Below are 60,500 nucleotides of genomic sequence, written 5' to 3' on the forward strand. Positions count from 1 at the left end.
CCTTTACTCTGAGTAGGTGCCTGTCTTTGTGGTTGAGGTGTGTTTCTTGTAAACAGCAGAATGTTGGATCCTGTTTTCGTATCCAATCTCTTAGCCTGTGCCTTTTTATAGGTGAGTTGAGTCCATTGACATTAAGTGATATTAATGACCAGTGGTTGTTAACTCCGGTCACTTTTTTAGTAGTAGAGTTTGTGTGTTTCCCTTCTTTGAGTTGCGCTGGTGAAGGGTCTCTAGATGTCTGAGTTATTGTGGTTATTGTTGGACTCCTTGGTTAGTGATTTTCCTTCTATTACTTTCTGTAAGGCTGGGTTTGTGGCTGCGTAGTGTTTAAATTTGTTTTTTATCCTGGAAAATTTTGTTTTCTCCATTTATAGTGAACAAAAGCTTGGCTGGGTTTAGTAGTCAGCGCTTGCATCCATGGTCTCTTAGTTTCTGCAGTACATCTATCCAGGACCTTCTGGCTTTTATGGTTTCCATAGTGAAGTCAGGTGTAAGTCTGATAGGTTTACCTTTATACGTAACTTGGCATTTTTCCTTTGCAGCTCTTAATATTCTTTCTTTATTCTGTATGCTTTGTGTTTTGATTATTATATGGTGAGGGGATGTTTTATTTTGATCCAGTCTATTTGGTTTTCTGTATGCTTCTTGAATATTCAAAGGAATATCTTTCTTTATGTTGGGAAAGTTTTCTTCCATAATTTTGTTAAGAATATTTTCTGGGCCTTTGAGCTGTGACTCTTCTCCTTCTTCTATTTCTATTATTCTTAGGTTTGGTCTTTTTATTGTCTCCCATATTTCCTGAATGTTTTGTGATGAGAATTTGTTGGCTTTGCTGTTTTCTTTGATCAATGCATTTATTTTCTCTATGGTGTCTTCAGAATCTGAGATTCTTTCTTCTATCTTTTGTATTCTATTGAAAATGCTTGTTTCTGTAGGCTCTGCTCGTTGACCTGGATTTTCCATATCCAGCTGGTCCTCAGTTTGTGTTTTCTTCCTTGCTTCCATTTCAGTTTTCAATTCTTGAACTGTGTCCATTACTTGTTTGATCATTTTTTCTTGGTTTCCCAGGGTATCATTTATGTATTTATTCATTTCTTCAAACTTTTCGTTATACTTCTCATCCATTTTTATAAGGGCATTTTTTACATGTTGTTTAAGGGACTCTATTGCTTTCATAAAGTCAATTTTTTCCTATTCTTCTGTGTTAGGGTATTCAAGTTCTTCTGTTGTAAGATCATTGGGTTCTGGTGTTCTCATGTTGTTTTTCAGATTGTTGGGTGAGTTCTTGCCTTGGCGCCTGCCCATCTTTTCCTATTGTTGCTATCTAATGGGTCTTTTAAAACAGGATCAGGTTTCCCTGCTGGCCAGGGGCCCCACTTAGAAAATGCCCTTGCTCCGTTTCCTGGTTCCCTCCGTGGGCCATGCTCCCTCTCACCACTCAGAAGGGTCTTCAGGACCAGGACCAGGCTCCCCGTTCGTCAGGGACCTCGCCAACAAAAGGGCTACTACTCTGCAGGCCAGCCACCAAAACAGAGAAACTCCCACTGCCCTCTGCCCCGAGCTCCCGACCCAGCGCCCAAACAGGCTAAACTGGGTGATCCTGCAGCCCCATGGAAGGGAGCGGGAGTGAAGGAGGCTCCTGGGTGCAAGCTGGGATGGGTCAGGGAGAGAGAGGTTGCCGCAGAGGAGGAGCAGTCCCAGCAGAGGGTACCAGCCCTTGCAGACTAACTGGGGGGTTAAGGGGGATGGGGAATGCCCCTGCTCTGTTTCCTGTGTCCCACCGTGGGCCCAGAACATTCTCCCCACTCAGGATGGTCTTCAGGGGAAGGACCAGGCTCCCCTTTCGCCCATGGACCTCGCCAATAAAAGGTCTACCACTCTGCAGGCCAGGCCCCAAAAAACCTACTTGATTTAGTAGTAGTGGGGCGATCTGCTCTCAGTGTGGCCTTCGAGGACTATTCCGCTTCCACCATTGCCGGGTCTCTGCCGCCTGGGGCTTGCACGCCAGGTCTCCCAACAATAAACTCTTGAGTGACCAGTGAGTTACTGAACATATCAGGGATGAAGTTCAAAAGTTCTGAGATTCAAGTAAAATTAAACAAAAGCCCAACTTACCAGATCTGTTGAAGTGCAATTGAGCAGTGCCAAGAACAGGGGTTATAGCTATAAATGTTCACATTAAAACAGTCACATCAGGCATTGGTGGCACACCAGTAGCAGAGGCAGGTGGATCTCTGTGAGTTTGAGGCCAGCCTGGTCTATAGAGCAAGTTCCAGGACAGCCAAGGCTACACAAAGAAATCCTGTCTCAAAAAATAATAAAATAAAACAAGACAAAAGTCACAAAATCTCATATAAATAACAATGGACTCCAAGGGCTAGTAAAACAAGAACAATCTAAACCTAAAGGCAGAAGAATGGCAAGACATAATAAAGATAAGTGCAAAGACTAACAGAATAAAGACTTAAGGAACAATATTGTCTTAGTCAGAGTTTCTATTGCCGTGAAGAGATAACATGGCCATGGCAACTCTTTATAAAGGAAAATAGTTAACTAGGGCTGGCTTATAGTTCAGAAGTTTAGTCATTATCATCATGTTTAGAAGTATGGTGGTGTGCAGGAAGACATGGTGCCAGAGAAGGAGCTAAGAGTTCTGTATCTGGATCTGCAGGTATCGGGAAGAGACTGTCACAGTGAGTGTGGCTTGACCATCTGAGACCTCAAAGCCCACCCCCACAATGACACTCGTCCTCCAACAAAGCCACACTTATTCCATCAAGGCCACACCTCCTCCAATAAAGCCACACCTCCTAATACTGACACTCCCTATGGGCCAAACATTCAAACACATGGATCTATGGAGACCATTCCTATTTAAACCACCACAAACACTTAATACTGATCAAAGACTGTGTTCTCTGTGAGAACAAAATTAATTAATCCCTGGCAAAACTAACCAAAGGAAACAGAAGATCATAATTAATACAATTAGAGATAAAAGAGGAGATATTACTACAGAATCCATTGAAATATAGAAAATCATTAGGAAGTACTTAAAAATATGTCAAAGTGATGGAAAATATAGATGAAGTGTATAATTTTTTAGAAACATATGAAAGCACTATTAAAGTAAATAAAGGGATATAAATAATTTTAAACAGTTGCAGAATAATCAATGAGTTTGACGCAGTAATAAAAAATTGCCCAACAAAGAAAAGGCCAGGTCTAGATGGACTTACTGCCAATGCTTCTCAAGGCATAGGAAATAGAAAGACTCATCTATGGAGCCTGACCTTGATACTTGACACTCAAATCAAATAAGGACATAATAGGAAAGAAAACTGTGAACAAATTTCCCCGATGAACACAGATATTAATGTTCTCAATAAAATTCTTAGAAGTTGAATTTAAGAACACAGAAAGAAACTCATATTACAATGACTATGTTGTTTTCATTCAGGGCAACAATGTTTGTTAAATATATATATGAATGGTCATACAAGTGTAATTCAGCACATAAATATACTTAGGAACAGAAATCACACAATCATCTGTCAATCAGTGAGGAAAGGCCTTTGGCAAAGTTCAACATAAATTCATGGTAAAAATCTTAAAGAAAATAGGGGTAGGAAGAACATATCTGGACATAATAAGAGTGTATATGATGAAATCATAGCCAGCATTATAGTAAATGGGACTAAAGCAGAATTTCTTCTAAAATCTAGAATGATATGAGGGCTTCTTTTCTAATTATTATTCAACATAGTACTCAAGTCATCTCTAGATCTATAATACCAGAGAAAGAAATAAAATGGATACAAGTAGCTAAAGAAGAAATTAAATTATATCTATTACCAGATGGAATGCTCCTATACATAAATGAACATAAGGACTCCACCAGAAAACCCATAGATCTGATAAATGCTGACAGCAAAGTAGTAGGGTACAAAATCAATATACAAAAATAAGTGACTTTGGGCTGGAGAGATAGCTCAGTGGACAAAGTGTTTGCTGTGCAATCACAAGAACCCAAGTTCAGATCCTCAATGTGAATGTAAAAAGCAGGCATGGCAATGTAGGCCTGTAGCCTTAGTGCTTTGGTGGTGAGGCAGAGGCAGACAGATTGACAGATCCCAGAGGTTCACTGGTCAGCTAGTCCAGCTATATTGGTATATGAATAAACAAGAATATTCTTAATGAGACACCAATAATAGCACAAGAAATTATCCCAATAGTGGACAAACGGGACCATATGAAGTTATAAGACTTCTATATAACAAAACAATCACTAGGGTGAATAGAACAACTTACAAAAACAGAAAGATCTTTGCATTTGACAGGGAATAAATCTCAATGATAAATAAAGAACTACAAAAATTAAACATCACTCCACCCCATGCCAAATTATCTAATTAATAAATGGGCTAATGAACTGAAGAGACAGTTCTCAAATGAAGAAAACACAGATAGCCAGTACACACTTGAAATTGTATTGAACATCTTTAGCCATCAGTTTTAGAATCTTTAAGACTGGTTTGAAGGATAGGAATGGTGGTACGTTCTTTTTATCTTGCTGGGAAGGTCAAGAAAGCAGGGTTTCTGGAGATTGCTGAGCAGTCAGTTTAGATAAGTAAAGACCCAACTGCATTACCTGTAACATGAATAATAAGAACCCAGAGACATATTGGGATCAAGCTAAAATCAGAAAAGCAAGCCAAGCCACTCTTACCTCTATGACATCTTCAGACTGAAAAGAGAATGAGTTCCTGTCTCATCCTACCTTATATTCCTCTCTAGGGATGGGATTAAGGGTGTGCACCACCACTGCCCAGCTTCTATGGCTAACTAGAGCGGCTGCTGGGGTTAAAGGTGTTTACTACTACTCCCTGGCTTGTATGACTGACTAGTGTGGCTTTGCACACAGATCTTCAGACAAGCTTTATTTCTTAGGTCACAAACAAAACATCACTATATTTTCCATTTTTGTTTAAAATAAAAAGAAGGATATAATAATTACAAGAAAAACTATATACAATAAGCACAGTAACTATATTCAATATACACAGGCAATAAGAACATCAACAATGTTTAATTCATTTACATGTGACAAATTCAGAGAAAATACTCTATTATCTATCCTATTTTGGTGAGTCCAAAGTTTTGTACCTAATTTATTTTTTATTATAACTTGCATTACCATCCAAAACTATTTTTCGTTATCTTTCAACCTTATACATTTTACACTTCACACTTCTTTAGTAAATTCCTTTTTTGAGTCCTTGTAAGCAAGGAAAACTATAACTATAGTATTCAAATATGTCAGAGACCAGAGAAGGAAATAGTATTAATTGAGTAAGCGGGAAGTGCAAGCAAGTGATTTCCAAAAAAATGTGAGAAATAACAAAAACACCTGGCTGTCTGGACAGTCACCCAGAGTTCTTCTGCAATGTTGGGGCATCCATCTTCAGCCTAAAGGCCTAGAATATTCAACAGGCTTTCCTATGAAGCAGGAATTTTGAAGGACTGTCCTTCTTTGTCTTGGCAGCCACTCTCTTTTGTGTCCTGCTTATTAAATTAAGACAGCATATTGTCAGCAGTTGAGGAAAAGGCATTTTGTTTTTTCCTCAGTGGCTTACTTTTGTCACAAAGAAAGTAAATTCCTTGTGGAGTTTCTTTGATGCCAATTTTCTTCTCTGAAGTGGATTGGGGTTGAAGCAGGCATGTCTCATTGTCATAAAAAAGAACCTATATTATTAAAAACATCTTAAATGCCATATTCTGTAGGTCTCTGAAATGTTTGTTGATGACCTGGCTATTTTAAATATATCTCTGTTTGACCTTGAAAACATGATGTAGGTGGATCTTCTATCTATGTGTTACTTTCATTGGTCAGATAAAGAGACTGCCTTGGCCTTTGATAGGACAGCAGCTTAGATAGGTGGAGTAGACAGAACAGATGCCATGATTCTTTGACAAGCGATGGATGTAGGCTAGAATCTTTCCTGGTAAGCCACTACCCCGTGGTGCTACACAACTTAATAAAAATGAGATTCAACATTGAATGTATCTTGGATCCATTCTTCCAAGGGTGAGCAAGTGGCCTCATGGTCCTGCCTCCAGACAGGGGCTGGTTCTATCACCTTGACTTCCCAGCTATGATGGACTGTGGCCTCTGAACAGTGAGTGCGAATTAACCTGCTCACAGTTACAGTAGAATCACCTCATCAGTAGATGTCACACAGCCTCTGGAATGTCAGAACAGAACAAAAAGGCATTGTATTGAAAACAGGATTTCCCGCTTCTGTGAGTTGAGACACAAGATCGTCTACTGTCTGGTGCTTGGGCCTTCAGATCTGGACTTAAACCAACATCATGAATATTCCAGTTCTTAGGCCTTCAATTTATGCCTCTCGCCTTCATAGTCTCCAGCTTTTACATAGCAGATCATGATACTTCTCAGTAGCCATAACTGTGTGAGCCCTATTTTATAATTAACCCCCTTTCTCTCTTTCTTTCTTCCATATTTCTTTTTTTAATTTATTATTTATCTCCTCATCCATTCTTCCTTCATATCATTAATCCTAACATATATTCTTTATAAATGTACAGAGTGAGTTTTGTATATTGATATTCAGAACAAGGGCATGTATCAAGTAACTATGAATACTTTGTGGTCATGCAAATGGTTCTGCTGTCTTGTTAGTATAGTCTATAAGGTAGATACTTTATTTCATGAATCTACTGTAGTCTAAATTTACTGAGTCCTCATGAAACCACCTTGTAGTAGTAAGGGATTATTGTGTACTATGCTTGCCCAAAACTTCCTGAGGGCTACCTCACCTTTCCCCTAAAAACCTTTAGCCTAGTCTTCCTGGCCCTGGGAGTCCTTATCCAGGTTGGTCATTGATTAACTTGGGGAAGAGCTATGGGCTTTTGTTCAACTGAGAGCATGTAAATTATCTGGGTTGAATGATGACAGTTGAGGCTCACTGAGTTCAGAGACATCTCTTATCACTGCATTTATAGACATTTTTGGTGTTTATTTCCACCCACTATAACTTACTTCAGTGCCAACAACTGGCACTAGAAAATGCTTTTGGGCTCTCTAGTCCTGTCTTTCTTAGGTTCTTTCTGCAGGAGCTATAGGACTCTACACTCTAAAGACAACAGGAAACCAAGACTTGGGTTCCTTTGTCCATGTGAATCATGGCCGTTTTCCTTTCTTTTGGACTCATGTGAGTTCCTTCTACACTACTTCTTCAACCCCTAGACAGCTATCTGGAGGCTGTCATGGTGACCTCAGCTTTCTCAGTATCACGCACCCTGTTACATACACAATAATGTAGGCAGACTTCTGCCAGATTTTATTTAAAAAAGATTTCAAATTTAGCTCTCACTATCCCTTCTCAGCTCTTGTGATTGTTGGGTATTTTAGAAACAGAGTCTCACTATATAGCCCTGGCTATACAGAGCTCATCACATAGACCAGCCTGGCCTCGAACTCACAGACATCAGCCTGCCTCTGCCTCCCATGTGCTGGGATTAAAGGTGTGTATTTTATGCCTTGCCTCATTTCTCAGCTCTTGCTCCTCAGCACAAAACAACTGAAATCTCCTTGAAACCTCCTTGCTCTTTTTCTTTACTGCCCATGTTTTTAATTTTCTTTTACCTCTACACCCCTCCGCCCCAACACACAAAGACAGTCCTGCCTTTCTTTTTCTTTACCATGCCTTACAAATGATAAGCTTTGCTGGGACTGGCGCGGTCTATTTGTTTTTCTCTCTCTGCTAGGAACTCTTCCAGATGCCCTGGCGGCTCTCTCCCTTATCTCTCCAGTAAAAACTTTCCGGTTAATGACACCTTGGAGGAGTCACGTCCTCAGTTTAAACACAAATGGTGAGCCTCCAAGAGTCTGCTTACACAGTTGTACCTCTCTCATCCAGACACTATGGAGAGCAAAACTCTTCATGTCTTCAGCTAATATTTCTGATATTGCGGAGTATAACTTCCTAGTTAGATGATTTTTTTCCCCTGTGAGAACTAATTCAAGCTGTTGAATAAAAACATGCGGCATTACTGTTTTAAACTCGGGTCCCTCTCTGGACTCCAGCAAAACCAGGCTAAAAATCTGAGAAAAATCTTCCACACCAACCAAGCCAAAACTATACTGCTTATCTCTTTTATTTATTTATTTATTTACTTACTTACTTACTTACTTATTTATTAAAGATTTCTGTCTCTTCCCCGCCACCATCTCCTATTTCCCTCCCCCTCCCCCAATCAAGTCCCCCTCCCTTGCCAGCCCAAAGAGCAATCAGGATTCCCTGCCCTGTGGGAAGTCCAAGGACAAGCCACCTCCATCCAGGTCTAGTAAGGTGAGCATCCAAACTGACTAGGCTCCCACAAAACCAAGAGGTGCAGTAGGATCAAAAACCCATTGCCATTNCCCCCAATCAAGTCCCCCTCCCTTGCCAGCCCAAAGAGCAATCAGGGTTCCCTGCCCTGTGGGAAGTCCGAGGACCACCCACCTCCATATACTTCTTATCTTATCCACTGAGAAACCAGGATTATTGAGGTGACGGCACAAAGACCCAACAGGCCAGCTTCTGTTAGAATGCTTGGCAATGACTAGTCCTCTGCTTTCATTCTTATTTCAACTAGTCACCTGGAACAAGCTGATGCAAGCCAAGCCCTTCCTCCAAACTTCGGTGTGCCTCCTGCCCACACCTCAAGAGGAAAGTGACTTGGAAAGATTAGCTTTCCATTCTCGTCAGCCTCTCCCTGTTTAGATAAACAGGATTTTACGGAAGACTCTCACCCATGCTTTTGGATATGTTATTTCCTTCTGACTGCCTTTCTGTCTTAGCCTTCAAGCTTAAATCTATGTTGAAGCATCTTTCTCAAAGCCAGGCCTGGTGGCTCATGCCTTCAGTCCCAGCAGGGAGATCTCTGAGTTCAAGGCCAGCCTGTTCTGTAGGAACAGGACATCCAGGGCTACACAGAAAAATCCTGTCTTGAAAACATGGAACAAAAACCAAACAACCTCACCCATCTTTCCAAGCTCCAACCCTCAAAAGTGTTTTTTTTTTTTTTTTTTTTTTTTTTTTTTTTTTTTTACTCAGTCTTTAGGAAGAGAATTTTCATGGGATGAAGCCTTGGTTGATCCCAGAACTGAAAATAAAATCAACAAAGATCTTTAAAATAAACTGTCATTTTGTCCTTTGACAAGAGCGTAGAAATCTTAGTGACAACACTGAGGTAGACAGGGACAAGGCACTTACACAGCGTGAGTGAGTCTCTGAGTGTGGTCTCCAGCACCATTACAAAAGTCAAAAATACGTTCTTATACTATAAACAACTTCATGGACCACAATAGACATAAGCAGAGAATTGCTTTGAAGTTATGACTAGCATCTTATGATATGCTTATCAGGGACACAGAGGCCTATATCTAATCTCCCATCACAAACACGTACACACCTGCACAAGTTGCTCTGCAAGTTCAGAGTACAGCTGGCGGTGTTATCTCCACACAGTTCTTGTTCTCAGTTTCTTTTCCCTAGTAAATGGTTCTGCTTGCTCACACGATTAGGAATAGTTTCTGAGACACTTTAGGACCTGCTGACTGGGGTCATGTCTTCACTGCTCTCTCTGCAAAGGCCAGAGGAATGTGAGCCTTTCTTTCTTTCTTTCTTTCTTTCTTTCTTTCTTTCTTTCTTTCTTTCTTTCTTTCTTTCTTCCTTCCTTCCTTCCTTCCTTCCTTCCTTCCTTCCTTTCTCCCTCCCTCCCTCCCTCCCTCCCTCCCTCCCTCCCTCTCTCTCTCTCTCTCTCTCTCTCTTTTTCTTTCTTTCTAATGGAGTTTCATCGTGTAGTTTAGTTTGCTCTCAAACTCCCAGCCCAGTGTGATCTTGTCCCCATTCTCAGGAGCTATGTTCACTTTCTCCTCAAGAAGTAATGTGTTGGGGCCAGAGAGCTGGCTCAACCATTAAGAGCTCTGGCTGTTCTTCAAGAGGACCTGGGTTCAGGTCCCATGGGACTCACAACTGTCTGTAACTCCAGTTCCAGGATTCCCAACACCCTTATACACACATATATTCAAGTAAAACACCAATGTACATTTAAAGAAAACATGCTTCATCCTTGCAGGTCAGTCTGGTGAAATCTGAAGGTTTCTACCAAGGCTTTTTCTCTGCATTTATAGTCTTTTTGTGAGAGATGGTCTCTGTGAGCAGAGAGGCTATGTGTAGCAGCTTAGCAGGCAACGGAAGAACTGGTTACAGGGGATGTACCAGACACTGGGGAGCTGAAGACCCCACAGAGGAGTTGAATAGAAGCTGCTGGCACGACTCGAATCCAGGTCCAGCTCATGACACCTAAGAGCTTCAGTGTTCTCTTTGACACTTTGCTCTTGTCGGACTGACGCAGTGGGGCCTGCAGGGCCGTGGGAAGCAAGCGCTCGCTATCCTGTGGTGCACTCACAACCTTTTACTAAGTCTACCCTCAGTCTGCTTTGCTTTGTAAGAGCCCCCTTTCATTTCCCTTCTGTTGCTCATGAGATAAGAACCAGGGAGAGGAGGCAAGAGCTAGTGCTTCCGCCTGTCCGAGGTTAGAGGATTAGGATCTAGTGAAACACTGTTCCTTGAAACATTTTGATTTTGATTTGTAGACAGGGTCTTTCTGTGTAGCCCTGGCCGTAATGGAACTCACTCTGTAGACTAGGCTGGCCTCGAGCTCACAGGAATCCACCTGCCTCTGCTTCCTAAGTGCTGGGATTAAAGGTGTGCACCATCATACTAGACCTTGAAGGTTTTGTTAAGGAGGTTAACAGTGGAAGGTTCTGGGCCTTTTGAAGGATGAGTTCATTACAGTTTCCCCCTCTCAGCTCCTTATGGCAGGAATTCCGCTCTAGCGGATTTTTCATATGTTTGTCATGAAAACCTGTCCTGGAGACAGAACTCACCGTGACAAAAAGGTGAGACCTCTTCATTCCCTGCAGACTTCTCTCTCAAGGGGGTCTACAGGCAGTGCTGCATCTGAAAGCCTGGCTCTGGCATCAGGCTTGCTCTGCTTTTGTCTCCTTTGCCTTTCTCTCCAACTCAGAGGACTACAGACTGGTCTGTGACCTAATTCTCAAGGCTCTTAGGGAGTTCCTGACAATCAAGTGTTTTTTTTTTTTTTTCTTTTGGTGAGATCCTTGCTAACCATCATCCATTTTAAACAGAGACCTTAGTGGGAGATCCTTTTTAAAATATTTTAAATCAGGTGTGGCGGTGTACACCTTTGATCACAGCCCTTGGGAGGCAGAGGCAAGTAGAGCTCCATGAATTCCAGGCCAGCCAAGTCTTGCTACATAGTGACTCCCTGCTCAGAAAGAATTTTTTTTTTGAACTTTAATGGATCTAGGAATGACTCTTTGGTAACTCATTCTGGCTTAACTTTTACCTCAGAAACCGTGACGTAACAGCTGTTTGCATACTTGTGCTGTTTTCTGCCTGCTGCTGGCTCTCTGGACCTCTCCTCAGAAGGAGCCATCACAGCCACAGCAGGTGCTTGCCCGTTTTCCTTCTCTCCTTGCAAAGTATGTAGTTTTTTGGCCAGGGAAACCCCACAGGTTTCAACACTAGTTGAAGTCACTAGAGGTCAACACTAGTCTGACTGAGCTGAGTCTTAACTGCGTGACCGAAATTCAAGGATCACAAGAAGATGGCTTAATAACTTCAAAATAGTCAAGCTACTGACTCGTATGCTACTTAGACATGTGGAATTCCTGCAGAGTGGAAGTTCTAAAATGTCCGTGTTGGAATCCAGCTCCTCGGGATGTGAACATGGTCTTCTAGTTAGAAATGGGGTGTAACCTGTAAGAATGGCCAAGATCAAAAACACCCATGACAACTTATGCTGGAGAGGTTGAGGGGTAAAGGGAAAATTCCTGCATTGCTGGTGGGAGTGCAAGCTGGTACAGCCCCTTTGGATATCAGTGTGGTGATTTCTCAGAAAATTAGGGAACCACCTTTCTCAAGACCCAATAATACTACTTTTAGGTGTATATCCAAAGGATGCTCATTTGTGCCACAAGGACATGTGCTATGTTCATAGCAACAGTGGTTGTCATAGTCAGAACCTGGAAATAACCTAAATTCCCCTCGACCAAAGAATAGATAAGGATAATGTGGTACACTTACACAATGAAGTACTACACAGAAGAAAAAATAATAGCATCTTGAAATTTGCAGGCAAATGGATGGAGCTACAAAACACACACACATATTGAGTGAGGTAACCTAGACCCAGAAAGACAATTATCACAGTACTCACTCATAAGTAGTTTTTAAACATAAAATAAAAAAAAAACCCAGCTACAAATCACAATTCCAGAGAACCTAGACAACAATGAGGACCCTAAGAGAGACATACATGGATCTAATCTACATGGGAAGTAGAAAAAGACAAGATCTACTGAGTAAATTGGGAGCATGGGGACCATGGGAGAGGATTGAAGGGGAAGGAAGAGGCAGGGAGGGGAGTAGAGAAAAATGTAGAGCTCAATAAAAGAAAAGAAAAAAAAGAGAAATAGTAACACACACAGTTACTATCTGGAGACTCAGGAAGAAGACAGTCATGGTCATGCCAAGGAGAGACAGGAGCAAGTCCTTTCTTGCAGCCTTGAGTAGAGGTCAACCTTGCTACCAGGAAACTATACGCCTGTGTTATTTACATTGCTCAGTCTGTGGTGTGCTGCCAGGTGACAGTCCTGTGTCCCGTACACATGATCCCTTACTTGTTCCTCACCTGTTGTCTGAGTGAAAAGATCTTTTGTTCTCTTAGAATAATGTTGAGGGTGCGATGTTTTTTTTTTTTTTTTTTTTTTCCTTCTTTGTTTTTGTAGACAGGGTCTCCCTACATAGCTCTGGCTCACTGGCTTATCTAGACCAAGCTGGCCTTGAACTCACAGAGAACTGTCTGCCTTCTGCCTACTGTGTTCTGCTGGGATTAAAGATGTGTGTCACTACAGATGGCTTGGCAATATTTTCTTGACCTTTCCTTTAAAAGTAAAAAGCAACAACTTGAAGACCATTTTATTTGAGTTTAAAGAAAACCCCAGGGCAGGCAAACTATAAATCTCAGAAGCTGCCCAGGGGAGGAAGAGCCAAAGCCAGATGGAATTAGGCTTGGAGGTTGGCCATGAGTTAAACAAGCAGCCTTGGTTCTGGCCAGCATCTGAGAGAAAAAGAAAGAAAAGAAGAAAGAAAGAAAGAAAGAAAGAAAGAAAGAAAGAAAGAAAGAAAGAAAGAAAGCAAGCCATATCTTTCTGAGTCAGAAAGACAGATTTAGCCAACAGCACCTTGAGGTGGTTTTGGAATGACAGCCCTAGAGGACGGGCACTCACCACATTATTTCTTGAAGGGACAGTTATTCTTTCAGTCTCTTTAGCTTGACTCAAAGTGAATCCGACTCCCTGAGGGTTTTTTTTTTTTTTTTTTTTTTTTTTTTGGGCCTGGAGATTGACACACCCAGCTCGAATAACTCTAGTTACTGGGTAGCCTGGAATGTTAGGTATCCTTCCAGTCAAAGCAACAGCTTTCTCTAATGGGCTTCCACAGAGCCCTGACCAAAACTGCTGGAATGTCCTGCTCCGAAGGAGGGATATTCCTAAAGTCATTTTGGAGATGAACTGCAATCGGGAGATGGACATCATCCACGTTTATCACTCAACTCTAGAGACACAGCTCCAAAGCTTTTCACAGGACAGGAGCTCCAGTCCCGCCCACCCTCCCGTGTGACCTCCAGGCAATGGGTGGGGCTCACTCAAGAGAAGATAAGTAACCACAGTTGCCTTCTGGCGTGTTTGACTGGGAGAACCAAGGACCTTTCTGCTACAGTTGCTTTCTGGGACAAAGATTTCTTGAAGTTAACCTTTTAAATTTATTTGGAAGTTTACTAACATCTGGGAAACTACGCCACCCGTGCTTTTGTTTATACAAATCACAAGCCACGCTTGGGTTTTCGGCTCTCTTTGGACTTCAGCATGAGTGCATCCCGCTGGCTGGCTTGTGCGGTGCTGTCTGCCTTCTGTGTTTTACGAGCCAGCTCTCTGGACACTTTTGTGGCGGCTGTTTACGAGCACGCCGTGATCCTGCCTAGTAGCACGCTATTGCCCGTGTCTCACAGTGAGGCTCTGGCATTAATGAATCGCAATCTGGATCTTCTGGAAGGAGCGATCGTCGCAGCAGCAAAGCAGGTATCCTCTTCTATCTCAAGTCCTGAGAGGGCTGGCGGTAGGGGAGTGTGTGGGAGTGCGTGGGAGGGGTGGAGGTGGTTCTCAGGGAACTGGGTTACTGTCAGGGTCAGTTATATTTACAATATTAGCATACCAACGTTATTTGTTTTATTAGAACAGTTTACTTCAAAACTATTATATATACCTAACAAACGGAGCGAACAAAGATGGAAATATTTTGCTCATTATTTAAGTAGGACTTTGGGAAAGTGGCTATATATTGAATATTTTTGTTTCCATTTTCTGCTAGCCATGGAGGCTAAAGTATAACCAGGACAGCAGGGACCAGTTGCTCTTCTTCTTCTTCTTCTTCTTCTTCTTCTTCTTCTTCTTCTTCTTCTTCTTCTTCTTCTTCTTCTTCTTCTTCTTCTTCTTCTTCTTCTTCTTCTTCTTCTTCTTCTTCTTCTTCTTCTTCTTCTTCTTCTTCTTCTTCTTCTTCTTCTTCTTCTTCTAAAAAAATATTTCTTTATGTGTATGAGTGTTTTGCCTATGTGTACCTCTGTGTACCAGGTTTGTGCCTGGTCCCTTCAGAGGGCAGAAGGCATTGGCTCTTTTGGAACTAGAGTCCCAGGCAGTTGTGAGCAACCTTGAGAGTGCTGAGACTTGAACCTGGGTCTTCTGGAAGAGCAGTTAGTGTTCTTAGTCTGAAGCCACGCCCCCTTCATTAATATTTTAAACTATAATAGCATCAGTGTATGTTTGTGCTCTGGTTTGTAGGAATCAGATAAGTTTAAAATCTGACCAGACAAGATCTGGAGTGTTCCAAGGGTGTGGCCACACAGACTTTCCACTTGTAGCCAGGAAACAATTAAACTGGTTACAAACTCCTTCCACTGAGTATCACGGTCATCAGTTCATTTTAATTTCACCATCAAAGTATGTGTGTCAATGTTCTTGAATTGGATGAAGTGTAAAGTTTAAAGCAAACTCTAAAGTGTGGTCAAGCTACAGGGGTGTAAGTAAGATTCTCATAGGTCAGTTATAGACCAGGGACATGGAAAGCCAGGTAACACTAATAAATACAAACACACTGGGTTTAATCCCACTGATCCGAAAGCAGAGGCAGGTAGATTCCTGTGAGTCTCAGGCTAACCAGGGCTGCATACACAGTGAGATCGAGTCTCCAATAAAAATTTTCTATATATTAAATGTAAAAGATTGTTCCATATTGATATTGTATTTCACCCTTAGTCCAAACTGTTTCTTTAAGGACCACGGCAACCTTCAAGGTGGATCTCCAATTCCAAAGTGCGCAGGTTAGCTGAGAGATTACGCTAAGCAAGGAATAGCCTAGCTGACCTGTGTACGAGGTCCTTCCTCCCACGGAGTAGGAATCACGTTCATGAGTGCTGTGTAGGAGAATCCTGAGGCAGAAACAGGGATTGAGTTATAAATCAGTCCAGGCAGGCACAATTGACCAAAATTCAAAGAGGGGTTGACTTGAGGGAAGAAATAGGTTTATAATTAATGGGAACAGGGGTCCACAGAGCAGCGAATGGTACAGACAGCAGTTAATGTTCATAAAAAATCTCACCAGTGTGAAAATGGCAGGATATTTAATTAAAATAAAAGGGCTTAGCAAAGTCAGATGTATACTTGTAATCTGAGTCCTTGGGAGGTGGAGGCAGGAGGCTGAGAGGAGTTTAAACTTATTCTGAAGTATACAGTTTGTTTGAGGACAGGCTGGGCTACATGAGATCCTGTCTCAAAACAAAACAAAGCAAAGCAGCTTGCAAAAAGAAAAATAGAGAAAACAGAATAAGATTAAAAGGTGCCCAAATAGCTATTTTCCACTTAATTCCAACCCCCCTCCCCTCTCTCTGAGATGGCATCTCTCTCTCTAGTTCTGGCTGGCCTCCACACATGGAGCTCCGCTACGACGCCCAGCTTGCCACTTAATTTCCAGCTCTTCCTGCAGCTCTTCTCGGACTGTTTGCCTGTGGGGGAAGTGTTTTAACTCTCTGTTTCTAATAGGGCGCACACATTATTGTGACTCCAGAAGACGGGATATATGGCATGCATTTCACCAGGGATACTATCTACCCCTACTTGGAGGATATCCCGGACCCTCAAGTGAACTGGATCCCCTGTGATAATGCAGACAGGTGAAGAAACAGTACATGGAGGGGAGTGGGTAGGAAGACATCTAGGGGGGAGTTGCGGGGAGGGTAGATATGATCAGATTTTACTGTATACATATGAGAATGTGTCAAATAGAAACAGGATATTACCGAAATCAAACAGAAACAGGAAAAAAATTCAAACCCGGTGTGGTGCACACATTTAATCCCAGCACTCGAGAGGCAGAGGCAGGTAGATCGCTGTGACTTTGAGGCCAGCCTGGTCTACAGAGCAAGTTCCATGACGACCCCCCCCCCCCAAAAAAAAAGAAACATGAAGAATTCAATTACAAACCTCTAGCTGTTTTACCTGGGAAAAAGGTTGTTGAAAACATCGAGCAGGTCCTGTGTTAGTCAGGTTGCCACTGCTATCTAAGGAAGGAGACTCAGAGTTCAGAGGTTTTAATCTACGCTCATCTGGCCCCGTTTATTTAGGCCTGTGACGACATCATGCATCATGGCAGCAAGGCATGGCAGAGCTGTTTTAATTCACTTCAGGGTAGTCAGAAAGGAAAAAAAGGGGAAGGGGCCAGAGTTCTGATGCCTACTCAGCAGCAGTTCCCTCCCTTCCACGACACACCCTTCTCTTAGTTTTAACCTCTTAAAGTTTCACCATCTTTAATAGTACCTTGGACTAGGAGTCAGGCCTTCCACACAGACCTACATACAATTCACCAAGTTTGCTTTATTTTCATCTCCTGTGAATATATTTATCAAGACAACGAACACAAATGATGAGGTCATCAGTCAATGCTCTAACACTGGCTTCTATTTCCTAGCACCAAAGGGAATCACACCTATTGGGAATACTTCTCAAGCCTGGAAGGATGACAGCGTATAACTTGCTTCAGGTCTTAGAGGCCATTGGTAGGAAGAACATGACCCAAGATATTAGCGAGTCTGTATCTGCCTTTCTTCTGGCTTCTCTGCTTGCAATGCCTTTCCCCTTCAGTGTCAGTCATTGTTCTCATTTCTCCAGCAAAATATCCAAATATCCAGGAAGGAGCAATTTCAGGAGGGAAGGAAGGAGAGGGAAGGAAGAAAAGAAGGAAGAGAGGAAGGGGTGGATGGAGGAAGGAAGGAAGGAAGGAAGGAAGGAAGGAAGGAAGGAAGGAAGGAAGGAAAGAAGGAAGAGTTTCTTCTGGATTGCAGTCAGAGTGGGTACAGTCTATCATAGGGAAGACCCTATGGCAAGGAGGGTGAGACCATGGCAGGTGGGCACATCTCACCTGCAGCCAGGAAGTAGAGAGAGATGAATGTCCCTGTTCAGATAGCTTTCTTCTTCCTTGGTTTTTGTTGTTGTTGAGGCAGAGTCTCACTAAATAACCTTGCCTGGTCTAGAGTTTGATATTTAGACCAGGCTGACTTAAACTCAGAATCCCCCTGCCACTGCCTCCCAAGTGTTGGCATTCAAGGAGAGGACCACCACAGCCAGCCATCTGAGGTGTGTTTCTTGGAGGTATCGTGTAGCTGGGTTTCCTAGTATTTAATTTAAATTGCTGGTCTATGTCTTTCAGAGAGTTTAGATCATCGTGATTCAGAGCTATTATTCAAAGATACGAATTCACTGCTGTCACACCTTTCTTGTTAAAATGTTTGGTATGTTTCTCTTTTCCTAGTCTGCTTTTGCTTATATACTGTTCTAGTGTGGTTTGTTCTTCCCCGTAAATTCATAGGCATGAGCATCTCTCTTCCACATGTAAAATTCCTTCAAGGCTCTTCTGTAGGGAAATCCTTAATGGCCATGACCTCCTTTCTGTTTGGCTAACACGGCATGTTTTTCTTTCTCTCTCAATTATGAAGGGTGTCTGTGCTGGATATAGTACTCGGGTTGACGGCTAATTTTCTTTCAAAACCTGAAGTTCATTGCTCCATGCTTTTGATGTTTTTTTTTTTTAATTTTTAGAAATCTACCATTATTCTGATAGATTTGTCTTTTACCTTTGACCTGCTGCTTCTATGACTTTCCAAACGTTTTCTTAACTTAGAATGGTAGCTATACTGTTACATAGGGAAGTTCTCTTCTTGTCTTCCTTGTTTGGTGTATACATTTGGGTGGCCATCTCTTTCCGTAACTCCAGGAACCTCCCTGCTACCATTTAAAAAAAGTAAAGATTTATTTTATGCGCATGAGTATTGTCTTCATGTACATATGTGTGCCATGTGCATGTCAGGTGACTGGGAGGGTCAGAAGAAGTCCTGGGTGTCCTAGAATTGGAGGTAGGAATGGTTGTGAGATTTCATGTAGGTGCTAGGAACTGAACCCAGCAACAAATAGTACTCTTAACCACTGAGCCATCTATCAAGTTTATTTATTTATTTATTTAAAAAATTATTTATTTATTATGTTTTCAATATTCCTCCTGCCTATATACTTCCATACCAGAAGAGGGCACCAGATCTCATTATAGATGATGATGAATCTCCATGTGGTTGCTGGGAATTGAACTCAGGTCCTCTGAAAGAGCAACCAGTGCATTTAATCTCTGAGTCGTCTCTCTAGCCATGTTATGATTTTATAAATATACTTTTTATGCCCTTAACCTCTATTTTTTACTTCTTCTGTGCCCATGCATGAATTTGGCCTTTTAATGGTATCCTTTAGATATTGCATATACTGCTGGCATTTTCCTTTTTCTTTTTATTTATTGTTGTCTGTGTGTCTTAATTTGTCTTCCCGTCTTTAAGCCTTAGCATTCCGTCTTCCACTTAATTCAGTCTGCTGCTAGGGCTTTCATACCCTCTTCTAAATCTCGTAGTGTCTTCCTTAGTTCACTTAACTATTTGTCCTCGCTGTCTTCGATGAGGAGTCTATGTCCTCTTGAATTCTGTTCTCTGATGTCATTTATGAGTCTGTGGCCGCCATTCTGTTCAACACCCTATACTCATGCCTGTATGTTCATTGTCTGCTCTTTCTCTTTGCAGTTCATGTCTGTGGGATTGGAGATTTTCAGGAGTTTTGTTCCATGTTTTTTTCATGTATCACGTATTTTCCATTTGGCATCTGCACAACTGGAATTAAGCTATTGGATTAAAAAACAAGCAAACAAACAAAATAAACAAAAACTTCCTCCCTTATTGTTTCAGCAGAAGTATTTGTAGAATCCCAGAGGGACTTGTAATAGGGTTGAGACATCATGCCTTCCCTTTGGGCTGGGGTTGGGGTACATACTTTAATTATTATTTTTTTATTAATTTGCTATTATTATTATTGTTGTTGTTGTTGTTTTGATTTTTTTTGAGACAGGGTTTTTATGTGTATCCCTGGTTGTCTTGGATCTTACTCTGCAGACCAGGCGGGCCTCAAACTCAGAGAGCTGCCTGCCTCTCCCTCTTGAATACTAGAAATAAGGGCACGCATGTGCCAGCACTGCCCAGATGATGTACGGTTTAATACCTAAGCCTTCAGCCTATATGCTTAGGGCACCAGTCACATGTCCCAACACCATTACAAGAGCAGATTATCAACTCCTGAAGCAACCTCAGTTGATGGCAAGGCCTGCATTGCAATTGGAATTCTTTCTCTTTATCAGGGCCCAGGGTACCTGCAATCCTCATCATAACCTAAGTGTGCTTACTCCACTGCATTTCAGTTGACAGGATTCTTTCTCTTCTGGAAATACCATCTCTCAGTGGGTGGGGAACCAGGCTTTGGAGTTTGGATATGTGTACTTCCTACTTTTCTCTTGAACTGACTGTAGACTCTCTCAGGTCTGCTGTCTCCACGCTCCAGCATAATCTGTTGAGTCTCAGATTGTGGAGATTAATTTCTCAGTGTCTGCTTTCACAGTATGGAATATCATTCAAAATTGTGATTTTTCTGTTTTTTTGCTTCTGATCATCTTCATTTCCTTGTGTTCTCAGAGTAGGGGATCGAGGGGGTTTTCCTTCACTACTTTGGTCAGAGTTTTATGGTATAGTCTTCCTTCTTAATACATCTAAAATTCTTTAAGTGTGCACCTCTGACTGGCCTGGAATTGGCTGGAACTTGTAGCAGGCTGTCCTCACAGAGATCTGCCTGCCTGTGCCTCTGAATGCTGACACTTGTACTAGCTTTTGATTTTATCTTTTCTCCGCCTTTTGCTGTTTATCGTGATCAGTGCCTCTGGTCTTCCCATATTTCTCAACCTTTTGTTTGTTGGTTGGTTTGTTTCTGAGCTTAGGTAGTCCCAGCTCTTTTGGATCTCATTATATAGACCCAGGTTGGCTTTGACCTCAGAGAGATTTGACTGCCTCTGCCTCTCCAATGCTGGAATTAAGTCAAAGGCCACAACACCTGCCTGATTTATTTATTTACCTATTTATTTATTTATTTGTTTATCTTTTTGAGACTGGATTTCTCTGTGTAGCTTTGGCTGTCCTGGAACTCACTCTATAGACCAGGCTAGACTTGAATTCACAGAGATCCTCCTGCCTCTGCTTCCAAGTGCTGGGACTAGAGACGTGTGCCACCACCACTGAGCTGAACTTCTTTTTTTAAGACAGACTTTCATAAATTCCTAAGTGGCGCTGCTGCGTTTATTACATTTATTACGTGACTGTGAATGACCTTGAACTTCTGTTCCCTGTCCTCTGCCTTTACTGTCCTAGTGCAGGGATCACTGGGATTATAGCTATGTCACCACACCCAGTGTATTCAGTGACAGGGAGAGAATCCTGTACTTCAAGAATGCTAGGCTGCTAAGCAAGCATTCTACCAACTGAGATGCATGCCTAACCCTCCCCCCCCCCTCTCTCTCTTTCCTCAAGGTACAAATTGAAACTTTTAGATTTGTGGAAACAAGAGAGTGAAGCTTGCCCCTACTCTTCCATTTTCAGGAACCAGACTTCTACTTTTATCCTTGCTCTCAAATTTGTACTAACTACTCTAACTGCTGATTCTGGGATTAAAGACATGCCACCACCTAGCTCCAGTTTCTTATCCTTGCTGTTTCTTTGTATGTCTTTGTTGGTGTTTGACTCTTTCAGTCTTGAGATTCTTATTTTCCTCAGGGTTTGCTGTATCTTCTCTTCAAAATAGGGGAAGGAGGTGGTCTCTTATACCCTGGTACTCAAGATCAGGCTTTAAATAATGGAGCATTTGTGCAAAGATTGCTTTTTCTTTGTCTGTATCTGTGTGTTCAAAAGCATGTATTTAGATAAGGACCTTGCTATCAAGAGCCCAGAGTCCTCATTGCCCAGTTTGCTTCCCAAGCAGTCTGTACACTTCACTAAAAAAGGACAGCTTCCTGTTGCAAGGTTAGGGTTGGGAGATGAGTAGCCACAGCTAATTAGAACAGAAATGATGGAACTAACTTACGTTTACTTTTCGGGCCTTTGAATAGACTACCAAATTCCAAAATATCTAGGAGATATTCTGCAGTGCAATTGTTGTCTAGGTAGGGAGTCAGATTCCAGAGTGTTCTCTATTCTTTTATCTTTCCAGCATTCTTCTAAGTTTGTTTGTGTTTTTTTATTTGTTTGTTTTTTTTTTTTTTTTTTTTTTTTGTTTTTCAGTCAGGGTTTCTCTGTACAGCCTTGACTGTTCTGTCCTGGAACTAGCTCTGTAGACCAGGCTGGCCTCAAACTCACAGAGCTCCTCCTGTCTCTGCCTTCTGAGTGCTGAGATTAAAGGCATACACCACCACTGTCCGGCTTCATTCTTCTAGGTTTTGATTCACACATAGTGCTTCCTCTACTAGGCCTGGTTTCATGAACAGAGCATGAAAGGTTTTGCTTTATAATATCTGAAATATGCTGCATATGTTTTGAAATGAATATACAATGGCATGTACATTTATGGATTTGATACATATTATGATTCAAAAGTAGGTATGGCTGGACTCTTAACCCCAGAATAATTGTCTACTGCCAATTTCTCACTATTAGTGTCCTTTAACGTCTCTTGTCTTAATAATTTTTCCTACCTATTAATTGGAATCATTGTATATACCTAACCATAGATTTTTGTTAAAACCTAATGCAGATTTTTTTTTTTTTTAAAATTTCTCTCCCAATGGACATGTACCAGATTTGGGTACACCCCGGTACAGGAGAGACTCAGCTGCCTGGCCAAGAACAACTCAATCTATGTTGTGGCAAACATGGGAGACAAGAAGCCATGCAACACTAGTGATCCTCAGTGTCCTCCTGATGGGCGTTTCCAGTACAACACTGATGTGGTGTTTGATTCCCTGGGTAAACTGGTTGCGCGATACCACAAGGTAATTCTGATTAATGTATTAGCTAACTGAATGACTATGGAATATAAGGGAGGAGAGCAATTGTTATTTACAGCAGTAAACGACAGCACAGAAGGAGGATTTAGATGTAACCAATTCCTATAAGGAGACCCAAGGCATTCGCGGTGCAACCAGCAACCTGGGAGTCTACCAACTGGGGTAGGTGAATGCAGTTGGGTTTTTTCCTTTTTTAATTTTTTATTTTTACTCTTTGGGGGCCCACCACCCAGTTCCTAAATAAGTACATGGAGACTTTTTCTTACTGATGAATGCCTGGCCTTAGCCTGGCTTCTTTCTAGGCAGTTTTTCTAACTTAAGTTATCCCATTTCTATTTAGATACATTTTGCCTCTGGACTTTTGGCCTTTCTTTATTCTATATGTCTTTGTTTCCTTCTTATTCCGTGGCAGGCTGTGTGGCTGGGTGGCTCACCCCTGGCATCCTCCTCTCCTTTTTTTCTCGCTCCTAGCTTTCTGTTCTCTAGATTTTTTTCCTATTTATTCTCTCTGCCTTCCAGTCCCATCTATCCTTCCTCCTTCCTAGCTATTGGCTCTTTACTAGGCCAATCAGGTGTCTTAGGCAAAGTAACATAGCTTCAGAGTTAAACAAATGCAATGCAAAAGAATGCAACACATCTTTGCACCACAAAACAAATGTTCCCCAGCATAAACAAATATAACACATCTTCAACTAATATTTCAACAGGTGAGAGTCACCTGAAGCCACCTTCATTGAACCACTCTGTCATCTTTCGGGTTTTGACTTTTACATGGGTCAAAGATGAATTTAAAGGGCCTTATGGGGCAGATTTAGTCCTGAGGAAGGAGCACAGCTCTTTGCCCATGGCGGGTGTTTGGTCAGTGGCTGTCTGTTTCGCTGTCACTTTGTAAGATTGAAGACCGTCTATATAGACAGGTGCACCCATACATACCGTCTGTACTGGGAAGGGAGTCGCCGGCTCCATCCTACTGGAGTGCCTCTGATTTTCCAAGGTGCTGCTCTTCCATAAGGACAGTGGTCACAGATGTAACACGCACTGTTGAATGAACACATTTTACACGTAGAGTAACGTCCTGGGAAGCTTCAAAGAATTTTATTCCTCTGCATGCTTTGCCTATTACAGCAAAACCTTTTCATGGGTGAAGAACAATTCAATGCACCCGTGGAGCCCGAGTTCGTGACTTTCAACACCCCGTTTGGAAAGTTTGGGATCTTCACATGCTTCGATGTACTCTTCCATGACCCCGCTGTCAGCCTGGTGACCAAGTTCCAGGTGGACACCATACTCTTCCCGACCGCTTGGATGGATGTTCTACCCCATTTGGCAGCCATTGAATTCCATTCAGCTTGGGCTATGGGCATGGGGGTCAATTTTCTCGCAGCCAATATACATAATCCCTTGAGGAGAATGACAGGTAGGTAATGTGTGGTCTTTGAACTTTAGTTAGAAAGAGCGTTTAAAAAAATAGCTTGTATATCTTTTATTTTTCAACTCCCATTTTCATTTCACTTTTTAAACTTTCTTTTTATTTATTTGATGTGTCCTTTACATCATGTATCTGGATCCTATTCATTTCCACATTCCTTCACAACTGTCCACTGCCCCCAATAAAACAAAGGTTAAGGGAAAACAGAAAAAAGGGGGGAAATTAAAAAAGTCTCATCCTGGAACCTGCAGGGTGGCACAGGGAGTCACACAGTAAACCCTTTCGTCCATATATCTTCACTTGCGAGTGTTCATTACCATGAGTCATTGGTCTGGTTCCAGGCCTTTGGTTTCTACTGCCCCATCAATGCTGGTTCCTCATTAGGACTCTTGTTTCCCTGTGTTGTGGAGATCCAGCAGCACTGGGTCTGCATGTCAGGTCCCTTCACATACTCCAGCAGATCACAGATGGGGTGGATGTTGGGGCCGGCCAAGTCATAACCCTGGGTCTAGCTGAGCAGCTGCAGGGTTGGTCCACCAGCCAGTTCTCCCCTGTCCTCCCCACCAGGGTGAGCTCTCCAGCATTGCCCTGGCTAATTTCCCTGTGAGCAGGGGGCGGACCAGTTTTCTTGTTTTCATGCCCTCAGGGTCCGCTTTCTCACACCTATACCATCAGGGCCAGCACTATTGTGTTGCCCAGGTGAGGTACAGGAGCCACTCTCCTGAGTGCTGCAGTTGGGAGGGACAGGAACAGTCCTTCCCTTATTATGACCCACATGCCAGCTCCTCCACCTGTCTCAGGTGTTGATGGGCAGGGGGTGGGGGAAGCACATCTCTCCTCTGCCTATGCCACCATGTTAGATGTCAGCCCCTACTTTTTAAAGTTAATATACTCTATCTTTTTTATAGAAAGTACTTATTAAAGATTTATTTATTTATCTTATATATAGGTATTTTGCATGCATGTGTGCCATACCCTTGGAGGGCATCAGATCCCCTGAGACTGGAGTTGCAAACAGTTCTGAGTCACCATATCGGTGCTGGGAATTGAACTCTGGTCCTGGGTAAGGGTAGCCAGTACCCTAACCTCTGAGCCACTTCTCTAGCCCAACTCTTAATTTTGAATATTTAGTTGGGATATGCTGTGCATTTATTCTTTATTAAAAGTGTTTTGTAACTGGGTGTGACGAAGAACAGCTGTAATCTCAGCACTGGGGAGACTAAGGCAGGAAAATCCTGAGTTCATAGCCAGACTGGGCTACATAGTGAATTGGAAGCCAGTTTGGACTATATAGACAGATGCTGTTTTAAAACGAACAAACAAACAAACAAAGCCCAATAAATAAAGAATAATAAAGACCCAAATAGAACATGCCTTCATTTGGCAGATTTATTCACTATTTTTCAGTTAGAATATTTATTTAATATTATTCAACATTCATCCTTTAAATGTTTTTATTGTCATGTTCTATGTATGAATTTCCTCTTGTGTTTGTTCCCAGTCAACATATATTACAGAAATAAATGAAGTATATTTCTTAGATAGGGTAAAATGATGAGTTTCAGGTAGAAGTGACAGACACAAAGTCTCCTTATTAGCCGGGCGGTGGTGGCGTACGCCTTTAATCCCAGCACTCGGGAGGCAGAGGCAGGCGGATCTCTGTGAGTTCGAGACCAGTCTGGTCTACAAGAGCTAGTTCCAGGACAGGCTCCAAAACCACAGAGAAACCCTGTCTCGAAAAACCAAAAAAAAAAAAAAAAAAAAAAAAAAAAAAAAAAAACCTCCTTATTTTCCCGTATTTCCAGGAAGTGGCATCTATGCACCAGATTCCCCAAGGGCCTTTCACTATGACAGAAAGACCGACGAGGGCAAACTCCTTCTCGCGCAGCTGGAGTCCCACCCACGCCACTCTGCCGTGAACTGGACCGCGTATGCCAGCAGTGTAGACGCATCCGCAAAGGGGAACCAGGAATTTCAGAGCGTTGCTTTCTTTGATGAGTTTACCTTTGTGGAGCTAAAAGGAATCGCAGGGAATTACACGGTTTGCCAGAATGATCTCTGCTGTCATCTAAGCTACCGGATGACTGAGAAGCGAAGTGATGAAGTCTATGCCCTTGGGGCCTTTGATGGACTGCATACCGTGGAAGGGCAGTATCATCTGCAGGTAAGGCCACTGTCAGGAAAGTTCCTGGATCAAATGCACACAGCTGGATAAAACTGAATGTCAGATTTATCAGTGGAAAATTGTTTTTCCTAGGGTACACAAAAAGGAAATATTTTAGTCCGGGTTTCTATTCCTGTGATGAAATACCATGATCGAAAGCAAGTTGAGAAGTGTCTTGGTCACTGCTCTGTCACTGCGAAGAGACTCAATGACCAAGGCAACTCTTAAAAATAATTGGGTCTTGTGTACAGTTTCAGAGGTTTAGTCCATTACCATCATGATCAAGAGAGTGTTGCACAAAGTCAGCCATGGTGCTGGGGAAGTAGCTAAGAACTCTTTACACCCAGATCTGGAAGCATCAGAAAGAAACACTGGATGTGGTTTGGGATTTTGAAACATCAAAGTCCAACCCCCAGTGACACACTTCCTTCAAAAGGGTCACACCTCCTAATCCTTTCAAATAGTGTCACTCCCTGGTGACCAAGCATTCAAATCCTTGAGCCTATGGGGGCCATTTTTATTCGATTGATCACAAGGAATAAAGGGTTTGTTTTGCTTACACTTCCACAATCACTAAAGAAGTCCAGGTAGGAAGCTGAAGAGAGGAGCTGATGCTGAGGCAGTGGAGAGCAGCAACGCCAATACTAAAATTATTCAAATTACAGATCAAGGGTGATGTAGTACCTAGGATATATGTCCTGCATGTTCATCAATGCCTGCCTTGCTTTATAAAGGATTTAACACCAAGCATGCACTCAGTGCTCAGTATAGAGTTGTCCCCTGAGATTGTTTCCAGAGTAGTTTACTACTGAGATTCAGGCATCTCCCAGTCCTCAGGAGGAAGGATGTGGGCATCGCTCAGTCAGTCGTCAGCAGGAAGGATGCAAGCATCTTCCAGTCCTTAACAGGAAAAGGGGCCTATTACAGAATGCTGAGATAGTCTGCATTTTGATTCCTTGGTCTGGCTATCAGCTTATCTCATTTGAAATATTGCAGTACTCTCCTACTAGGACTATTTGTTAACAGTTTCTGCTCTATCTAATCTATTCTGTATACTATTACAAAATAAATTACAGTGCCTTTTCTGATTATGTGACCTTCTTGCTGAAAATTCCTTACTAAACTACTAATTGACAAATTGAATGCTTGAATATAGGCAACCCAGGAAGTCTTGTATGTGGTCCCTGTATCCACTACTTACACATGCTCTGGGATTTTGTATATCGAGATGCTGCTAGCATTTATCCCAAACTTCCAGCATCTATGGAATCTTTACATGCCGATAAAATTTTATTCCTTTATCAATGGTGGCTCCCACCTGCTCACCTTTCATAGCATTTTCCAGCTGTTATCCTTGCCATAAAGGACGCTTGCCATATCTGCAGGACCTTCGTCACTCCTCAGCTAGGTTATTAGCTTCATTTATATGTTTCCAGGACATCCTCTGTTTGGTTTCATCAAAGTCATAACAAGTCACATTCATCACATACTTGAGACCTACAGCCCTGGAAGGACGAAACTGTGCCTACGGGGTGACATTTTGCTTACTGTGCAAATGCTCCAGCCATGCTTCTCATTCCCACAACGTTTGAGTGCTCAGGGTGTACTAGATGCATAACAGTGTTAGTGATGGAAGGCTGAGTGCGAGCCGTCCACTGGAGGAGTACAGTGCCTAGGGGAGCAGAAAGCCACATGAGCATGCAGTTCCTCAGGGACTGACCTGTGATAGAGCGTAGTCTGCGCATTTGGCTGGAAGAGGATCAACTGGCTGAATTTGATCTAATCTGGAAATCTAGGGACATTTCTAGAGCTGCTGCTTGTGAGAAGAATGGGAGTGTGAAGGTATCCTTCACAGACTTAAATATCTATGTTAGATCCCTTTAGTGGTACATTGCAGGAAGCACTGAGGACTGACATAGTTTATAACTAAGTATATTAGTTGGTCAGCAATAAACCAAATGACTCTAATGAGGAAGAAACATTTTACTAGCTAAAGATGTAGAGGCAGTTTTCTAGAACAGGCCATGTCAATTGTCTTCCTTCCTTCCTTCCTTCCTTCCTTCCTTCCTTCCTTCCTTCCTTCCTTCCTTCCTTCCTTTTTTCTTTCCCTTCCCCCCCCCCTTTTTTGTTTTAGAATCTGGCCTGGAACTAGCTCTTGTAGACCAGGCTGGCCTCGAACTCACAGAGATCTGCCTGCCTCTGCCTCCCAAGTGCTGGGATTAAAGGCATGCACCACCACTGCCGAGCCCTTTCCCTTCTTTTTTATTATTGTTATAAAAATGGGTTCCTATTATGTGTCCCTGAGTATGTAGTTCAGATTAGTCATGAACACTTGGTTCTGCCTCAGTCTCTAGAAAACTCAGATTACAGGACTATGTCACCACATCCAGCCTATCTGTGACTTCAGTTTTTAAAGAGTAGAGAGTATCAAACTATTGAGTGAATGAAAACATCTTCACCCAGCTCTAAGGTAAAATTAACAAGTGAACATACAGGGTATAGCATGGCCCTTCGATGCACGACCGCACTGTCGAGCAACCAGAAGAAACTAATGACACACCCATCTTGACTCTGATGTCTCCCTTTGTGCTTCTCATCCAGATATGTACTCTGTTGAAGTGTAAGACCACCAGTTTACACACCTGTGGGAGTTCTGTGGACACGGCCTCTACCACATTTGAAATGTTCTCCCTCAGCGGCACTTTCGGGACCCAGTATGTCTTCCCTGAGGTGTTGCTGAGTGAAGTCAAGCTTGCACCTGGGGAGTTTCAGGTATTGATCTTTGCTTGATGTAGTCAGCTAACTGAGTAAAAGAGTGTAACAATGAGGGCCAGCTTGTTGGGGTTTCTGTCTCGCCCAGTACCCCACAGCCGGCAAGCCCCAAAGAAAATCACACAGAGATATCCATAAGTTATAAAACTGATTGGCCCATTAGCTCAGTCTTCTTATTAGTTCTTGCAGCTTATATTAACCCATTATTCTTATCTATGTTAGCCACATGGCTTGGTACCTTTCAGCTGGGTAGGTTACATCTTGCTTCTCAGTGGTCTGGGCTGGAATGGGAGCGGGAGCTTCCTGCTTCCCAGAATATTCCTGTTCTCTTTTTCCACCTCTACTTCCTGTCTATACCTGGTTTCCCCGCCTATACTTCCTGCCTGGCCAGTCAGCGTTTTATTAAAATACATGATTGACAGAATACAGATAATTCTCCTGCACCAGAAGAGGAAGCATTTTGACATCAAAACTTACCCCCAAATCTTCCAAGGTAACATTGTCTTTGGGGATCATCATAAAAGACCCAGTGCAGATGGGATTTCTTACCCAAAGATTAGTGTAATCTGCATGTCCTTTTTGTCCTTAATGGAGGAGACTGGGCTTTTCAAGGTCTGCTGAGTAGGAAAACGATTCAATGACAGTTGAATACTTCATGACCCTTCTCAACAGAGAAGCTGCTTAGAATCACTGACTGGCCTAGGGCTTAATGCCCAGTAAGATTACAGGAAAAAAGGAGGGAAGGACAAAGTGAACGAGAGAGAATTCTACAGTGGTTGTTGTCTGTAAGAAGGAGAATCTCCAAAGCCCAGAAAGAATGGCTTGCTTCATAACCTAATATGGCCTCCAAGTCACATTGTTCACTACTGGGCAGGTCTCACTCACATCCCTTCTTTACAGGAGTGATTGTAGGGTTGAGGGCTCACTGTGGGAGCCTAGGGGCCATGGGGAGCCAGTTACAGTAATGGACGCAGTCCAAACCCCACCTTGGCCCACTGCTCCTGACTTTTTGCCGTGTCTTCATGGGTCTGGAAGGGCCAAATTAGAAGCTCCTATGTCCAATTTGTCATGCTAACTAATTTATGGCATGTTTCCCAGACAAGTACATTGTCAGGCATCAGTTACATGCATTAAATAATAAATGAGCTGGTGTCAATTCTGCACTTTAAATTTCCTTACCCCCTGCAACATTTTAAATCTTGCAAAACCACAGTCAGGCCATCATTTTAAGCTGTTTCTTATGAAAAGTACTGTGGGATGATTGTAGCTTCAATAGACCTTATCTACTTTTCTGTGTTTTAACCAGGTGTCAAGTGATGGGCGTTTGTTTAGCCTGAAGCCAACATCTGGACCTGTGTTGACAGTCACTCTGTTTGGGAGGTTGTATGGGAAGGACTGGGCATCGAATGCTTCCTCAGACCTCATAACGCACTCACTGATGCTGCTAATGCTCATTATGATACCTATTATACATTACTTATGCTAGTAGAATTTTTATGTTCTTTATTTTATTTGGAATAATTTAAAACTAGTGGATGAAGGAAAGATGTTTGTCCACACTGGTCTCTGTGGACCATGAATAGAGGGACCTTTCTTTCTTTCTTTCTTTCTTTCTTTCTTTCTTTCTTTCTTTCTTTCTCTCTCTCTCTCTTTTCTTTCTTTCTCTCCTTCCTTCCTTCCTTCCTTCCTTCCTTCCTTCCTTCCTTCCTTCCTTCCTTCCTTCCTTTCTTGAGAAGCATATGCACCCTGGATGCATTTCAGGACAATTAATAGAACTTTGAGCATTGGTCTGTCTTGGAACTGAACTGTTAGACCAAATGAGAGTCACATATGTTTTATTCAGAAGAAATAAAAATTACAATTAAAAGACATGTCAGAATATAACAAATATTTACAAGAGGTTTGAATATTGTTGCCTCATTATGATATATATTTTACTCAATTAAGCTTAAGATTTCCAATGAGTTTGTTCATTTATTCTGTTAAGTATTTTTCTAAACAATACATTTCCATTCTCTTATAGGCCAAATACAAATCCTGTCCCTTTAATTATTAGTTTTTGTTTGTTTTTTCAAGACAGAGTTTCTCTATGTAGCCCTGGCTGTCTGGAACTCGCTCTGTAGACCAGGCTGGCCTCAAACTTACGGAGAACTACTTGTCTCTGCCTCGCGAGTGCTGGGATTAAAGATGTGTGCCACTTCTGCTCTGATCTCCCTTTAATTCTTAAATTGAAGTCCCAACCCCTGTGATCTCAGAATGTGACTGTTTGGGGAAATGGCGAATTTAAAAGAGGTACCATGAAGTCATCAGCATGAACTTTAGTCCAATATGACTGACGTCCTCAGAAGAGATTTAGAACAAAACAGCATTGCGGGAGGCTGGTGTGAACACAGAAAAGGATAGCCATCTACAACAAGGAAAGGGACCTCAGAAGAAAGTGAATTTGCTAATATATTGAACTTCCAGGCCCCCAGAATCACGAGACAATAAATTTCTCTTTAAGTGCTCCAGTCTTCGACTCTCTGTTACAGCAGTTCAAACAAACAACAACAAAACCAACAAAGTTCTCTCCTTGGCCTCATTTTCTAATCTAAAGATTTGGGCAAAATGATAGCTAGGCCCTATCACTGAGACTCCAACAAAAATTCCCTAGAAGATGGCTCACACATTGACAGTACAGCCACCAGATCACTGAGTAGCTGCTAGAACTAGGAAACCAGACAGTCTCATTTTGGAAACTATGTTTAATATAAAACTAAATGTTCTCTTTCAGTAATAGCAAAATAGTTAAATATTATACCACTTAGAGAAACAAAGGGTAACTTTTAAATAAACAAAAGGAAATCTCTGGAGGATAGTCCAGACAGCACTCTTATATTATCGGTGTCTTCTAAAATGTGCCCTTCTGGAAAGGAGAGCAGGAACTCACAGTCCTGATTCAGTATGGTGTTGCTCTGTGTGTGTATGTATGTGTGTATACACATAAGAGAATATGTGTGTGTGTGTGTGTGTGTGTGTGTGTGTGCCTATTCTCGTTTTTGAGTATGGGTGTGTGTGTATGTAGAGGTCATAGGACAACCTTGGGATGTCATTCTTCCACCTTGTTTGAGACAGATCATTCTGGTAATCACTGTTTGTATGCAAGGCTGGCTAACCACCAAGCTTCTGGAGATTCTCCCATCTCCATCCCCCATCTAACCAGAGGAGAACTGGTGTTGTGGGATTCTTCTTTGCATGCTATGTTTTATTACCATTGGTTATTAAAGAAGCTGTTTCAGCCAATGGCTTAGTGGAGTAAAGCCAGGCAGGAAATCCAAACAGAGGTAATAGAGAAAAGTAGTCGGAGTCAGGGAGGCGCCAGGGAGACTCTTTAGCTGCTAAAGGAGACAGATGCAAAATCCTTACTAGTATGCCACAGTCTCATGCAAATACATAGATTAATAAAAATGGAATAATTTAAGATATAAAAGCTAGCTAGAAAGACGCCTAAGCTATTGGCCAAACAGTGTTGCAATTAATATAGTTTCTGTGTAATTATTCATGTCCAGGTGGCCGGGTAATGGCCGAGTAATCTCCACCTACAAACTGGTATTACAGCACACATGATGTAATTTCTGGCTCTTCTGTGGTTTCTGGAATTCTGAATATAGGTCATGAGGCTTGCATAGCAGGTGCTATATCCTCTGAGCTAAAAGATACTAATTTCTTTCTCAGTGGTGCTTAATGCCACACCACAGTTGTATCTTGACCTTTTCAAGAGGTTAGTTATATTCCTCAACAACAGTTTTGCAGCTACAGAGTATGGGAGAATGCAGACTAAGGGCTAAGGAGGAAGTACATGATTAAGATTAACCTATGTGTGTGTCCTGGAAGAAGCATCAAAGTGAGTTGATCATGTCTGTTGGTGTGTCACAGCGAATAAAATCTTAACATGAAGAATGGAAATGTCTCAGGTCTGGAAGGTAAGTTTGCAATGATAAGTGAACAATCCATGAACAAAACAGTGAGCAGAGTGAGCCTGCGTGCACGTGTGTGTGTTTATGTGTGTATGTGTGTGTTCAGTACACATGTGCATGCTTGTGTGCAGATCAGAGATCAGTGTTAAGCGTCATCCTCAATCATTCTGTACCTTGTAACTTAGATGGTATCCTTTCACAAGGAGCTTGCTGAATCTGTCAGCCTGGCCAGATAGCAAGCCTTGGAGTTTTGCCTGTCTCTGCCTCAGTGGTAGCACTGTAGGCATGCACAGCCATGCCTGGCTTTTCATGTGAGTATAGTGTCTCTGAACTCAGGTCCTCAGACTTAAGCACCAAGCTGTTTACTCACAGAGCTGTCTCCCCAACCGTAGAAGTGCATTCTTTTGATGTTCTGTTTTGAAATTGTTCTTTCTGGTGAAAGGACCACAGAGTTAGCAAACACTCTTATCATCTAGAGCAGCTAGTTAGACATCAGTGTGTTCCATAGGCTTTGACATCATGCCAAGGCAAAGAGGATCCACCTGTCACTATAGCAGTAAATTATCTGATAAATAGTTGATATTTTGGCAAGTGCATTGAAGACATGCCAATTAGATAAACTTTAAACTGAGTTATGAAAATATCAGTATCACCAGTTATGGTGTTGATTTAATGAAATTTGTGGTAAACCAGTTGACTTCTTTTCATCTATGGTAAAGTTTTTTTATCTTGTTTTACCTAAACAATTAATTGAGGGCTTATTTGCTGATAGGATATGAGTGAAAATGAGCTAAAGTCCTGTGTGCTTAGTACTAGGAAAGTAGGTATTGTAAAGGTTAGTTATCAAAACACTGTAGTGAGAAAGTAAAATCTGATAGTCTCAGATTATCCTCCCAAGCATACATGTAACTTAACGAAAGATATGAAAACGGCCTTGAGGGATTGCCACTAACATATTACAATACTTTTAGTGATTAGGAGAGCTTTAAAAACTATTTTGGAAATGCTTGAAAACTATAATTACCAATTTTATCTTGTCTGCTATTAGCATCTTATTAATAAGTCTTTTGTACTCAAATAAGTACAGAGACCCATGCCTGGACAATGGGAAAAGAGTGAGACACCTTGACACACGCAGTCTTAAAGGGGATGTAATCTCTTCATCAAATCCCTCCTTTCATGGCTCAAGGAACTCTGCCATAGAAGAGGAGGCAGAAAGATTATAAGAGTCAGAGGGGATGGCAGACACCAAAAAAAAAAAAAAAAAAAAAAAAAAAAAAAAAAAAAAAAAAAAAAAAAAAAAAAAAAAAAAAAAAAAAAAAAAAAACCCAAAAAAAAACCAACAACAAAAAAAAACCACAAGGTCTTCAAAACATAGGAGGATCAATATACATGAGCTCTCAGACTGCGGCAGCATGCAAAGGTTCTGCATGGGACTATACCAGATGGAGTCATAGAAAGGAAGTAGACACAAGCCCCCATCCCTAACTCAGAAGCTATCTCCAATTGACAGTCACTTGCAAAGGAAAATTTAGTTTTCTCCAAGGAAGTCCAAACCACATTTAAGGGTAGGCCCCATGCCCATCAATAAACGGTCAACACAATACTAACTCAATGGTATTTTTGGAGGGATTTTGTCTCATAATGCTTTGTCTGGGTATTTTTTTAACCTTACAGTTTTTTTCTCATATATTATAGTTTCTGATTTTGTGTTTCTGCAGGTTTTCTGTTTGTGCTCGTGTGGGAGGATGGAGGGACTCCCCTATTCACCTACCCTCCCGATGGGTGTGGGGTCAAGTTCTTGTGAATGGAGTAAGGTTTGGTTACTCTTCAGGTGTTTGGAGGACACGTGAGAGAAAGCTATAGAAAGGGTTAAATCATCTTTTATTTGATATTTTTTTTCCAGTTTCTCGGTGGCTAGGAACTGGAAATTGGACAAATCCAGAACAGAATTCCTTTACTGACCCATTGTAATAATTTATCAGATTCTTGGATCTTTGCCTTGTAAATAATTGGTGAAATTCTTTAAAGTCTTGGGAATACACATGGGACTTTGTGCAATGTTCCTGGCTCAGGAACGGGTTGAAGGTCAATAAAGGTCTTCATGTTCTCTGTGTCTTCTGTTTCCCACAATTCCTCCTCCTTTCCTCTGTCCTCTCCTTGACTGTCCCCTCCCCCTTTCTGCTTCTCTGCATCATTACTGTCAGCAGCCGTACAGGCAGTCTGTCCATGCTCAGCTTTCAGGATGCAAGAAAGAGATGCAGATGGCACGCTGTGGGAAACCCACCCCTCTTGATTGACACCTAAGTTTTTTTTCTAACTTTTTTCATTCTACAGAGAAAAAAAAATGCAAAATGTCTAGCTCCGCTCTTACTGACTCAGTTCATTATGGGCTTTGGAGTCAAGACACCCAATGTAACCAGGCTTCCGAAATCTGTGCAAGGCTGCCCTCTGCAGGTCTCCACGAAACAAATAACTTTACTCGAGTCTAGTACGAGAAGAAATCCACGCGTTGGCTGAATGTGAATGTTCAGGACAGCAATTCCAGAACCCAGGAAATAGAGGCAGGAAGGAGACTTCAGCATCAACCTTGGCTACATAAGAAACCCAGGGTCAGACTGGGCTGTAGGCAGCCCTGTCTCAAAGCAAGGAAAGAGACTAACAATAACAACAAAAATAAATCAACGGGCAAGGTGCATTTTTTTGTTTTTTGTTTTTTTGTTTTGTTTTTTTTTTTTTTTACTGTTTTGAGACAGAGTCTTACTATGCAGCCGAAGTGAGTTTTGAACTCATCATATATCCTCCTGCCTCAGCCTCTCAAGGGCTGAAGTAACAGGTATACACCACCACACACAGTCTCAAGGTGTCATTTCTTTCAGAAAGGTAACACACTGCCTACAATAAACATGCAAACACAATGCCTTGTTTAGACACATCCTCCTCTTCTTGCCTTTTTTGAGATAAGATTTCTATGTGTAAAAGCACTGTTCTGGAACTTGTTTTGTAGAACAGGCTCACCTTGAACTCACAGAAATCCCCCGGCCTCTGCCTCATGAGTGCTTGGATTAAAGGTGTGCACCACCACCACCCAGCTGTTCTTCTTTTTAAAGTTATTTATTTTTATGTTTTGCCTGCATGCCTGGTGTCTGCAGAGGCCAAAAGCCCCTGGAATTGGAGTTACAGGGGATTGCAGGCTGCCATGTGGCTGCAGGGAACCAAATGCTGGTCTTCTGAAGGAGTTCTTAATTGCTGGATCATTTCTCTGACATGCTATTCTATTTATATGAATGAAGAAGTGACAGATAACCCTCTAAAGCTCTACCTTGTAATGTTCATGGAAAGTCTCTGATTCAGTAGCATCATGACGGCTTTAGTCAGACAATCTATTCCCTGGAAAGAGTCTTAGGAGATTGCCAAGATCTTGCAGCATTTAGTGGTACGTCTCTGGGACTCTAAATTTAATACACACACACACACACACATGCACACACACAAACATGCACATATTAAAACACACATGCACACATTCACACAAAGGCACACATACAGACATATATTATTTTCACTTTTGTTTCAGCCTCTATATTGTTATTGATATTTCATAACTGTTACTAAGACTTTAACAAATTCCAGGAGTTGTGTCACACCCTGTACCTATAAAGATTCCACACATGCTAAGGTGTTTAGATATAAATGCTTTAGACATGCAATTAGATCTAATTGCCCATAATGTAATATTTTTGTTCTAGTTGAGGAAACCATATAAAATATCTAAAAAGCGAATGGATTCAAGAGCTGTTAGATTCCAACCTATGGATGGCTCCACATATTTTTCAAGGTCAGGCTCGAATGTAAACCGAACGTCAGGTTCTACACCTAAATAAGGACCCGTTTGGAAATTTTATATGTAGGAATGGAAATAAGGTGATAGGTAAGTAACTGTGACTACACACACACACACACATACACACACACACACGTATATCCCTAAGAAAATGATTTCTAAATATGGCTTATAAATTACTTAAAAAAAGAGTAAAATAGCAAACACCAGAGATGATTGAATGAAGTAGGAACATTTTTCTAGTGGAAGTCCTTGCCCCTTGCTTTTTGCTGTCCACCTTCATCTGTACTGGATCAGGATATAAAACATTTCCTTTCTAAGCTTTAAAGCCAATGCTTTCAAAGAGTTGTTATTGCTATTATTATTATTATTATCATCATTAATTTGTAATTGATTCATGAGAATTGTACTTTTGTAGTAAAAGATTTTCTAGCTGTAAAATATTTTAGGTTTCAGTACATGCAAACTTAAAAAAGAAATCCACCTGGTCGGTATCGAGCATCTGCTTCTGTAATGAATGCTTTTCTAAGGACTAGCTGTTTCCTTTGTACGTGTGTCTAATAGAGGAGCCCTTTGCTTGCAGATCAATCAACAATTAAGGCAGGCAAAATGGTTATGTGATTTCATTTATATTCTGTTAATGCTGATGGCTGTGATTATGGATGGCCCACCCGTGGGTTTATTTTTAAAGTCATGGTAATATTTACCCTGCAAGCTTCCGGGTGCCGGCTTAGAATTCTAGCACCTTCGTGCTGTATTGATCCCTCACAGGTAGCTTGTTTTAGAAAGATTTATTATCCGCTTATCTGCTTCGTATTTTAATATGCGTGCCGTTCTGTGTGTGCTAGCTATCCATTATCATAAACCGGTAGTGGGCTCTCTCCAGGAGCAGATGGACAAGAGGCAGACAAAGGCAACCTGGCCCCAAAGGCAGGATTTCTGCTGTTGGTTCCAGCATGGGTTCTGTTCTTTTTTTCTCCCAGAGAAGATAGATCTGTGGACACTCAACATCTGCAGCAGACCTTAAAGACCTACCCTTCTGAGGTGTGGAGCAGTCTTTTATTTGGAGAGAAAGCCAAAGGTAATGAGATCTATCAATTGCTTGGTGCTTACTTAGAAACCAGAGTTTAGAATTATCATCTACAATGTTGTATAACTGCTGCTTTAGTAAAAGAAATGTGCTTTAAAATTATTTTTTAACAATGTGCTTCACACATGACTTTTCATCTACAGAAACCTGAGGATTGAAAGTTTGTTGTGCAGCTCCTGTAAAATCAGTACGGTCTAAGTTACAGGCTGTGCTAGTTCAAATTGGTTAGGATAACGTCACAGAGTATTTTAGACATTTTGAAATTAAAGTATATCTTACTGTCACCTTATACTCAACTGCAGAACTAAATTATTGAAAAGTTAATTGAGGTGTTTATAGTATTAATATTATTTTGTGAGGAAATGTTTGCATATTTCCATATTACTTCAAGTGTGCATAAGGTGTGTATAATGTGCATGTGTATAATGTGCATGTGTGTGTGTATGTCTGTGTGCATACTTGCTCGTTATCAGGTCAACTATGTCTAGAATCTTCTCCCCATTGAAGTATCAGTTAAACCCCATTCACGTACCTCATGTATGATAAGCAGCAGAAACCCACTCACCACAAACTATGGGGCATCGTTTTTATCTCCTTTTGTTGGTCTGTGTTGATGTGTCAAAGAGCTAGTGGGTTTTGCCACCTGTCCTGCTCTGTGTTAGGGGAATGGTTTGCTTCTGCTGATGTTCCATCTCAACCATAATGATTTCAGCATTTGGAAAGGTTGCATGCCTGCCCCTTGCTTCTTTACCTTTTTAAAAATAAGAATTTGTCAAAAATACTTTCAGCATTTAAATAAAGGATACAGAGCTGTAAAATAAAAATATTTTAGAATAGAATTATTATTAAATTCACATCTAATTTTATTTCCAAATTTGCATGGTAGAAAACAAGACATGAGTTTTCAGATGTGTAGCAAAAGTGTGATTTAAATATAAAGGTAAAAAAAATATTTCACGAAGACTCACAGAGCTCCACTTACTTCTGCTTCCTGATTAAAGGCATGCCTGACCACACACAGCCATTTTTATTTAAAATCAAATGAGAAAATATTACTCTTACCATTGAATTTATTCTTCATGACTTGACATTTAAATTCTTCTATAATTTTTTTTATATTGAGTTTTCCTAGAGTCTTTTAGAAGGTGGTTTTTTTTTCCCCCCAGCCATGCAGACACTGTTATGGCCGAATATGAGTCTGTTAAGTTGTCATTTCATTTTCTTCGGTTTTAAAATTATTCTCAGCCCTTTGGCTTCCCAACAATAAAAGAGTAGATCTATTAGCCACACCTTGATATTCTTACTCTCATTTCCTCCATCCCCCACGTTTCCTCTCTGCCTGCCTTCTATTTCCACTCCCAGGGCCTTATAGATGCTAGGCATGGCCCTGTCACTCAGGTGAGGCCTAAGCTCTAGTGGTAGAAAAGGAGAAGGACGCAGGAGGCTGGGCAGTTGAAAAGAGTGCCCGTAGTTGGAGGGTGATAAGACACTTCATTTACAGGCACACAGGCTTCTAGGCAGGCTGGAGAAGGTGCAGATAAAACTAAAGATCTCTGATGTGGGGTATCCACCAGAGAAGACTGCTCAGACACGGGTTTATGCCAAAGGAAAGTCTTTATTAGTGGGCCAGTGACTACACTGGATGTTCAGGATCCCAACGTAGCCCCAAACCTTTCTTTGAGATTTTTATAAAGCACAAAAACCATGTTCAGGGTGGGCATTCAGTTAACAAGATTAGTTAGCCAGAAGCAGAACTCCAGAAGCCAAGAAGCAAGGTCAGCACATTCAGAGACTTTCCCAGGCTTTGATGGATTAGGTCTTTGTTTTCATTTTGGCAGGTGGTACTGTCTACATGCGGAGTTTTGCATTCTGAATGGTGCTTCTGTCATGAAGTCAGTGGTGCTAGGTCTGGAGGCCTGTTAAGATCTGGGGACCTGCTACAAGTCCAAATTCAAATAAAACCTACACAAATGCAGCACTCTATAAGAGATGGTTCCACAGCAAATATGCCACTGTTTACTTGTGGGTCCCCTAATATTTGGGGTCAGTCATTTTGTGCTGACGTACAGCTGCTCCCACTCACATCCAGCATTAGCTATTTTGATCCATGCCAGGTGTTCATATCAGCACCGTGTTCTTTGAGTTGCTGTCCCTAACAGGCATTCAGCAGTCTTCATTGTTGTGGGTTTGTAAACCGGTGCGTAAATGATCTCTTGAAGTTGCCATTTCTATTATTGTTAGTATGCTTGTGAGATTTTTTTTACACTCTATCCGCTAGATCAGTTTGGTATTTAGTTATGGTTTCATTATTCTCTTTTGTGCTTTACTGGGGAGCTTAAACTGCTACCCATCACTTCTTATGCCATTCACATTTATCATCTTGTTTTAAAAAAAATTTATTTAAAAATAAACTATCTTTTTCATTTTACATGCCAAATCTAGCTTCCACTCCTTCCCCTCCTTCTGCTCCCTCTACTTCCCTCCCACCCCACCACCCATTCACTCCTCAGAGAGAGTAAGGCTTCCCATGGGAGTCAAGAAAGTCTAGCACTTTGCTTTGATATAAAGCAATGACCAAGACCCTGCCTTCTATATCTAGGCTGAACAAAGTATCCCTTCAAAGAGAATGGATTCCCAAAACCCAGTACAAGCAGTAGGGATAAATCCTGGTCTCACTGCCAGTGGCCCCACAGTCTGCACCAGTCATGCAACTGCCACTCACATTCAGAGGGTCTAGTTTGGTCCTATGCTCAACTTCATATGAAGAAACACAAAACCCAGGATAGTCCAAACAATCCTGTATAATAAAGGAACATCCAGAGGCATCACCACCTTGACATCAAACTCTATTACAGAGCTACAGTAATGAAAACATCTTGGCATTGACATAAAAACAGAGAGGTTGACTACTGGAATCGAATCGAAGACCCGGATATTAGTCAACACACCTATGAACACTGATTTTTGACATAAAAGCTAAAATTACACATTGGCAAAAAGAAAGCATCTTCAACAAATGGTGCTGGCATAACTGGTTGTCAGCATGTAGAAGAGTGCAAATAGATCTTTATCGATCATCATGCGCAAAGCTCAAGTCCAAATGGATTAAAGACCTCAGTATAAATTTGACCCTGATAGAAGAGAAAGTAGGAAGGAGACTGCAACACATGGGCACAGGAGACTTCTCCCTAAGTGGAACACCAGTAGCACAGACACTGAGAGCAGTCGGGTTTTTAAACTCATTTTTGTTTCAGACTTTTATTTCTCTGCTCCCACAACAGCCTTCTTGATGGCTTGGCTTCTGTCTGTGCTGCCATTCCACATTTTCGATGTCCTAGTGTTTCTGGGTGGTGTATGGGGCATGGAATTTGGAGCATCTCTGAGACTCTGCTTCCGGCATCTTGTCAGCAGATTTTCTTCCATTATCAGCACTTGAATGCTGTGACTCTTCACACTTGAATTTTAAAATGTGCACCTCTCTTTGAATTACATTTATATTTAAAAGCAGAATTTGTTGAAATTATTGAAACACAATTCTGATTGTTTTGCATAGAGCTAAGTATTAGTCTTTTAAGGACCTACCTCTTTTTTTGTTTCATTTTTTGGTCTTTGTTTGTTTTTTTTTTTGAGTCATATCAGTCCTAGCTGTCTTGGAACTAGCTTTGTAGATCAGGCTGGTCTCCAGCTCACAGTGATCTGCCTGCTTCTGCCTCCTGAGTGCTGGGGTTAAAGGTGTGTGCCACCATGCCTGTCATCTTAATTTTCATGACTTCTTCAAGCAATAAAGGATGTACAAATATTGTGTCTTATGAACCCTTGAATCTGAGAGATCATTTTTCATATTCATACAAAGATGTAGTTCTGCATTTAGTATTCTCTGGTTTTAAACCATTGTCTTGTTTCTCGCTATGGTGCTTCTCATTAAATGAAAGGCTTCCGTATACCTGAGAAATGGAAGGTTATGTGATCTGGGGAAAGCACATTAATTAGGGACGCAAATTTGTGAGGAAATGTCAAACAGCATCTACTCTATTAGAAAATCCAATTCAAGATTGCATGAGCTGCTAATGTGAGCCCCTACAAGGCATCTTTCCTAGTTAGGCTTTCCATTGCTGTGATGAAACACCATGGCAAAAAAAAAAATGTGGAGAAAGGGGTGTATTTGTCTTATGCATCTACATTATGACCCATCACTGAAAAACAAAAATTCAAATGGGGCAGGAACCTAGAGGCAGGAGTTGATGCAGAGGCCATGGAGGGGTGCTGCTTACTGGTTTGTTCCCCATGGCTTGCTCAGCCTGCTTTCTTATAGAACCCAGGTCCACAAGCCTAGGGATGGCCCCCCACACAATGGTCTGGGCCTTCCTTCATTATTCAATAATTAAAAAAAAATACTTCACAGGCTTGCCTACAGCCCCATCTTATGGAGGCATTTTCTCGACTGAGGTTCCTTCCTTTCAGATGACTTTAGCTTGTGTTACATTCATATAAAGCAGAGCAACACACATCTTGAAGAAAGAGAGTGAGAGAGGCACAGAGAAGGAGAAGTCAGGAAAATCCAGCTGCAGTGTTGTGGGTTCATGCCACAGCTGGCAGCACTCTTCTACGAGATGAGATCCTGCAACACTTCAAAGTAAAACGGTTAAGGAGCAGGTATCCATGAACAAATATTGTGTGTATTTTGGGAATATTTAAATGCATCAGGTGTGTATGACTTTCTGGTCTGTCTTTTGGTCTCTTTTGAACATCAAATATTGGCTGTTTTCAATAAGCTCATTAGACTTAACTGAATGTCATCACTTCTCGGTTCAAACGGGCACACCACTAGCTGTTCTTGGTCTTTCCCACCCCTCCATTTCCCCCTGTCCCACATACCTCACCCACGACTCTGACTCAGTGATTTTCTTTTTCTGGAGAAGCTTTCATTTCACCTCATGATAGATTCTTTTTGCTATTTAGTTTCCTATTTTTCATGGATGGATGGTGTGGTGAAGCGTACACACACTTGTAGAGGCCCAAGATTGATGACCGAAATCACCATCAATTGCTCTTCCATCTTGTTCATTGAGGCAGGATCTCTTAATCAAACACTGAGCTCACTAATATGTCTAGTCTTCCTAGGCAACTTGTTTTGGGGGTTCCCTGTCTGTACCCTACTGACCGGTATTCATGTGAATTCTGGGGATCTGAACTTCAGATTCATTCATGTGTTCTAACCACTGAGAAATCTCCCAGGTGAGCAATCTTCCAGGTATAATTTATAATGGATTTCCCCCCTGATTACTAAAACAGCAATGCTCTCCTCAGCTCCATATCATCCATTAAATATTCATATGTCCTCTATAGAATTTCTTCATAATCTTCACCTTTAGTGAAGAAACAGGGAACCAACTCATTCTTTCTTAGCTTAGATGCTAATGCTCACGTCAGGACTCTAAAACAAACCAAACGCAAATTCAGTTTGAAAAATATACAGCTTTGGAAAAAGCTTTCCTTTTAGCCTCTGATGTCTCAAGTACAAGTAGCGTTGTCTTCCCCAAAATGATTGTAGCTGGATTTTGAAAGTTTTAGTTATACCCTGATCAGTGAAAACTTGCACAAAGCTGTCACTGCTTCCTTAGTTTTCACCTAGAAAGCTGGAAAACTTCACTAAATTCACAGAACCTCTGCCTTGACTAGTGATGAAAAAAGTCACCCAGTTTGCATTAAATCACAGAAGTCTGTGTTTGTAACCCTCTCTGCTGTCCTCTCTCTAAGGGCAAGACAGAAGTAATAGCCTAGTCACATGAAAATCAGACTTGGAGTTAGAAGAATGAGATGCTCAATGACTCTATAAGAGGGCTTCCTATCAATAGAATGCACACATATGTACATTCCTCAGGAACATTTCACCGGAAACATGGTCTTAATACAAAACAGGGGCAAGCATGGTCACAGAACTTGTAAGGGATGGTGACTCAGGAACCTCAGGGAGGATCTACTTGAAGAAGTGACTAAGATACCAGGCAGAATGTGGTCCAAAGACTTACTAGAATTTGGTAATCTAGTAGTAGGTTGGCTAAGAAGACTTTGATAGCATATTAATGGAAAGTGTCTATTAGGGGCATACTCAAATGCTATTTTAAATTTATCCTCTGCCAACTGTAGAGTGTAAGCCTTCCAACTCTGACTTTCTTCAGACAAGGTCTATTTGCATTGACCGAAACAAAATAATTATCATTTGATTTCCTCTGGCTTTTAAATGTAGAGGTTTAATGTGCTGATATTTTTTCATTCCAAGTTTTATATTTTAGCACAATGTCTAGCTCCAGCTGGATATTAAATATGTTTTGAGTTCAAGTATTAAAGTACCCTTGTAAATAAAACTTCCAAAGCAGATATTTTTTTTAGCAAGAACATGCAAATGTGATATAAAGGAATGAGTTAGTTGTTGATCAGGTAATCATTTTTCTTCTTCTTTTTGCTCCACCCAGGTTTCCAGGACAGTTATGTGCCCATAAAAAAGCAAAAGGAGAAGGACCTCTAACCTGACTATGGATTCTGGAGAAAGATTGCTCAACAGCCTATGGGAAAAGCCATGTCTGTAGTGATGCATCTTTGCCACGATATTAATATTTCCCACACGAACAGCAACTGGTCAAAGGGTGTTCGTGCTTCCCTGTATAGCGTAATGTCACTCATAATTCTGGCCACTCTAGTTGGCAATTTAATGGTAATAATTTCTATATCCCATTTCAAGCAACTTCATACACCCACAAATTGGCTCCTTCATTCCATGGCCACAGTGGACTTTCTGCTGGGCTGCCTGGCGATGCCTTACAGCATGGTGAGAACAGTTGAGCACTGTTGGTATTTTGGAGAAACTTTCTGTAAAGTTCATACCAGCACAGATATTATGCTCAGCACGGCATCCATTTTCCACCTATCCTTTATTTCCATTGACCGCTACTATGCTGTGTGCCACCCATTGAGATACAAAGCCAAGATGAATGTCTGGACTATTTTTGTGATGATCCTCATTAGTTGGAGCATCCCTGCTGTGCTTGCATTTGGGATGATCTTCCTGGAGTTGAACTTCAAAGGAGTTGAAGAACTGTATCACAGACAGGTTTGCTGTCTGGGCGGGTGTTTTGCCTTCTTTAGCAAAGTGTCTGGGGTACTGGTCTTCATGATGTCTTTCTATATACCTGGATCTGTAATGTTATTTGTTTACTCTAGAATATATTCCATAGCTAAAGGACAAGCAAAGTCAATTAATGGCACACATCTGCAAATTGGATCGGAAGAGAAAAACAGAATGCCACAAAACAAAGAAACTAAAGCTGCAAAGACCTTAGGGATTGTGATGGGCGTTTTTCTCATATGCTGGTGTCCTTTTTTTATCTGCATGGTCCTGGACCCTTTTCTGGGCTATGTTATTCCACCCAGTTTGAATGACGTACTGAGTTGGTTTGGATACCTGAATTCTGCCTTCAACCCAATGGTTTATGCCTTTTTCTATCCTTGGTTCAGAAGAGCACTAAAGATGATTCTCTTTGGCAAAATTTTCCAAAAAGATTCATCTAGGTTTAAGTTATTTTTATAATGCAATCCATGAAACCATTATATGTTACTGTTTTGTAAAAACAGTTGATTATATTTATGATAATAGTGAACCAACATTAGGCACATGGGCTTTTAAAATTTTTTATTTGAGTTAAATATATATACGAGTTAAACTTTCATGTTTGTATATAATCTGATATTTGGCACCAAATAGATGTGGTCTCTGACATTATTGCTATGCAGTATTAAAGACTTACATGTCAAAGAATTGTCCTTGCCCTTAGATGACCTTCTGTGAATTGACAGCAGTAATTTATTCATTCAGCAACTGAATCACACAGCTGAATTCAGAGTACAAATTAGAAGGAATATATTTATGTTATATTACACATATATGTATAGTATATGTATAGTATAATACAAGTTGCCTCTATTCAGTCTAAAACACTACTTTGAATTCCTTACCTGTTGACGGAGGCTGCTTATTCATTTCCCAGCTGCCCAGGACCAAAATAATCACACAGAAACTACTCATTACAACACTGCTTGGCCAATTATTTTGCATGCATATTTCTAACTAACTCTTACATCTTTAATTAATCCATTTCTATTAATCTATGCATTACCACGAGGCTCGTGGTTTACCAATAAAGTCCTCCAGCGTCTGTCTTCTTCAGTAACTACACAGCACCTCTTTGACACCACCTGTGTTCTCTCTATATCCCTTTCAGACTGGCTATATTCTGACCTGCTATAGGCCAAAACAGCTTCATTCATTAACCAATAAAAAAGCAGCATGTATACAGAAGGACATCCCACATCACTTTCCCTATGAGACCAGTTTGTTAAATTTCAAAAGGGAAACATATTTTTGAAGAATTTTCTGTACTTTACAGTGAGTTTTCTGTTGTTTTTCTTATTTATCCTGAGATGTCCCTCAAAGATTTTTTTCTAAATATTGAATAAGTCGTTAAAAAATTGTTATTTTGATTTACATGAAGAGAAAGGCTCTAGAAATGAAGGCCCAAGGATCCAGAAATAACTGTCTGGATTTATGTGCAGCCATGCAGATGTGTGATTAGAAGACAAAAAGATAGAATCTAATACTAATAAACTGGGTGAAACTGGAAAAAATGTATTTTATTGTAACCATCGTTGCTAGTATACAATAAAGCTTATATTTATTCTCATTTGATTTGTTTGTGTTTTCATACTAGATAAGCACACCGTCCTTAAATTTGCTTTAACTTCTTTTAGAGAATTACTGTTTTTTTTTTTTGTTGTTGTTGTTGTTGAAATAGGGCCCCACTAAGTAGTTTGACTAGCCTAGAACTTGCGACGTAGACCAGGCTGGCCTCAAACTCACAGAGATCTGCCTGCCTCTGCCTCCTAAGAGCTGGGATTTAAGATGTACGCCACTGCATCCAGCCATTAAGACTTTACATTACACCCGCCATTAACATTTGTGTATATATATTACATCCAACTATTAAGGTTTTTGTATACACTACATCCCGCTATTAAGGATTTTTATGTACATATTCCTTATTGCGCTCTATTAGTAAGAATTTCTAGAACAATATTGATGTCAATGAATCATTACTACTCAGGTTTTTATTAAACCTGTATCAACCTTTATTTTTCTTCAAACAAGCTTATGAGTCACATAATTCTACATTTTTACCTAGTACCAAACCCCTTAGCACATCTCTTTCTTTGTAGACACTGGTTTAATATTCATAAGAGATAGCCAAACAGGAGGAAAGGACAGCTGTGGACTTTCCACATTCCCAGCTTCATATAACCTGCATCTTTTGATTGATGGAGAAGGTTTGTTTTTTTTTTTTTTTTTTTTTTTTTTTTTTTTTTTTTTTTTTTGGTTTTTCGAGACAGGGTTTCTCTGTGGTTTTGGAGACTGTCCTGGAACTAGCTCTTTAGACCAGGCTGGTCTCGAACTCACAGAGATCCGCCTGCCTCTGCCTCCCGAGTGCTGGGATTAAAGGCGTGCGCCACCACTGCCAGGCTGGAGAAGGTATTTTTGTGTCTTGATTGCCCAGTACCCAGCTATAAACCAGTTAGCCTTACAGGACCCATTTTCATGGTTTTATTTATTTATTTATTTTGAGACAGGGCTTTTCTGTAGCTTTGGAGCCTGTCCTGGAACTAGCTTTTGTAGACTAGGCTGGCCTTGAACTCACAGAGATCTGCCTTCCTCTGCCTCCCAAGTTCTGGGATTAAAGGCATGGCCCAACATTTTCCATTTCAACTGGACAAAATCTTCTCTAACTGCCGTGTGGCTCTGGGGCTCCTAGCCTCTGGCCTCTCCTCTTAACTAAACAGATGACGGCATGACCTAAGATAAAATTTTCAGAAGATTTTGCTTCAGAATTGGAATCTCTACAAATGTGAGTAGGCAGTTGACACTTGACAGGATGATTAGCAAGAGAGAGCCAAAGGATGTGGAGTTTCAGTCTGTGCAAGCTGTAAGATCATGGTCAGACTTCTCCCCTTCTGCCCATTTCCAAAGTGAGTTATGTAGCCTTTCATGACCCACGAGTCCCAGAGAAGCTTCCATGAAAAGTTTTTAGTTATATTGGTGGGAGGCCTCTCACTTGTAGAAGAATATAATTGTTCCAAGAAAATAGTTATAACAACATGAATAGTTCTTTCAAAGCCAATTTATTATGAGAAATAATTTTATTGTCCAGGTTCCACTAAAATCTTCATATAAATTTTCATTCCAGATCAAGTAGTAATATGTTAGCAAGGACATTTGTTGGAAATGAATGGTTCTGTTTTAGGAGGTATGTGAGCTAGGAGGTTTCATCACGATTTTAAACTATATCTGGAAATCAACAATCTAATCTTTGCAAAGTCACACGTACTTGCTAGAAAGTAGAACAAACTGGGTGAACTAATCCACTGAGGATTTTGACAAGCCAGACTTTCTGTTTAATTGTGTGCCAATGTCACCAACCAGGAACTTGAATATTAAATATAAAAGATGCATAAAGAATGATTTATTTTTTCTAAAGCAGTTGTTATTATTTATTTTAGTTATTTTAAAATTATGTATCTTGTGTGTGTGTGTGTGTGTGTGTGTGTGTTTGTGGCACACAAGTACAGGTGCCAGAAGAGGGATTTCAATACCCTGCAGCTCGAATTAAAGGCAAACTCGAGTTGCCCAACATTTCAGGAACTGAATCTGGCCCTCTGTAAGGGCCTCATATTTTCTTAAACATTGAACTCTCTCTCCATCACAAACAGTTGGGTCTACAGCAGTATTTTGAAAATATTTGTGTGTGTATGTCATGGTGTGTGGTGTCTGAGTTCATGGGTGAGGGACACAGATGCACAGGTGGAGGGCAGAGGAGGACATCAGGTGTCCTACCTTATCATTCTCCCCTCACCCCATTCCCTCAAGACAGGATTTCTCACCAAACCTAGAACTAGACTGGTGACCAGAAAACCCTAACAGTCCTGTTCTGTAGCACTGAACAACACCACAGCCATTCTTGCCTTTTTTTTTTTTAATTTTTTATTGAGAAAAAGAAAAAAAAAGTTTCTGCCTCCTCCCAGCCTCCCATTTCCCTCCCCCTCCTCCCACCCTTCTTCCCCTCCCCCACTCCTCTCCCCCTCCCTCTCTAGTACAAAGAGCAGTCAGAGTTCCCTGCCCTGTGGAAAGTCCAAGGTCCTCCCCCCTCCATCCAGGTCTAGGAAGATGAACATCCAAACTGGCTAGGCTCCCACAAAGCCAGAACATGAAGTAGGATCAAAACCCAGTGCCATTGTCCTTGGCTTCTCATCAGCCCTTATTGTTCGCCATGTTCAGAGAGTCCGGTTTTATCCCATGCTTTTTCAGTCACAGTCCAGCTGGCCTTGGTGAGCCCCACTGTCTCCGTGTGGTCCTGACTTCCTTGCTCATGTTCTCCCTCCTTCTGCTCCTCATTGGGACATTGGGAGCTCAGTCCGGTGCTCCAGTGTGGGTCTCAGTCTCTATCTCCATCCATCACCAGATGAAGGTTCTATGGTGATATGCAAGATATTCATCAGTATTGCTATAGGATAGGGTCATTTCAGGTTCCCTATCCTCAACTGCCCAAGGAACTAACTGGGGACATTGCCTTGGGCTCCTGGGAGCCACTCTAGGTTCAAGTCTCTTGCCAACCCTAAGGTGGCTCCCTTAACTAAGATATGTGCTTCCCTGCTCCCCTATCCAACCTTCCTTTATCCCAATCTTCCTGTTTCCCCAAGTTCCCCCCATCCTCCCCTTCTCATTTTTTCTCTCCCCATCTCCCCTTACCCCCATCCCACCCCACCATAGCCATTCTTGCCTTTTAAAGAATCAAAAGTCCACATGCAATTTTCGGAACATTTGACCATAGCTTGCTGGATATGTGCACGGTCTTAAAAACAGGCAAAGACTGCAAAATCCACTCTTGACAGATCCTTGCTATTCTTTGGTCTCATCTCTTCTTTCCTTAAAATTCCTTCCATAAGACTGTAAGTTGCTGGCGAATTTATGATCCTCTCCCATTTTGTATCATTTTATTGAGTCTGGCTCTATGGTGATTCATATCAGCTCTATGTCTGATTTGTATCTATCTTTGTTTTTTCCTAAGAGGAAAACATCACTGTCTCATGAAAATGCTGCAGTTCTGGTGATATGTAAAAAGGAGAGTGACGTAGTGATGTCAAGTTAGTTCACTCACAATGATGCAGTAATGTTGGGAAGTCCTCTCAATAAATGTGTAAGTCAGGTACGTAGCAACTTGGTGTGGGAGGTTCTTCTGTCTATGTGTTGCTTTTATTGATTAAAATGAATAAAGAACTGGTTTGACCTATAGCATGGGAGAAGAAAGGCAGAGTTAGAGAGCTGCCACCAGAGTAAGACATGCTAAGACATGCCGAAACTTTGCTGGTAAGCCACTGCCATGTGGCGATACATGGATTAATAGAAATGGGTTAAATTAATATGTAAGAGTTAGCCAATAAGAAACTAGAGTTAATGATCCAAGTAGTGATTTAAATAATACAGTTTCTGCATGATTATTTCAGTTCTGGGCAGCCAGAACAAACAATTGGTCTCCTTTCAATAGTAACTGGGATGATCCTTTCTATATTTTGCTTATTGGTCAATGGTTTTACAATTAGGTATGAATAAGTAATGCTTTTTAACCCTGGCTACCATAGGAGTCCTTTATAATAGTGTGGGCACTCAGTCTCATGCCAAGAAGATGATCTACCAAATGACTTCCCTTCCTTCCTTGGAGCTGTGACACAGCAAAGACAGTGATTAGTTATCTACTTCTGTAAGGACCTGGACTGGAAATTAGGTGAATTCTTGAGCACACTAACATAAAGCAAAACACAGAAGTGCATGACAGAAACATCTGTAGACTTTGAAAACAGACAAGTGAGGATTCATATCCTTTCCTTAATGGTCCTATTTTTCTCCCCTTGTGCCTTTGTTTCAGCAGGTATATTTGTCTGAAACATCTCTTCCCCATACTCACATTGTAACTGAGTAACATCTGAACGCTTGCCATGGAAGTTACCTATATATAGATTCCCCCAAATGAGTAAGCCTCTTTCTCTGAACTCCCAACACACTTCACACAGTCCTTGTCGGTGGACTCGCTGGTTATGCTATGATGCCCTTTGCCCCCGTAGACATCACAGTTTTATTCTTCTTTACATTCTTATGATCTTGACTGTCAAGACTCAGAAGACATTTCCAGAGGTGTTTCTAGGACTTTTATTTTAGAAGAAAGAATTGATCAGTCTCTTAGTCACTGTTCTATTGCTGTGAAGAGACACCATGACCAAGGCAACTCTTATGAAACATTTAATTGGGGGTTCACTGACAGTTTCGGAGGTTCAGTCCATTATCATCATGGTGCTGAGCATGGGAATATGCAGGCAGGCACTGGAGCAGCACTTGAGAGCTGCATCTTAATCCAGAGAGAGAGAGAGAGAGAGAGAGAGAGAGAGAGAGAGAGAGGGAGAGAAAGGGCTTTTGAAGTCTCCAAATCTACCTCCAGTGAAACTTCTTTCAACAAGGTCACAACTCCTAATCCTTATAATCCATTTAAATAGTACCACTCCCTAATGACTAGCATTCAATATACAAACATATAGGGGGGATTGTTTTGAAATTACCACAACCAGGAACACATAGCTGCAATGGAAATAAGAGTTTATAAAAAAAAAAAAGATACTCTTTGAAGGGAGGAGAGAGAGGGAACAAGAGCAAAGGAAGTTTAGTAGCTCTAAGGCACAGTGGCTCCGAGGTTTGGGCTTTCCCATGGCCTTGTGGGTGGGCTTCATGGTTTGTTTGCATAGCTGGCTTTTCAAAGCATACTGCCTGTTACATGTAGCTTTGTGTGTAATTTCAGGCATTGTGGATCTCATTAGCACCTTGAGGCTCTACGCAGGGATGTGTAGTTTCTACAGTAATGGACCATAGGCTATTTGGAGAAACTCAGGGCATCACTGAATCTGCTCCATTAATGGAAGCCAGTTTTTGTCCATCTCAGGAAGAGATGTCGGGAGTGTAGGGTACGGCCCAGCTTTCCTCTCTGCCAACTTGCTTTTCCTTACATTTTGTAAGATTTGCATCTGGCCTTCTGGACTTCACTGACTGTTCTCTTTCCTGCCTCGCCTTGAGAGAAATCACTAGATGCACATTGTTCAGGTGAATAAGCAAGTAGAGAGTAGCAGGATGCAGGAGGGGACATAACTAATAGAAGTTAGAAACAGAGGGGAGGCCAAGTGTGCCAGGTTACCAACTCTCTTTAGTGTTTCAGAAATGGGGCAAACAGTGGGACCACCAAAGGGTATATATATGTAGCTTTATTCCTATCAAGGTGGATCCACGTGAGCTTGATTTTGGTATTGATGTGAATTTTTTATTATCAGAAAAACTTTAAAAGCTAAATTATTAAAACATGGTCTGGGGTTATGGATGCAACTCAGTGGTAGAGCATTCATTAATCAACCTGCACGACTCCCTGGGTTTAATACACAACACCACAAAAAGCCCCCATGCATTCTGAAGTTTAACTAGATTTGGCTTGTGTCCTGCTCTCTAGGTCTGTGTTTGAAGCTGTGCTTGTGGTGATAATATTTAGAATAACTGGGTTGACACAGTCTGAAATCTCCAGTTTTAAACAGTGATATCAGTCCTTGGGCATGCGTACACAGCTCTTCTAGGAACCATACATGCCAGGCAAACTTATTTGAGGAGAAGGAATTCTACTTTAGCACTCAGCATGTAAAAACCAGAGGTTTGTGACTTAAAAGGTTAACCTCAATTACAAAGCCATTTCTGAGCTATTGTATGGGGTTTGTAGTGAGAGCTGGGAGTGGGAGAGATGAGGGAAAAGGAGGGAGAAAGTGAAAGCGAAAGTGAAAAAGAAAGAGAAGAAATTCTAAAATATTCGATGTGTGTAGCAAGGTGAAATGTCAGTGGGATAATAACACCTGCAGCATACTTGGACATGAACTTGGGTGACCTGGTTGTGACCCTCTGTGAGTAGGTCCTTCTCACAAAGCTTGCTGTGTAGTTTCTCGCAAGCATTTGCTCAAGCCGTGGAAACGGATACAATAGCTTAACAGAATGCAATATCTCTAAATCAGCATGAGAAAAAAATTATTTCTGAAGTTATTTCTTGAAATTTCAAAAATTTCTAAGTTCAATGGTCCCTTAGCAGTCTAGCTTAAGACTCCCAGTTCTGCCCAGGCTGAGGATTGTCTTGACTGTGAACGACATTTTGTAGTTCAATATAGAATAACACAAAATAATGTAGTGACTTTTCCCTATTGTAAAAATTATTCAGTGGAATAAACTGTTGTCTAAGATTATGTTCCCCCTGAGTTTCAGGATTACAATGTTCTTCTCTTTTATGAAAACATTTTAAAAATAAGGAAAAAGCTTTTCAATTTTAATTTTTACTTTCATTATTTTTAATTGTGTGTGTGTCTCTGAGTACAGTTGCCTGAAGAAGCCAGAGGGTCAACTCTCCCTGGAGCTGGAGACAGAGATGGTGGTGAGCTGCTTGATGTAGATGCTGAGCTCAAATTTAGGTCCTCTGGAAGGGCAATATATATTCTTAACCAATAACCCATCTTCCCAGCCCCAGCAGAAAGGGTTTCTGAAATGATTTTATTACACAGACCTGTTTGTCTTTCAATTAAAAACTTTATGATCTCTCTCAGTCTACTACTGTAAACCGTTTATTACATTGGAATGAAAAATGAGTATGGCATGTACCTGGGAGCAATGTGGTTTGCAGGCACCTAAAGTGACAAAGAATGGCAAAAACTCCCAGTGACACCTGGGAAGACTGTTACCAAGACAACAGCTGAACACAATCCAAACAGTTCCTAAAACTTGCTTGTGTTATACCAATGCTCTTTTTGAAGGAAAAGTTTGCTGTGTTGAGTGCATGCAATTTAGTTAGAGATTTATGAGCAAACAAAGCAAATATTTAGTTGAGAGTTTTCTTATGGCAGTCCATTAAGACTGAGGTGTGCTTGATGCCAACTGAGCGGTTTTCAGACTTCTGAAACTGCCTGCATGAGTGGTCCTAGCTTTGCTCACAAAGCCAGCTCCCTGAGAACCTTTGCATCAGAAAAGGCAGGCAAGGGGCAGTCATGGTTTTGCCATTTTTGCATCAGCTGAAGTTTTCTTTCTCATTTTCACCCTTGAACTTCACTTAATAGTTTGAGAACTCCCCTAAGCATTGAGGTCCTCAAATGAAGTTCTGTGAGGAATGTCTCCCCATCTCCATTAAGGACAACTACTTCCCCAGGGATGTAGAAGATGAAAATGCTTTCTGCTAAGATGACACCAAACTCAACTGTTAATGACACCCTCTGGTCTCTATTTACTCAGAAGTTTGTCAAATGAGAAGGAAGTGCCACTTAGACTTGTCTCTTTGGACTAAACTGCAACTTTAGAGTGTGAGCCTGTAGATAAAGAGCACTGGGCATTGGTAAATAGCCAATCAACACATTTAATTGCTCTTATTTGGAATCCTCTAGGCGACTTTAAATAAGCAGGCGGTTTTGCAGATAATGACATCATATGCTTTAAAAGTGAGAATAGCCTCATTTTCAAATTGTAAAAGTTTATTAGTCTATTGATTCTCCTGAGTACAGGAAATCACGGAAAGCTTGGTGGGTAAGGAAAAGCATGTAGATTGTAAATTGGCTATTCTTCCGTGGTTCATATGACTAGAGATACTAAAATAAAAACAATAAAACAAAAGTGAAGAAAATACCCCACTAGTATTTTTTTATCTCTGTGTGTATGGTGTATGGGCACATGTATGTGCATGTACTCATGTGTGTTTAGGTACTCGTGTGTGTGTACATGTCTGGAAACCAGGTGTTAACATCAGGTACCTCTCTCCATCCTCTTTTGTTTTTTTGAGACAGGGTTTTTCTGTAGCCTTGTAGCCTGTCCTAGAACTTGCTCTGTAGACCAGGCTGGCCTTGAACTCACCTAGATCCATCTGCCTCTGCCTCCCAAGTTTATTAAAGGCATGCACCACCACCACCCGTCCCTAGTACATTTCTCTATTGTATTCCAGCTTATTTTTGAGACAGGGTCTCTCACTGAACCCAGAACTGACTCTTTATCTATCTATCTATCTATCTATCTATCTATCTATCTATCTATCTATCTATCTATCTATCTATCTACCTATCTATCTATCTATGTCTAGAGTAGTTGCTAGAGCCAATCCTGGGATGCATGCCATAACTCTCTCCTATCTGACCATTTCCCTAACTCCCCAACTTATGTAATATATTCCAGTTCTTTTTTCCCATGTGTTGGGTGGTTTCACAAAGATTTATTCATCATGTATCCATTCACAAGGCATGTATTCATTGGACATTTATTCCAGCTATTGTGTTAGCTGTGTACTAGAAATATAGAAGCAAGACTACTGCTTTTGTTACACCTTCAAACTTTTGTGGAAATAAAGCAGACTGTTCTGGATGTGCAATGAAGCCAGATTAATCCGATGTTTGAACAGTGCACATGGTTCGTAGTGTATGACCAACAGTTCAGATTTAACATTCTTGCTCGAATTCTAATTGTTCTCAGAGCAAATTCACTTTACCATTGTCAATCTGGGTCATAGTTGCAGAGACAAAATTTTAAAATGCATCCCTATCATGTTTAAATTAAGCTCACAGCATCCACATTGCCCTTTCTCTTTGAATGGTTGATCTTAGGAGGTCATTGTGATGCAAATCTTTATTTTCTTCTTAAATTTCTCTTCTTTTGTGTGTGTCCAGTATAAATGTAAATATTTATAAATATAAAATAGATACAAAATAAGCCAGCATTTTTGTTTTTGCCTATTGGGTTTAGCCTATTGGTAGATCTTTAAGTTTTTGGTATACATAACAATGAAGTCAACCAGGTTGCCCCGCTTTGGTACTTTGTTGACCACTTCCACTCTCCTGCAATTGCTCCACCTAGAGATTTGGAGTTGTTACTTCTTCCCCCACCACACATTCTATCACAGTAGGGCCATGTGTGGTAGTCCAAGTGTACCCTCCTACAGACTGCATAAATTCCATGACTGGCTTGTGTTGCAGGTCTTGGTCACTCTGGTCCATTCTCCATCATGAAGTCATAGATTTATCTGGAATACAATGTGGCTGTTTGCTGTTGATCCTCCTTTGGCTGTGCTTTTCTCTTTGTTTTATGCCATAATCTCCACATTCCCTCGCTAACATGAAAGTCCTTCAGTTACCCTGCCCACTTTCTGTCTGAACCCCCTGCTCTTCTTCATATCTCATTTCAGACATACCAGGTTACCTAAATTGTCTGAAAACATGGCATTTTTTTTCAGGACTCCTGGACTGTGAACAAGCTACTCCTAATCTTTAGCAAGCTTTTCATCAAATTCATTTGCTTATTCTAGAAGCTTTGCCTTAAGCATAACTCTTTTTTTAGCTAAGAGCTTAATTCACATATTTTTCTTTATTTTATTTTTTAATTATTGATTTTATTGAGTTATACATTTTTCTCTGCTCTATTCTCTGACTCTCCCCTCCCCTTAAACCTCCTCCCATGATCCACATGCTTCCAATTTACTCAGGAGATCTTGTCTTTTCTACTTCCCATGTACATTAGATTCATGTATGTCTCTCTTAGGGTCCTCATTGTTGTCTAGGTTCTCTGGGATTGTGATTTATGTATTGTGATTTATTTATATTGTGTGCTTTTTCTTTGCTTTATGTTTAAAAACCACTTATGAGTGAGTACATGTGATAATTGTCTTTCTGGGTCTGGGTTACCTCACTCAATATAATGTTTTCTAGCTCCATCTGTTTTCCTTCAAAATTCAAGATGTTATTATTTTTTCTGCTGTGTAGTACTCCATTGTGTAAATGTGCCACATTTTCCTTATCCATTCTTTGGTCAAGGGGTATTTAGGTTGTTTCCAGGTTCTGGCTATGATAAACAATGCTGCTATGAACATAGTTGAGCACATGTCCTTGTGGCACGATTGAGCATCCTTTGGATATATACCCACAAGTGGTATTACTGGGTCATGAGGAAGATTGTTTCCTAATTTTCTGAGAAATCTCCACACTGACATCCAAAGGGGTTGTACCAGCTTGCATTCCCACCAGCAATGCAGAAGTGTTCCCTTTTTCCACAACCTCTCCAGCATAAGTTGTCATCAGGTTGGTTTTTTTTTTTTTTAATCTTGGCCATTCTTACAGGTATAAGATGGAATCTCAGAGTTGTTGTGATTTGCATTTCTCTGATGACTAAGGATGTTGAGCATTTCCATTTTAGATTCTTCTGTTGAGAGTTCTCTGTTTAGGTCTGTACTCCATTTTTTAAATTGGATTGTTTGTTCTTTTGATGACAAATTTCTTGAGTTATTTATATATTTTGGAGATCAGACCTCTATGTAATGTGAGGTGAGTGAAGATCTTATCCCATTCTGTAGGCTGTTGCTTTGTCTTGTTGACCATGTTCTTTGCTTTACAGAAGCTTTTCAGTTTCAGGAGGTCCCATTTATTAATTGTTTCTCTCAGTGTCTATGCTACTGGGGTTATATTTAGGAAGTGGTCTCCTGTGCCAATGCATTGAAGTGTACTTCCCACTTTCTCTTCTATGAGGTTCAGTGTGGCTGGCTTTATGATGAGGTCTTTGATTCATTTGGACTTGAGTATTATGCATGGTGATAGATACAGGTCTATTTTCATTCTTCTATATATTGATATCCAGTTATGCCAGCACTATTTGTTAAATATGCTTTCTTTTTTTCCATTTGATTTTTTTTGCTTCTTTGTTAAAACTCAGGTGATTGAAAGTGTGTGGATTAATACCTGGTCCTCAATTTGGTTCCATTAGTCCTCCTGTATGTTTTTATGCCAATACCAGGCTTTTTTCAGTACTATAGCTGAATGAAGCTACAGTAATAGAGTTTGAAGTCAGGGATTGTGATGCCTCCAGAAGTTCTTTTATTGTACAGGATTGTTTTTGCTATCCTGAGTTTTTTGCTTTTTCATGAAATTGACTACTGTTCTTTCAAGGTCTGTGAAGAATTTTGCTGGGAATTTAATGGGAATTGCATTGAACTTGTAGATTGCTTTTGGTAAGATTGCCATTTTTACTATGTTACATCTACCTATCCAAGAACTGGGAGATCTTTCTTTTTCTGGTATCTTTTTCAATTTCTTTCTTCAAAGATTTAAAGTTCTTTTCATACAAGTCTTCCCCATGTTGAGTTACTCAGAGATATTTAATGCTGTTTGTGGCTATTTGAAGGGTGATATTTCTCTGATTTCTTTTTCAGCCCATTTATTATCTGTGTAAAGGAGGGCTATAGATTTTTTTGATCTTGTATTCTGCTACATTACTGAAAGGGTTTATGAGTTGTAGAAGTTCCTTGGTAGAATATTTGGGGTCTTTAGCAAAACTCTTGCACTTGCCTGCAGCTTCTCTGCTCAGTTCACTTTTATTCACCTCCCAGGCTAATTTTAGTCCAGACATATGATTGAGCATTATGAGTGACATTGCAATAATTTGTCTTTATAGAAGAAGTAGTTTTTTCCTGCTTAAATCTTTTGCTTTTGTTTTTAATTGGAATATTTGCTTCCTTGTTATTCTCTTTCTAATGTATTTTGAACATATTTCACTTATTGGATTGGTAGATTTTTCTCACTTCTGTTGACTATTTTCCACTCTATTGATTGCCTCTCTTGACATTTGCATTTTATCTTGGTATAATCTCATTTGTATATTTTTGCTTTTGCATGTGGTCTTGAGGTCATGTTAAAAAATTGCCCATTTTAAAGACATAAGCCTTCCTCATTGTATTTTCTTATTTACTTTTATAAATGTTTTTAATCTTGTTATATAAACTGCCTCTTCTTTTAGTTTGCTAAGAGGTTTTATTTAGCAATATAAATCTATTGTAATTTTACAATGTTCTATTGAAAAAAATCAAATTATTGTTCTTCCTTAATCTGATATTCTGATGTTAAATTATATCCTATTATCAAACTATGACATGACGCTTCCGTCCTTGGGCTAAATCAGCAGACATCTTTTTATTTTTCTACAAATGATTCATAATTTTAGACACCTTTGCATTTATGTTTCTGAGTAAAATTGAACTTTAATTTTCCTATTTTGTTGGTTTTTGTCAGGCTTTGTATTGAGGAATTTATGTTAGCTTCATAAAGTTAATTGGAAAATGAACCATTTTCTGTCTCTGGAATAGTTTGTCTTTACATATTCAGTAGAAATTTCTATTTATATCATCTATAAATAACCTGGAGTTTTCATTACATGAAAACATTTGTAAGCTAATAAAAATAAAAAGGAAAATAAAAAGATAAAAATAATGATTATAAGAAACATAAGAATAAAGCTGTTAAAAGTTGTACAGGAGGGAGATTGCTCAGTTAGTAAAGTATCTGCAGTGTAAACATGAGTTTGGAACTCTGGATGTACATATGGACATGGTCATGCATGTCTGCAATCCCAGTGTTGGAGGCAGAGGCAGGTTGATTTCCAGTTTGCTGGTCAGTCAGTCTAGTCAACTGGTGAGTCCTGAGTTAGTGGGAGACCCTATTTCAAAAAATAAGGTGGAGAGCAATAGTAGAAGACAGCCAACATCAAATTCTGGCCTCCATGAACATGCACACACATGCACACATACATCTAACTGCACACATGCACATATATACTACATGCGCACACACAAACATACACACAAATGTACAAGTAATGGAGATGAACTTCTAAAACTGAATAAATATACTTTAAAATACGTATGAGACACTTTCCTTTTTCTCTTCCTGGGATGGTGCTTAGAGACCCTCAGACTGATCCAGTGTTTGACACATGGTTGTCGGCTTCCCTACAATGCATCCGCTAACAAAACTAGGCTTCTTGGACCCCTGGCAACAGGATTGTTTATCTTTACACTAAGAAAGTTGGGAAAAACCAAAATCTGCATGTGGTGTGTACCCAGGAAGACTTTGAGTGGTTCATGCTGTGAGACCTAAACTCCTTATGAGATTATCTAAGACAAAGAACCATGTCAGCTGGGCCTACAGTAGTTCCAGGTGTTCCAAGTGTGTCTGTGACAGGGTCAAATCAGCTTTCCCTATTGAGGAGCTGAAAATTGGTGGGAAAGTATTGAAAACACAAGTTCAGAGTCAAAAATGAAATAAATATGTAGTTTTTAAGGTAATAAAAGTCAAGACTTGGTTTTTGAAAAAAATATGTATAAGACATATTTGCTACAATATGTACAAGACATATATGTTTCAGAGTTTATGGGAAGAGAATTATGGGAGAAATAAAGAACTCAGCTGTGTTATTGAAGAGGGAGATTTGATGTTATACAGATATCATTGTTATTCACTCAATATCCAACACAGCTTTTGCAGAACTTGAAGAACTGGTGAATGATTAAAAGACCAGAAATATCTAGATCATTTTAGGAGGAGGAGGAGAAGGAAGAGGAAGAGAAGGAGGAGGAGGAGGAGGAGAAGGAGGAGGAGGAGGAGGAGGAGGAGGAGGAG

At 40.7% G+C, this 60,500-nt stretch overlaps 2 protein-coding genes across 2 annotated transcripts; both read left to right on the plus strand.

The window, feature by feature from the left end:
* Nucleotides 1-13,814: 13,814 nt before the first annotated feature.
* Vnn1 (vanin 1) lies at nucleotides 13,815-31,491 on the plus strand. The gene is made up of 7 exons (XM_050159440.1): nucleotides 13,815-14,239; nucleotides 16,253-16,383; nucleotides 22,409-22,601; nucleotides 23,742-24,033; nucleotides 25,851-26,209; nucleotides 28,811-28,981; nucleotides 30,288-31,491. The coding sequence occupies exons 1-7, from the start codon at nucleotides 14,027-14,029 to the stop codon at nucleotides 30,465-30,467; spliced, it is 1,539 nt and encodes a 512-aa protein (XP_050015397.1). The 5' UTR covers nucleotides 13,815-14,026; the 3' UTR covers nucleotides 30,468-31,491.
* A 133-nt stretch (nucleotides 31,492-31,624) lies between these two features.
* On the plus strand, nucleotides 31,625-46,606 carry LOC126511924 (trace amine-associated receptor 1). The gene is made up of 2 exons (XM_050159441.1): nucleotides 31,625-37,862; nucleotides 44,345-46,606. Exon 2 carries the CDS (start codon nucleotides 44,437-44,439, stop codon nucleotides 45,454-45,456), a length of 1,020 nt encoding a protein of 339 aa, XP_050015398.1. The 5' UTR covers nucleotides 31,625-37,862; nucleotides 44,345-44,436; the 3' UTR covers nucleotides 45,457-46,606.
* The last annotated feature ends 13,894 nt before the right edge of the window (nucleotides 46,607-60,500 follow it).

The sequence above is a fragment of the Alexandromys fortis genome, unplaced genomic scaffold (assembly GCF_014885135.2).
Source record: "Alexandromys fortis isolate MF-2015 unplaced genomic scaffold, M_Fortis_MF-2015_v1.1 scaffold_107, whole genome shotgun sequence".
NCBI lineage: Eukaryota > Metazoa > Chordata > Mammalia > Rodentia > Cricetidae > Alexandromys > Alexandromys fortis.

Bases quoted from the DNA above. Each gene is read 5' to 3' on its own strand.
- Vnn1 (XM_050159440.1), top strand. From the start codon at position 14,027: ATGAGTGCATCCCGCTGGCTGGCTTGTGCGGTGCTGTCTGCCTTCTGT. The intron at 22,602-23,741 runs GTAATTCTGATT...TGCCTATTACAG, and splicing joins TGGTTGCGCGATACCACAAG to CAAAACCTTTTCATGGGTGA. The intron at 24,034-25,850 runs GTAGGTAATGTG...CCGTATTTCCAG, and splicing joins TCCCTTGAGGAGAATGACAG to GAAGTGGCATCTATGCACCA.
- LOC126511924 (XM_050159441.1), top strand. From the start codon at position 44,437: ATGGGAAAAGCCATGTCTGTAGTGATGCATCTTTGCCACGATATTAAT.